The sequence below is a fragment of the Borostomias antarcticus genome (genome assembly GCF_949987555.1).
Source record: "Borostomias antarcticus genome assembly, chromosome: 10".
Taxonomy (NCBI): Eukaryota; Metazoa; Chordata; class Actinopteri; order Stomiiformes; family Stomiidae; genus Borostomias; species Borostomias antarcticus.
In genome coordinates, this window is record NC_140243.1 from 5,208,046 (window position 1) to 5,265,949 (window position 57,904).

Sequence of the window (57,904 nt, forward strand, 5' to 3'; positions counted from 1 at the left end):
TCCAGAACTCTGGAGGAAGGGGCGTGACTTCGGTACTCTATTGGCACCTCTATGGCCATTCCATGTATTTCTGTGTTTTCATATTTATTTGTTGGAGGGCCGTATATAAAACATAAATATGTAAATAATATCAGTTGATGGTGTTTCTTTAGGAAAAGTGTGTGTTTCATCAAGTGCACCAACCTGGCCAAAGGCCCGGGGAAGTCTCTCATTTCCTGCTGTTCTTGCGTCTCCCCTAGAATGATCTGCAAGGAGAACCAGTAGCAAATCCTCTAATAAATCCTCCATTCCACCTCATGTATACCTGTTGATACTGACATAAGAACAGTATCATTAAAAACAGTATCAGAACTTGCGCCCTACCTCCAGGCTGTGGATCTCTAGCTGGCCTGGGTCTCCCTGTGTGACCAGGCCTGGGCTGACCCGTATCAGCTGTCCTGCTGGCCCAAAGCTGGTCACGGCGTGAGGCGTGGGGTATTTCAGAGGCGCGGTCACCTGGGGGGGCACAAAGCCCTCTTAGGAGAGAGGACACGGAGGGTCAGCCTTCATTGTGATCTAGCATCATCGACATCACTAGCCCTCCCCCGGAATCATCCAGCCCCATGTTCACTGCAGGACCAGATGTTAGAGAGTGTCTGTAGCTTTACCTGTGTAAGCAGCAGTGCTCTGGACAGGGTCACTTTGCTCATCGGCGTTGATGTATTGACTCAGTTCATAACTACTGGAGGACAGTCCTGAGGTTTTGGAGCTAGTCAAGTTCCCTGGGTCGTAATAGGAGGCCTAGGGAATCAGGGAGGGAGACAGAGAGCGACTATTCATTTCAGCAGGCTCCAAATGCTAGTGCAGCTGAATACCTGATGCCACTCCAAGGGGCATTCAACTAGGGGCGTGATTGTTCAATTTGGGGGTCCCAAGAAAAGTTCAATTTTGGGGCCCCTCATCCTTTATCTGTCATGATCGTTTTAGCACACATCAACAAACAAAAAAAAAAAGGATAGGTAGGCTATTGATAGTGTGTGAACTAAGGTGTTCTCTCTTAAGTTACAACAGGATAATAAAAGGCATTGTATGATACCACAGCATCAACCTTTGAACATACACTTATTTATAAGAGTTGTGAATCCTATGAGACGTTCACCTCTCTGGAACAATCCCCATTCTTCTCCATTACACGATCCTCCTCATGGCCACTGAAATCAAGCTGGGAACTGCCCCTCCCCTGGTCATACCTAAGGGAGGAGATCATATAGGAGGCTGTTGTACACAGGGACCAAGTATCAATATGTTGCCAATATGGATATCACTCCTGGGGTGGAGACAAACTCGTGTCCTCCAGGAATCGAGGAAAGAGATGATTCTCACCTGTACGCTTCTCCGTAGGCATTCCCTGGTTGTTCCTGCTCATACCTTCTGTCATGATAAGGGTCAGAGCTCCAGGACTCCCGCTGGGCCCAATGACCAGCATCTGAATAGTACAATCAAACAACAGAAAAGTCTATGTCAGCTCACTTTTATCACTGGCTGTAATACACTATTACTAAGAGGCTGTGATTTAGTACCCTGGTGAAGTAGCAGAGAACTGGCACTCACAGAATAAATAGTCATTCTATATTTAATTGACAAAATGGACGTGTTTCGACCTCAAGCCATCATCAGCATATGATTATCAATCAATCAAGTTGGATTTATATAGCGCCCTTCATGATACCCAGAGCGCTTTACAGAGTCCAGTATTCATTCAGACACAGTCATACCGGTGGTGGTAAGCTACATCTGTAGCCACAGCTGCCCTGGGGCAGACTGACAGAAGCGTGGCTGCCAATCAGCGCCTACGGCCCCTCCGACCACCTCCAACATTCATTCACGTTATGCCGATGATGGCTGAAGGCCGAATCGCGTCCGTTTGCCCATTAAATATAGAATTATTTATTATGTGAGTACCGCTTCTCTGATTCTTCAAACAATCCCTCCTGAGGGGCACCCGAAACCATTCTCAAATCTAGGAGTCGGGCGTAATTCCAAGCTTCAACATACTAGTACCTGGGTGGCCATGATGCCCTGTGTAATAGCCATGGTCGTAGTAGACATAATCCTCTCTGTAGTCCCAGTGGCCGTGAGCTGGGAAGTCATAGCCATGCCTGAAAACATGGGACCACACGAGTCAGCAAAAAAACACACAGATCAGTTGATTCATTAAATCATTAAATCATCCCACAGCATTCAGCTGACTGCATAATAAAATATATACTGTAGCTTCCACAAATGCCAGATCAGATCATTGCCTATTCAAGGCTAAATCGGTCCACCTGTGAACGCCGATGGGCAGATGAATTAGAGTGGGAACACACCTGGAGTGTGGTGGGTGCTCTGGTCTGTCATAGGCGTAAGTGGCTCTGGCCTGGGGCGCGGTGTAGGAGCCGGGGGGGAACACTGGTCTAGGAGGAGGGCTGGCGAGGTACCCCCTGAAGCGAGGGTCTGGCGAGGGATGAGGCCACCGCCGGTCCCTCCCTCGGGAGTCTGGCGGTGGGTAGTGTCCACTCCCCTGGTGAGCGGGCCAGCGGTGGTCCTCTCCGTCTCCTGGTCTCTTGGAGCGACGGCCGGACTCCGGCCACCAGCGGGGGCCTCGGGGGTCCATCACCACACTCACTTTCTCAGATGGAAATCTAAGCACACGGAGGACAGTACTGAGGAATATCAGTGCAGATACCATTGGAACAAGAGTCAGAGGAAGAGAGTAAATATTAGAACAGTCACTTTGTGTATTAATTACAGAGGGATTAGTGACACTCATAGTCATACTCCAGAGAGTATTAATGTGAATGAATGTACAAACAAGCAAACATCAAAACACATACATACACAACAAATACTCTACCTGTTTGGCTCTGTTTGCCACTCTGTTTTGTACATAGAGTGGGTGCTACAAGTGCAATTAGCCTACTTTTCTGACAACAAATGGCAAAATAATAGTTTTTACATTATTATTAATAGGTAATGCAGAGTTTAACTATTTGCATTTCACAAAGCCTTCTGTTAGTCATATTATCGGTGGTCATAATAACAGGAAATAACCAATAGGAAGTCAATGCAGAAAAAGTGAAGTGTAAGGAAAATATCGAACCTTTTTTGAAGCCTTACAGCGTGTAACCCTCAAATCTAAGTGAATCGGGGCATGCTCTTTGTCACAACACAACAGTTATTCAAATAATGTAATTTTCAAAGTTCCAGACTTACAGGTCACACACGTTCGCGTCCAGTCGCAGTCAAAGTGCCACCATTTCATTCAAAAGCATAACATGAACTGATTCGACCCATGGACTTGAATGACATCGCATGAGAGGGCAAAGTACAGATAATTAAGCCCATGATAATATCACGTGCCCTGTCCATCAGATAAATAAATACTATATAGCCAGTACCGCATACCTAGAAAAATATTGCATTTCAATTGATGTCAAAGAACACATTCATGCACTACTGTAGTATCCGTAGTATAAATGTTATTGTAGCCACCTACCTAGTGTGTCCACTCCTCAGTCCATGAGATGAGACTGGTCCCACGCCCTTTAACCGCTCAATTGATGCTGCACGCCTTCAGTAGCCTAGTCTACATTTTTGTTAAACAATGATGTTCAATTTCATTTAGTTTTACTTTTCGTCTAGTCTATAATTGTTTGCTGCTTATTTAGGAAGAAATGAAATATTTTCAACTGGATTTGGTCGGAGCGCCTGTGTGGGATGCTAGTCAAACTTGCCACGTTGCGCGGAGCCGCCCACCACTGTAACGTCAAAACCAGCCTCCATGGCCAAAATATTTCATACTAAAATTTAGTGTCCTCCGTAATGGGAGGGAGCTCTTCTTATGAATTCTTCATGAATAATCATATTCAATATTTTGTCAAATCAGCAATGGTCTAGCCTATGGTCACGGAGGAGGCAGCCCAAGTCACTATTTGCGAGGTGGGGGCATGCAATTTTGGGGTGGGGTGCCCAAACAATGCTACAGTTCTATCATTGCGCGTTACCGTCAGAGGGGGTCGCGGTTTCCATCGTAGTTTCTATAGTATTTTTTTAAATGCTGATGCTCTTTAAATGCTCTAGGGGGCGCTTTTCACTTGTTCAACTTTACACATATGCCTTATTTGCATGTGACCAATAGGCTTGGGTATGCAGATTCTAGCCTGCGGAAGGTCGTTTTCTCCTCACAGACGGCTCGTGAGTAGTCAGATGAGCTCGAGCTGCCCACAGTACAGGAGGGTCGCGCGTGGAAGTAACCGGGTCATCTGATCCCTGCAGTGCGGATATTCTCTCATTATTGTGGATATTATATTTGCGGACTTTTTGCTCGATGTGCAATATGACTTTTGAGGAAACTGGTGGAGACAACTCTTCAGAACGGTAAGATAAAGTTATGAACTAGCTACGGTTGAGCGGTTATGACGAGGCACCGGGCAGGCAAAGTTTGACTGATGAGCACGAGCCTGATATAGCGTACTGTTAGCAGGCATCATTACATTAGCTAGTACTGTACTAACGTTAGTCACTTCAGTTAATATGCTAACGTTAGCTAGTTACAGCTACAGTGAGTTAATGTTAGCTGGCTTGCAGACTGACCAACTGAATAACAGTCTCTGAAAAGTGTAATTATTTCAGAGTTTGAGCTTTTGCTTAGCTATGCTCTGTTTTTTTCTCCACAGAATGGAATCGGTTGCAAAAGCATTGGAAGAGGTCCTCTGCTCTGCATTACCTCAGGGTTGCATCACTGTCGGGGTGTACGAGGCAGCAAAGTCACTGAATGTGTAAGCTGGCAACTCAAACAACCTAAATTAGCTAAAGGCAGCTGCCAACACATTATATAGATTCGTGCATTATAATCGTAAAAGCATTTCGTACTTGTTTTGTTGGATTATTTGTTGACAGACAATTAATTCTTGATTAGTCAATCAAGTTTAGTGATACACTGAAGAAGATCGCTACACTCTTTTCTCTTAACAAACCTTTTTATATTTCATTTCTCAGGGACCCAGACAATGTGGTGTTATGCCTCCTGGCTACAGACGAGGAGCATGGGGAAGATGTGGCTCTTCAGATCCACTTCACCCTGATCCAGGCGTTCTGCTGTGAGAATGACATCAACATCCTCAGAGTGAGCAACATGGGGCGCCTGGCAGAGATTCTTGGTGGAGTGAAACCTGGAGGGGAGCCTATGGACCTGCACTGTGTATTAGTCACTGTACGTGTCATCATTATGGTTTTATTATATATAAGAAACAGCTATACCTTACTAGAAAATAGGAACTGAGAAATATGTTTGGCTGGCTACATTTATTTATGCATATTTATAAATGGGCATTGCAGAGAGCATGTTTAGAACTATGTTTGCTCAGTAGTCTGGATGCTGCATGGGGCCTTATGTCATAACCTGATTCCAGTTACTGAATGTTTTGGGGCTGACTTGGCAGAACACTATGTTTTTCCTGTTGGGCACTTCATCAAACACATACAGTATTCCAGGAAGAGGAACTCTTGGGGTGCATAAATGGTGGCAAGTCCCTGCCAAATTCTTAGAATACAGAAGTCAGCATGTGTACATGTTACTTGGTATCACTTTCCCTCCGCATGAATGCCATCCGAAGCTGGCATTGGCTGCCTGTAGTCCAAGTCATTTGACAAATTGTTGTATGTGATGCATTTTTAAAGCAAGCTAGTGACTAACTTATGTGTTTTGTCATCTTTCCAGAACCCCTCGTCTTCCGCATGGAAGGACCCAGCGTTGAGCAAAGTGAACCGGTTCTGTCTGGACAGTCGGTGTTTGGACCAGTGGGTGCCCGTCATCAACCTCCCTGACCGATGACGCAGCAAGGACTCTAGCATGTTGTACACTCTTGGAAAAACTGCACTCACCCTGTGTAAGTCCTTTGTTGGACTACATTGAGTATACGCCCCCAGAGAGGAGGTGGGAGGGGTGCGGAAGAACAAGCAAAACGATCCAACAAACTTGCCAGATAAGAGTGGATTTTCGGTTAAGGGAGAGTGACTCAGCAATCTGGGTTACAGGATTGCCAAAGTGTGACACAGCCTTCCATTGCCGGGAAAAAAAAGGCTGCACAGGAAACTGAATCATGTGAGCACATGGACGCACGTGGTGGTTAACACAGGCAGGGGAGACCAGAGAGGCTCAGTGGACAGGCACGAGGACTGGATTGGACCAGACTCTACTGGACCAGACTGGACTCTACTGGACTGGACTGGAGAGTCTGAACTTTCTGGTTGGATAACCAAGCCTGCTCAAGGAAAGTGGACCAAATTTCCAACGGATACTTTTGAAAAAGGAAATTTATCTTTCATGGTATTTTAATTTTGTGAATTGTTCTTCATATTATTTAAAAGGGAAGATTCTTCATAGGCTATTTTAAGAATAAAACTATGTATTGCCTTGTCTGGTGTTGTTTGTTTTTAATTCACATGTTCATTAATTTAATGAATTGTATTTATTTCATTTATTTACCTTGTTGAGATGTTGAAATATGAAATAAATTAAACTAAACATTGCATTGTTTTCCTGGAGTTTCTGATTGGAGTTAGTACTATGCTACTGATGGCTGTGTGGGGAGTCTGCAGCGTTGGTTTGTACTGACCTTAGTCATACAAATCTTTCAGGATGTAGGCTGCTAGATCATTCAGAACCATTTGAAAAGAACTGCAATAGAGAGCCAATCCAACAAACAATCTGTGCAGTACCTGATTTAACATTACATTACAGTGATTTAGCAGACGCTTTTATCTAAAGCGACTTACAATAGAGGGAGCATCAGTTCCACACCCTGCATTTAAGTACGTAAATGCTCTTAAGAAGCCTCATATGCACCTGTCACTTAACAGGTGTGCAAAAGGTTTTTCCTTGTGTTTGTCCTACCTGTGCCAGCAGCAGTATGCTCAACGTGACAGCCCCTTCACCCTGCCTCTCTATTCAACCCCAGAACAGGACAAACAACCACTGACTGTGCTAATAATAGCAGAGAACAAAGAAAAGGTCCATTTTTAACCAGCACACTCAGAGGACACTAGAACTTATTGGTGTGTGCAGCACAGCGCAGTGACAAAGCCTTCTAAAGAGAGGCTCACGGGACAATGAGTGTGAGTCAAGGCCATTCACGCCTGTGCAGGGAGAGTGGTTGTATTCTGACTTCATGGCTAAAAATAGTCCCATGAATGGAGGGGCTGCTCTCACAGTGATGCTCGGATAATAATATCGCTACTAATGAGTAGCCAGTGGCACACAAGCATGGCTGCACTGATGTCAGCATAGCTGTTATAGCAACAGAGCCACAGAATAGAGGGCATTAGAGCCCACAACGGCAGTGTGACCGAGTAAGATTAGTTTGCAGTGAGCAGCTGTATAGCTTGTACTTGAGTTAAGGGAGGAGCTAGGCTCCTACAGCAAGCCTGTCAAGCCTGTGTGGAATGGAATGCAGGGTGAGACTGAGGGGACAACCTGGCCTGAGGACGCAGTCACCTGGTTTCGTGCAGTGTGAGAACTCTCCTCTGAAACCAAAGTGAATCAACAGGGTAGGGAGGGTGGGCAGGTGGAATGATGGGAAGAGCAGGGGCAGCACACAGACAACTCTTCAACACAATGATGTTTCCAGGGGTGGCGTGGTCAAGGGCTGGGATCCCACTAGCACTAGTACAACTCAGCACATGACCACAAGGATTTAACAGGGATGAGGGAAGAGCCAGCATGGACTGCGGTCAGAGCAGTCTAACGTGCCTCTGTCACCAATGTGTCTGTGTTTATACCAAGTGTGTGTACAGTATGTGCAAATACATTTTAAGAGCAAACTGAGCCTTGAATGATGCATCTCTAGAAGGTCTTGGGTAAAAAAAAACTTTAAAAAAACACGAACACATAAACTAGAGCTAATCTTCAAACCCAGGCAAGTGAGAATATTATACTGTAGGAGAGTGCCATGATTTTGTTTTTCTGAGGGGAAATGCAATAATGCTATAGTGTTACTGGAAATTTCAGGGCCCAAATAGAACTACCCACCCAATTATCAGGTAGGCAGAAGCACAACATATCTGACTATAGCCTCTTTGTTACACTCTTCACGCCACACCACTTTAAGCTGTGGGGGCACAGCCAGATAGGGGAGATATTGAATGGCTGATCTTCTCTGTTCAGATCCCTTTAAGCTGTGGGGGCACAGCCAGATAGGGGAGATATTGAATGGCTGATCTTCTCTGTTCAGATCCCTTACAGTGGATGATTGGCTTACCTAGGAGCCTTTCCGTCGAGCTGACAGGTAATACAATCACTGCAAATGACACTGTCACAAAGCCACCACGTCCATCATCTGACCGCAGGGAGGTGATTTCATCAATGAGGGCCAACAAATATGACCTGACCTGGTTCTGGGGGTAACTTCACACCTATTCGTGGGAGAGGACCGTTCTAAGGCACATGGGGTCGTTACATAACAGCCCTACCTTGACTTGGGGGCAAAGGAATACAAAAGTGTCATAGAACATAGAGCAGAAGGGAAAGTGGTTTCTGCCCTGATGTGACACTGGGACTTGTGTACACATGCAGTGCTGATATGGAGCTTCATTCAGAGGGATACCGTTTCATCTAGATGGCATTGAAATTTGTGTGGGAAATGATCATCATTCACACTAACCTCAATATGTAATTCTACTTTTAATGTTAAATCTTAAAACGATATAAACCACTCAAATCATTGAAATTGTGTTTTAATACATTTATTAACATCTAAAAAAAAAAACACAAGAAGGCAAAATTGGGAGGAAATTGCTATCGTTTGAAGTAAGAAAGTTATCCATTATAGTGCCAGAGAACAAGTACAGCTTTACATTGACAGGGTCACAGCCTCACAGAGCAGACATGTTTTCCTGCCCCCACCCCCCAAAAACAGGAAACAGAAAAGGGAAAGGAAAGAGGACACATTAATTTGCTAAATGAATCGAGTTAGCTAATATCTAATCAGTTGAATACCTCTGTTAAAACAAAATGTATTCATTCAAATAGGAGAGGTGAGACTCAAATCCAAAGTTTGATTGGTGGCCAGAGAGTGAAAACATTATACAGTTGCACCTTTCACTTATACCAGGCTGTTACTTAGAAGATGGAGACAAATACCATTTGGGAAAGATTTATTGGTACCATGACAACAGTCACTAGTCAGAGAGTAAAGCAACGTCTTAACGGTCTCAGGTTGTGCCTGAAATGTACTGTCATCCACACTCTGGAAAGGCGGTCAAACACTGTTTATGGTCTTTATTTTAAAGACATGCTGAGGCTGCATTCAGTTGTTCACAGTATTATAGCACTTGAGGAGTGTCACTGAAGGGATGTGATGAGAGGTTGATGCAAGAATACTTAATTAAGGCTCTGGTTGGTTAAGCTGGTCTGTCTAATTAGTTGCTTCTGTTGGGCATGTGCACAGTGACACAGGCACCCATCGCCTACTGTACATGCAGACTGACACACACACACGCAAATCAACAAACCTTTACACTCACAAACACATACAAATGGATGGCTATTGTGAGAGCTGATTAATTAAGCAGAACCTTGTAAACGTGGAATGTTCAAACTCGAGATAACAGTCATCACATGTTCAAAGATCACAGAGTACCGTCAAATCCAAGCTCAGCTATGAGGGAGAAAAGACTCTTCTTCAGTGAAACACGGTAAAAACACTGGCAATAAAATACAATCATAAACTATGTTTCCTCTACCGCAGGTATAATTGATGTGATGGCACATAATCAATCTTTTTCTGTCAAAGTAAGGCATACATACTGTAAAGGGTCACATATTAATATACTGTGACCTGAGACAACATAATATGATGTTATCTACCGCACAATACAAACAAGACAACTATTCAAGTCACATGGAGTGTTTCTTTATCAAAGGCAGGGGGAATTCAGATGCCTCTCACTATAGCACCAGATTCCTAGCTACTGCCATATCAATGAGGGGCTTCATACAAGAAAACACATGATTATGAAACATCTTTGACCCTGCTCATATAGCACACATGTTGACTTGGCCTTGTAAATGTTTCCTTCAATTCAATTTTATCAGGAAGAGATGCACAAACGGAAATCAATAAACTTAAAGAAAAGTATTTTTTTGGTGGAAGTTAACATTAATAGTTGCGAGAGGTTGTGTAAACTTAATGTTTACTGTAACTCACTTAAAGGCCTATTGGTTTGAAATAATCTGACTGGAAAAACAGGGAAGGAGATGACGCGCTCTTGCAAAAGCAACAGTACTTAAACATGGGCCTGAACGCTTCTATTAGGAGGGGCTATGGAGTGTTCAAGAAGAGCCTAAAGTTTTGTTACGTCAAAGACATGACCCTTGGCTCGGCCCTCACTCTCCTTTTGTGAAGGGCAGCTGTTGTTTATAAGGCCATCCATCAGCAGTGGAGTCCCATCTCCTAGGTGTTTAACATGGTGTGGTCATTACTACTACTACTGTTATCAGCAGCACGCAAACTAGATGAATTGTTTCCCGAAGTGAATGTGGGGCGGGTCTGACGCAATCAGGAGCTGAGAGCTGAAAGACTTAAGCAGTGTGCGGTTCAGTGATTTAAAGGGTTGTTTACGCCCGCTCAGACAGTTACAGAGCAGGAAACTCCCCACGCAGCCCCAGGTCCCAACAGCTGAAGATACAGGTCTAGATGGCAATCACAAAGAACAGCAGTCTCTGCACAACCTCAGCACAAGCATTCCTTCATGACTGTTTGAATTAAAGCTTTGTAGCTGAGCCACATCTGACCTTTTCTGTATGCTGGTAGAGCTACGGGACTTGGGGATACGTGGATAGGGACTGGCCTTAAGGCAAGCAGAACACCGCCCTCAGGTTTCTCTCTATGAATGAGTCAAAATAAAACATGAAAAACAAAGAGTTCAGGCGTCTCACTACAATATAGTGCAGGGCTTCTTGTCCTTGAAGGGGTTTTCTGAGGTGGGAACGCCCATGAGGAGGGGGTCGTACTTGGCGTGCTCTCCACAGTAGTGCATCAGGTCTGCCGAGGCCTTGGACACCTGCAGGACATGCAAATACAGTGGGTTACTCTACCGAGGAAGGGCAAGCACACACACGCATACACACACACACACACACTGACACACTGACACACAGAATATAATGGATGTTCTTGGGAAGAGGAAAGGCTTCATGTTTTGTAACTCATGGGCGATGAGCGAACATCTCACCTTTATCCTCTCGATGCTGGCTTCTATTCTAAGCTGCTGTACTGTTCTCCTAGCCTGGGTTATATTATTGGAGCTCTGCATTTTCGATGACATGTTAGACTCCTTCACGCACCTGCGTTCAAACACAAAAACACTGGTGTTGGTTCTCATGTGCAGTAAATGCACAAGCTACAATAAAACACATTTGTAAATACAATCATCCAATGGTGTCTTATATTTTGATGATACCTTCCTGGGCTTGGTGGGCGTTTTTGATTGATATGTGATTTGTATTTATCTGAAAAAAGTTGAGCAACATTTCTCTAAAGCTATACACATACAGTAGTTTATTCCAGGGATACATAGGAAGAACCAATATATATATATTAATATATTGGTTCAAGTGTTGATTTACCTGGCAACAGAAACTACACAGTCAGAGTTGCACAAGATAGACTATATGAGAAACAGGGGAGTAATATTTCAGCCTGCCAACAAACACACATATTACTGTTACTCCACTACTGTCCAGCACAGCAGCGCAATTTCCCAAAAGTGAAAGTTGGTGTAATCTCTAACTGACTCAATTCACTAACGCACACAGAGAATGTCACAATTCAAACGCTTCCCGGACAGGAAGCCCGCTACAGATGACAGCTGTGACGCTGTGATTGCACGGAGCCCGCCAGGAACTGCTCTGCCCCAAGAATGGCAGGTTTTCCAGGTTTCTCTCCTCCTCCTGGAACCAGTGTGACCAGATAGAGGCAGAGATACCCGCCTGGTCTCTCGGGCTATCCCGGGACATCAGAGTTGTTGTTAATGTGTCCCAGATCTAAATTCCATGTGAAGTCAGAGGAGGACATACGGGACTGTGGTCTGGTGTCTATCTGGTCATGTGAAGGGATCATTTCAGAATAATTAAAAGACAAACAATTTGCTTATATGCTATCCCACAATGCAGCATTGAATCAGTGATTGATCAGTCCTCAGCAGGGGAGTCCCTAGGAGGCCTCATGAAAAACATATTCCATGTGTCCCTTATAATACAGTACATTGACTAGTAGTGGTTGGTTTCTGGGTCCCATCCAAGCTGGGGCCCCCTGAATCACCCCCCCCCCCCCCACCACACCCCCCAACGACAGCCCGGCCCTCGGACATTACATTACATTACATTACAGTCATTTAGCAGACGCTTTTATCCAAAGCGACTAACAATAATTGCATTTAACGTAGGAAAAGCCAATGTACTACTACTTGCCAGAACTCACAAGTGCATCTCCTTTCTAAAACAAGTGACTAAGAGCATAATCTAGTGCTGAAGGCAAAGTGCAAGAATAACTAGCAAGAATAAGACATGACAGGAGCTGGCACGTCCGATACATAGGGCATATAAGCTCAGCGGCATTATGGGAAAACAAAGATGATATCCGACTCGCGGTGAAGTCATCATATCTGCGACGGCTCTCTGGCTCAGGGGGGTTTCGTGGAGGGGAGGGGGGACGGGGGGTTGTGTTGGAATGGAAGGGGAGTGGAAACCAGGACAGAGACAGGGGCCTCAGTACAAAGTGAAGACCATACATCTCTCTAATCAGCCCACCCTCTCCTACCCGCTTCCTGCACAGGAAGCAGTATCCCCAGCTCTCCCTCTGAAGTATAAATGATTAAATATGGTCCGGTTTAAAAATAGAACCCAGAGGAAGAGCCGGGCTTCTAAGGCCAAGTGTTCACCAAGAGAGGCACAAGACACAACGCTTTGCATTGAATTAATTATGGCTTCCTGACATAAGCAGATAGAGACCAACGAAGTCCGCCGCTACGTCCTTATCTGACTTCAGAAGACACTGCAATAAATTCAGGTCAATTTAAAGGATTAAAAAGAAATTGCTATAATTATTGCTGTCAGCCCCTAAAAAGTCCGGCTACGACAAAACAGCACATACAGTCTGCAGCCTCACATCCGCCTCATGTCTTTGTGCATGCATGGGTTATGCACACACTAGAGTTAGCTCTGTGTGCATAGTGGCTGGTGTTCTCTACGCACCAGCGGCTTTGAAACCCTCAGCAGTCTGACCGCCGCGCCGGCTAGACGAGGGTGGACTCAGGAAGGAGGTCATAATCCCCGGGCTGAGTCAGAGGAGGGCCGCTGCTACCCGGCGCCCAGCGTCCACACAGACGCCGCGTGACGCCAGCGGCCGAGGCGGAGAGCGTTAAGGAGGCACTTGAGGTGCAACGGGCCGCGCGCGCAAGCTACACTCACAACAGGGCTTCTGTCTTCGTGACGCGATGGCGTGAAGGGCAGGGCGCCGAGGTTCGCCACATCCACTGTTTTCAGCGGAGCCGCTTTGTGGAGGCTTTGTAACCTGACCTCCTCCTGACCCCTTCGCACATTTAGAGAAGGACGCTGGATTTATGGGTCTGGGTGGCGAAACCAGAGAGAGTTTTATAGGGTAGAGAAAGGACAAACAAATAGAGAGGCTTGAAATGAAGGACACAGAGTCCTTCTTGTGTTGACTGACAAGTGTGTACTAAACGGGTGGGTGGACAGAGAATGTTCTGACCAGAGTTGGAACGGTATAGTACGTTGCTCTAGGTGTATAGCCAGACCGTCAGGGAACCGCTTCCCCCAGGAGGACCACCTGGAACAGAGGTCCGAAAGGTCAGTGTGTGGCCAGCGGTCAGCCCGGCATGCAGCCATGCCCGCTGGAACGCACAGCTGAGGCACAGCAGTAGTTCCCCTGCGGTTTGGTGGCACAGGGCTGTGCTGATTGGCTCTTCTCTGGCGAAAAACAAGAAGAGAATCCACACACTGTAGTTCCCGTACAGTGGATTTATTCCGTGACGTTACGACTACCAAAGCTCTTCATCAGACATCTGAGGAAGGGATTTGGCTCAAAACTCCAGGGAATAAATCTACTATTCGGGAGCTACAGCGTGAGGATTATTTTCATATTATACTTTTAAACCAGCACCTGATTTGAAAGTTTGAATGTGCGACTTTTCTCTTTCTTCTGGCGCTCCCTGATAAGGTCCCCGAACCCTTTGATGAGCCGCCCACGAAATGACCAGGAAAAGGCCACCGCAGGGTCAAACCGCCAGAGGCCGAGGACAAGACGATCAATCCTCAGAATGTTCTGTTTACAAACAATTACCGACGGGACCCCCTCTTGCTCTCAGCCTCTCCCATCCAGGAAACACATCTGGAGGAACGTCAGCGCCGTCCCACCTTCTCTGAGGAGGTGTTTACTGATGATGTCCCAGCGGCAGCCACACAGGGGAACACACTGAACCCATTGATACTTACGGTATTCATATTCATAAACATACCCCAGGGGCGCTGCTCTCATGCGGATCCGCTGTGTGCACAGGTGGTGGTGTGTTTCACGGCACCAAGAGAAACAGGTTTGAGGTCACAGCCTGCTATGGCATGTGGCGTTAAATTACAATCAGTACCTAGTTCTCTAATGGACCACACACACAAAACACAGCAGGCCCTGGGATTCATGAACCCGCGCTCCCGAGCTCGAGCTCTCAAGTCCCAGTTGTGTCTTTCTGTGACTGGACAATTGCAATGTAATAAACAATAGAAGGTATTGTCATAAGAGTAATTTTGTTGATTTCATACAACAAGAAGTTGTGTTTCTTGACTGCTGTAAGAAGAAGGATCTGGTAGAGCTACTGTATGAGAATCATCTCCGATCTCTGAATAAGCAGTTCCATTATCAGCCTCCTGCACAACTAAAACAGCTTAGCAACGAGATGGCCCGTCTCCAGCCCTGGCACAGGAAACGGGCTGGACAGAACAATAAGCTCTGGGGTGCAGAGACGCCGGTGATAACGCAGACGGGCTATCTGTGGGTCGACACACCCCTTGCTTCCCTGTGGGCGAGTTGCAGCGTAGAGGTTCACAACAGGAGCTTGGAGCTCAGACAAGTTTAACTGCACCCTCATGAGTGCTAATCTCAGCCAGCCTGATGTTATCTGGGAGCCAGAGTGTCCAGACCAGGAACCACAGGCCAGCCAGGCGTGCAGAGGAGAGAGAGACAGTCTCCCTCTAAAACAAACACGTTACAGCTCTTATCCTAGAAGGAGACATGGCCTGCATGACTAATGCAACAGCACGCAACACTCAGGCCGGGGCGCGATCGACGACAGATTTGCAGCGCGGCGGTGCGCTGTTGAAACTCATCCGAAGGTGTTCGACGTGGAGTCATCCGAGATGAAAAGCAATACGCTGAGAGTGTTTTGTTTACATTGTGGACTCAACGGGGTAGGGAGGTTCTTTGCCACTGAGTCAGAGGCTGACGCCCCGCTCGTGGCTTTACGTGAGTTCTCTCGCGGTTCATAGTTCCGTGGGAGCTGGCAACACCTTTTGAGTACTGACGGGGTCAAAACCGGGATGACACCTCTCACTCAGCTCCCAGCCTTTCTTCTTCCCACCTGGGCCTCACGTGCAAACAAACATGTTCTCCCCCCCCTCCCCCCCCCACACGGAACTGTACCTCTCCAATGATTTGCCCACACAGGTGTGAGTGCGCGGCCAGTCCCACGCCAAGACGGTTAATGTTCAAAGCTTGACTTTCGGGGCGATATGTCTTTGATTTCCTGAGAGACATTGGCTCATCTATGGCTCGCCACTCCAAACCCACATGGTGAGGTAAGGTGAGGGAGAAGGGGAGGATTAGCGTCCTCTTTGAAGTGTCCGTTGCGTTCATCTGTTCGGCAGCCAATAAAGGAACGGCAAATCTATACAGAGGAAACGCTTTATGTTAGGTGTTACAGTATTTGTGGCTTCCCCTCACCAAACCTTTATATTCTCCTTTGATTACCTTCCAGAAACTACGGCTTTCACAACCTTTGTAGTAAAAGGGGCCCAGTGAGAATAGCCCCGCAGACACAAGACTGAGAGATGGGAAGGGGGGGATGGGGGGAGAGACGGGTGGGAGGGGGTAGAGAGAGGGACTCAGAACTACAGTAGTATGTTTATAGAGCAGTCTAGATGGCCAGATGCAACATCAATGAAATATCCCGCCATCTGTTTCTGCACACAGTCAGAAGAGGAGAGGGGTGGGGGGGGGGGGGTGGCATGCAAACCTGTTGCATGCGGTCCACTCACTTTGAAGCAGCATAATGAAAAGGGCTTTGCACGCAATTCTCGCCCAAGTCCATTAACAGCTTTTTGTCTCTATAAAAAAAAAGTATCTGGAACGCTTAAGAATAATTTAAGTGGCAACAGGTTTTTTTTTCATTCTCAAACCCCCAAAAAAGAAACCCCGTGCTGCTGGGATGGAGGATGGTGGTGAGCGACATCAGGCTGTATTAACTGAACCTTAACACTTCACCAAACAACCAAACAACATTCTGTCATCAGGCTGGAGTCGTGGGAACAACCACCTGGCACACGGGGAGCATTCTTCACTCCCAGAAAAGCCCTCAGGACGCGGTCGAACATGACAGTTAATCAAGGCTCAGCCAACCCTGTCTGCTGGCAGACAGAAAAGCAGGCGCAGGCGTCAGTCGTCATGCTACTGTCTATCTATCTGTCTATCTGTCTATCTGTCTATCTGTCTATCTGTCTATCTATCTATCTATCTATCTATCTATCTATCTATCTAGGACTTATCTATTGTACACACACACTGCAGCCGAAAACAAGAGTCATAGCGGGCAGCTCCTCCTTTGTTCACCACGGCCGTGCCCTCTCAAGAGCTCTGAAAACAGAGAGATCAAGGTGTGAGGGCTGAGGTGGGGGGGGGGGGTCATCTTTGTGTGGTGCAGGAATCAGACAAACACTACCTTTGTTTGAATTCTCATTCTGTTAGTAATTATACAGATAACCCCACTAAGCTTGGCATGAAACCATCGAAGACCATCATTGTGGCACTGGTGACTGTGGTGAGGTGACTGACCGGCCGGGGTTCCCAGCCATGACTAAACCCGCGTGCACTGGGCAAAACATCTGTATCTTACTCACTCATGCAACAAGAAACTCATTTGTGTACTTTGACACTTCTCTGACCAAAGAGCAGCTCTCATGATCTTCTCATAGGCTCATCTATAGATATTATACCCCATTGTTAGTTGTCCATATCGTCCGCCTTCTTCTGCAAAGAAATCTGTTCTGAGCAGGACAGAAGAGTCGTGACTGATTATTCCGAAGCTAAACTAAACCATGCGAGCCTCTGTTTCCTGCTGAGTGGGAATCTTGAAAGGCTGTGCTCGCACCCCACCCCATCATGGGAAAACTCAGAAAAACACCCAAACGGGCGTGCAGCACTTGACCACATTTGTCCCGTGAAGAGTGAAGAAATCCCCTTTCCCCTTCCTCAAAACCAAACTTCCTGATGCCCGGGGCACTTCTGGGTTTCTGCGCAGAGTGCAGAGAACGCCTGGGTCTCCCAGACGACTCTCCTTTGTCTAGACAGAGGGCAGGACTCGGCTCATTGGAGAGGAATTCAGCAAACCCACAGCCCCTCATTCTCACACTCCTCAGCGCCTCTCAACTCAAAGCTCTCACTGGTGCAATAAGGTATCTCTTAATTTATCCTGCACCTTAACGCAAGCCCCCCAGTCAATACATCCCAACTGGCTATAGCATATCTTTTCTCATCAGCTGAACCGGTCAATTTAGCCGAGTGTTATGAAACAATTTTTCATTCAGCATTGTGTGACTGCATATCTGTTGCAGACATACTGACTAGGACCAATCTACACATGGACACGATGTAATCCAAACAAGAACATCTACCACATCGTGAGCAGGAAGTGCATCAGTAACTACTCCCAGCCCTAATGAGTTTTGCACACCCATACACAGTCCAGCCACATACTGCAGTAGGTTTTGACCTAGTCTTGTCTTACTGAAACCTTAGTAACATGTGCCAACTGCAATCCAATCCAAGGTTACCGGCGCCGAACAGCGTCACCTTTCCCCTGATTCCTAAGACACATTCCTGACTAACTAAGTCAGTGCAGATTCGGTGGAAGGGGTGAAGCGATAGGACAAGAGCTACAGTATGGAGCAAGAAAACGAGTGTGTGCACATTACAGCAGTCTTAAAGAGGGGCTGCAGAGCTGAGACGCTCTCAGTGGGCTGAGGTGAGGCCATTGTTTATGACACATTATTTGGGCATGGGAACGGAATGTGGGCAAAGGTTGAAACGGACACACGCACGCACGCACACAGGGACAGGGACACACACACACACCCACACACTTGGTTGTTTGTTATCTGTCAAACATCATCACTTTATGCTGGAGTCCGCGGTGTACTTTCTCTTATCTGTTCTATTGAAGAGGACCTATAAACATCACTATATATGGTCTGAGTGATCACTGAAGCATGCATACAACCACTGACATTCTTTGCATGAGCAATTCTACCGTTCTGAACTAGAACTCTTAACACCGCTTCACTATTGTGCACACGTCACATACTGCCTTGCAAAGCAGATGGATTCTAGTCGTTCTTGCAGATATAAACACTCATGATTATAAACAAACTCAGTGTGCTTGTGCTGGACCGAATGAAACTGCTCAGTAGTAAATTCTGACATTCATGTTCTGAACATAAAAAAACAAAACAAACAAAACATTCCATACTCATAAAAACAGGCAAGTCAAAGTAGGCTACAGGGGGAGGGGGCAGCAGTGATTCAGTGAGATGTAGCATCGGAATGGAAACCATTAATGGAAACATTGATGGGAGTGTTTTACTGCATGCAATGTAAATGTACTGTACTATGTATGTAGAGGACTATTTAAATCTGACCTGTGATTTCAGAAATGCAGCACACCAAATCCTCTAGTGGATTGTTTTTTCCTAGCACAAACATCATTTATGTGCATCAAAAACACAAACCTTACAAGCAATGTCTGGCCTTAATGTGTCTTTTTGCAATAATGCCCAAAAAGAGCAGTTTGGAGACCCCCTAGTGCCTGGTTGGGGTTTCAGAACCGCTAACTCCAACATTCTTTCCTGGTGGTTTCAAGGGAATGATGTGACAACAGTGGTATGAGGATGATCTCATCATGGAGCACTCCCGAGGGTGGGGGGAGGGGTGGAGGTGGTGGACGGGGGTCCGGGGGGGGGGGGGGGGGGGGTATCACCGAGCCACTGAATCTGCCACTGCCACCTGACTGCTTATCGTCACTAACAGACTCACAGTAGAGAGGAAGGAGAAAAGAGGAAGGGGGAGGGGGGGTGTGGGGCGGGTGAGAACAACAGCGAGCTCACTGACAGGAATACCCCCTCCCTTCACACCACAGCCTCCTGTGAACTTTGTAATGCTCTGTGCTCCGTGTGTGGATGTGAATACTGAGCAGTCCTGGATAAGGGGGGAGGTGTGGGGGGGATTGGCTAACAACCTCTTGTTTCTCAGAACAGGTGAGGTCGGCACAATGTCTCCCTTCCTGGAATTCACTTAACTGTTGACTATCATGCTGCAATCCTATACCATTACGTACCACACCTTGACTCCCGCTAAGGGTTTTGTATACAGTCCAACCAGACATGAACCCGGTGTTACTGTACCATGCAAACACTGACACCAATTGCGTTGAAAGATGGCAAATAAATATCAGTTAGCCCTAAAAACTGAAGCGAAAAATAAAGAATCTTGTACGTGTATGTTCTTTAAGTGCCAAGCTCAGTGCACGTCAGTGTTTCCCTGAATGGCCCCAGTTATCCCCCCCTGAATACAAACTAATCTTGAAAATGTCTCCATGTTTTATATACTGTGGTACTAGAAAGTATGTTTGAGTGTGTATCAGCGCAGGTTGGGGCCTTGTTAATATATAACTTGCAAATGTCAAATGCATTGCTGTCATATCTTCACCCCTTTACTTCAAGGAAAACACAACTGGAGCATACAGTAAGTTGAAAGTGAAACAGTTTCTCAGGCTGAACTAAGGCCAATATTTCTGTTTCTGAAAGTGGGAGTCATGCTATTAATAGTCAAGAAAACGCAGGAAAAGATAACGCAGAACAAGGGCAATACAACGCATAGAAAAACCGCCATGTGATCGTTTCTCTATGAATGTGAGAAAACAGCAAGAGTTTTGAGGAAGTACCACATCAACTTTCTCTTGTAAGAATAGACTAGCCACTTGACCCAAAGTTCATCAGTCTGTGTCTCATTGCCTTTGTGCCCTTGTGTGCCATTAGGCTTAGAAGCTTGGTTCTTGGATCCATTCACCTCATAACATCCACAAATCTAACAGCAGTATTTCGGTTACCACACCCTCCAAACACAATACAAAGTGGGTGCTTCCATCGTGGTGTCTGGGAGCGGGAGGTCATCGACTTCTCCTGACTCTCAAAGGCTGCAGCGTTGACCTGGTTACAGAGCGCCAATTGGAGTTGATACCACCAAGGGGGTCGTAAATGGCCTCTAAATGGGGCTGGGTTGGCTGATAACCTCATTAGAGACGAAGGAGAGTATGCCCCCCCCCCCCCCGACCCCACCCCTCTGAGAACGAGAGGAGTCCCAGCCTTCTGTCGCCCCTGACTACAGACCCTGAGGTGCTGTGAGATGGTGGCACTAAAGATGATTGTCCTACTTTCCTACCCATCCCCCCCCGCTTCGTACTACTAAGTATCAGTGTTTTTTTTTTTTGCCAAACATTCATGTTCTACTGCATATCTAGAATCAGATGAAGGTGAAATTAGAGACACTGAGTTGAAAAGAATCCCACACCCAGAATCCCTACCAGACAATATCCTCCAACGGCAGCTATTTCTGGACTGACAGGAATAAGGTGTTGTACGGAAAACGCTCTGTGAAACAACAGGAGGTTATGTATAGTACCAAGAATGTACCCATATAGCCAGTATGGCCACCTGGCTATCATCTGACTCAGACTGCACGCCCTCACCAGAGCAGAACAGACCCGACGGGATGTCGGCACGCATAGCCATGGGGCACCAGAGCAACATGCCCTCCACGCACGGCATAGACTCTTAGATCATTGGAATGTGTGTGTGCGTGTGTATGACTGCATGTCGTGCATGTGGCACCCGCTACATTCTAGGCCACAGACGGCGCCGTGTGTAGTCCATGCCAACGTTAATGAGGTATGACATAAAACGAGCCTTGAAGCCCGTCCGGTCCGGTCCGGTCCGATCAGCTGCGCCGGGTGCGCACCCTATGGCGTACCCATAGGGGGCGCTCTCCCGGACAGACACGCTCCGGTCGCTCTGCTGCATAACACAACACGTACGTGCATACGGGGAACACGTCCGCCCCCGTGAAGGTAGAGCAGAGCAGATTGGGACGAGCTTGTTTACAGCAGAGGAATGCTGCCCAGCGACCGCGGGGCCCCCGGTCACATGGCTCTGCAAAGTGCAAAAATCACATGCTCTCACACACACACACACGCACACACACACGCATGCACACGCGCGCGCGCGGAGACACACACTCCCCTGCACCCTTGCACCCAGTGAGGTCAGTCACTTGCCCTAAGCTGTATTTGCATTGCTGGGAGCTGGGCTTATCTAGCAGGAAGCAGTGGCACTCAACGGGCCATTTCCCTCATAAAGCTACTGCAGCAGCTTGTTATATCACCAGGACGAGCCAAATCATCCACTGGACAGACAGCATAATGTGTGCGAGCTGGTCAGCCAGACAAAAGGGTACGGAGTCAGAGAGCTCGTCTATGGGGCTGCTGTGTTTGGTTTGGTTTCTGTGTTAAACCTGCTGATGTGCCAAAAATCCTCTAAAAGAGCCTTTCACAGTGCAGGACCAGCGCTCTGAATGACCCAGGTCAACTCCGACTACTAATGGTTTTCAAGCTCAGCAGCAACCAGGTCAAAGACCTGCTCACTCTTTCGCCTTTGCAAAATGTTGAATCAGAATCACTTTTATTGCCAGGTAGGTTTTTACACACTAGGAATTTGTTCTGGTCAGTTGGTGCATAACACTGATGGGTAGACAACCCTAGACTGGGTGCAAGGATAAGACGGGACCGTGTAAAGACAGGACAGTGCAAATGACAAAACACAAAATGTCGTGCAACGTGTGTATACAATGTGTTAACGTGTGTGCGTTGTGTTTATAAGGTGTGCCAGTTCCATGTGTTGAAATCAATATCCAACACTTCCAACACTGAAGTGCAGAAGCGTAGTGAAACGCTGCAGGCCATTAAGGTGCTAAAAGGAGAGGGAATCTGCTTTACTAGCGCTGGGCTCAAACTCCGCAGGGATAAGGAAGTATTCATTAAATGCAGATCTCATAGGGAAGGTATGTGAGGGCCGGCGGCGGCGGTTTGTTTGGAGAACAGTTTAACTCCAACGGATCGCGTCTGCGTCGCCTGGCACCACCCAGATCTCTCCTAATGACCATCAATCAGAAGCACGTTTTTACCAGTGCTGCAGACCACCAACTGCCATAGGCAACGCCATTAAAACCAACTTATTTCTGGACTTTGTAAATATTTCCTTTTTCCCTCCGTCTGGCGGGGGGAGAAAACAAGTTTCAGACAGACGGGGGGAACAAGAAGAAAGGGCAACAGGAAAAAGCAGCTCCGGAGAGGAATCCCTGGCATGCGGCGTCAGGGTAGGGATTTTTTCCGGGCAGAGCCACATCAAGATCCCGACAGCTCAGTGCTCCCCTCCTCCCTCTCTCTCTCTCTCGCTCTCTGCTGCCAGACACACCCGTCTGCTTGCTTAGTGACGCTCAGCATTCCCTGGACAGCTCCCACGCCGGACGCCACTCCAAGGGCAGCTGGGATTCTTCCTCTGCATCGTGGGACAATGTCTCAGAGTGGATGTACAGAGCCCTCACAGCAGACTGTGTTCACACCCCCATGCTGTGAAATAAAATAGGCCGCCTCCTCTCCACAAGGTTTAGTCTAATGTGGTGGTGTTTCATCTCAAGAGGTCCTAAACAATGTCTGTCCTGCTTGCAAGGTGTTGCTCAGTGCAAAGCCCCACTTAAAAAAAACTAAAAAAAACGCTAAATGATCGTGCACAGGCCCAGTCTGTCACAATCCTGGCACTAAATGATTGTGAGTTGGAAACCTGATCTACTGTGACCCAGTTGGGCTTGGGGATGATATGGGGCAAGTTACATCCCAGGTTGGCAATGCAGGTCTCCCTGGAGTGGAGGATCACTCTTCCTGTGCACACTGACGTTATGTGGTAACTTCAGACAATGGTAGATATGCTGTAACTAACTTACAATGGCTTACTATGCTATAGCGGTAACAACAGACAATGTTGCATTCTTCAGCTAGTTCCCATCATGCACAAAACAAACGGTTTGTCTGTGTCGCTAAACTTGTCGTTCCCGCATAAAACATTTTGATCACTGCAATTTATTTTCAGTGCATAGGCACCGTGCACGTGAGAAAAACAACAACAACTAAAGACCACATCAGAAAATCACAAATGATTGTCCGGTGAAGTGGCCTTCCCACTTTTAAGTGAAGGCATGATATCTGGTCTAGTCTGTTTGTGCAGCCCTGCCAAGGGTCAACCTGAGTGGTCTGTGGTGTCAGATTGATGAGGCTGTAGTGTCCTAGATTAGAAAAGCCAACAGTCGTCTGCTGTTGCAGACAGGACATGTGATCTCCAACGGGGCATGCACACGTCAGGGCCAGTCAGTCAGGCCACCCATTAAGGTTGTCCTGCGGCCACTTGACACTTAAGCTGTGTTCGGAATCGCTCACTATTCACTATATAGTGCACTATATAGGGCGTCAGCCATTTTGTTTGTAGTGTCTGAATTCTTCACGGAATTTTCGTTCCCTATATAGTCCACTATTTATTATCCACAATTCCCCTTGATTTGCAGGGAACAGTGCATGTACCCTACATTTTCTCCGTTCCCTAGGTAGTTCACTACATGGTGAGCCCTATATAGGGAATAGGGAGTGAGGGAACGAGGGAGCGATTCCGAACACAGCTTTAGAGTTCCAATTATCTCGATCCCTAGAACCTAGTCCTGCAGACGGACGGGGAGCCTGGATCAAGCGAGAAAACGACCGGCGCATAAGAGTGTGAAGACATGCTTTACGAGCCGCGCGGTGCGGCTGCATGTGAAAGCGGCAGGGGGGCAGATAGCTGCTTCGACGAGGACTGTAACCCTGTATCTGTGCAAGCCACCTGGCAGTGTGAGCCTTCCACACACTCTGCACACAGGAACAAAGGGCACTGGTGCCTGAGGAGCTGGTGGGGGGGGGGGGGGGAGACCGCCTTGGACTCCACTCTATCTTTCACAGATCGAAAACAGGTTCTCCCTCCTTTTCCAAGAAAAACAGACTCCTGGTTCTAGAGGGGCGCGCAAAGTCCAGGAAAAACATTTCCCGGAACTTACAGCTTCTAGTAGTTTTGTTTTGAGTTACTGGCATAAGGATGCACAACAAATAGAACCTCTCAAATTGAATGAGAACAAGAAAACAATGTAAGCAGTGTTGTCTCATGGTCTTGATTATGAGACATCAAAACTGTTGATCAAAAGAGTAATCAACCACATCACTTCCTGCTGGAGGGCCACTCCTGTCTGGAGGATGGGGGTGGGTTGTGCGGGAGGGGGGGGCAGGAAGCGGACGGAGCAGAACCAAGCAAACATGTCTAGTGGGAGGATATGCCCATATATGAGCAACAGCTTATGAAACAGGATGGAAGATGCATGCCTGGGGAGGGCTAGGTCGTCGGGTGGCACAACAGTGCAGTAAAGAATACACTACCTCCTCCAGATATATCCATCATAATACACGGGCATGTTCACACTCAAACAGCTCAGGTTCAGACTTCCCAGAACCCCCGCATCATTCACCATGACACTTAACACCGTAGGCACCATCTTGGACGTATTTGCATAGAAATCGTGCTATTATGCAATGAAGGAGCAAAGGGAGTATATGTATCACAATAGAATCCCACCACACAAAGGTTCGGCTGCAGCATAGACGATTTATCTTAGCTCTGTGAACATGGGGAGTGACTGATGGGAGCGTTCCCACCGGTGTTAGGAGCGGGGAAAGGGACCGAGTGCGTTCGTGTTCAGTGTGTGCAGAGGAGAGGGGGGCCCTTCAGCACAGCAACATCCCACCTGCCCACAGGGAGAAAGAGGCTTTGTTGAACACCTGCTGGAGTCCTCCTCCTGGCTGTCACTCCATAACTCTCACTCCTCCTGTGCAATTACAAGTGATAGCCGTACAATACACGCACCCCCAGGGAAACTGGATGGCCATCTGTAATATATGTGATAACATATTACCTGCGTCAGATACCGCACCTCATAATGTGGAAACAGACCTGCATGGGAGATTATGCTTTGCCTGAACGTCAGCCTCCGTCACAGTCTCAACGTTCTGCCAACAGGCTATCCAGACTGACTACACAATGGAGAGGTGCAGCACAAAACCCAGAGCATTCAGTCAGGTTAATTTATATCGCAAGCCACGACATAAAGTGTTATACCTCGGATATCGCTTAACACTAGTTTACATTTCAGCAGGACAATAAGCTAAATCTGAGAATTAAAAATAAAATAAAAACCGCAGCTTGAAATGGATTCACTGAAAATATATTTACAACCACTGAATTTATCTGAATGTCCCTGTCCAGTACAGAGCCTGTACAGTGAAGTGCAAATGCTGCCTTATAGCGCCACCCTGTGGATAAAATGTTGAACCATACTGTTTTCCTTTCCCTTACAATAAAAGGGAATATATACGAAACTATGCTCCTGGTAAACTAGTTACAAAGCATGAATACAAATTATACAGAATGTGTTTTCTTTCCTTAATTATAGTATATAGTAAAATGTGTGTGTGTGTATGTGTGTGTTTATAGTATATTAATATAATGGTATGACATGATTTAATGCAGCTGTAGTACACATCTCTTTCTCTCAAATAAAAGACAAATCTAAAAACAATACGACGATTAAAAGAATCTGATTCAGCAACTACAGTATTCTTTATCAATGCCAATCCCATCACTGGAATGCAGTGTAATCTCACAGGTGTTTGCATGTCTGAGGATATTATGGGAAAGCATTGACAAAGTCCTGCTGATGAGGCCGAACAAAGACCCCAGTTGTAACGCAGGGTCACCAGGTGTAGAGAGGCCTGTCCTGTCTTACTGTAGAGGGAGACTGGCTCGGCTGTGAGGAGACGACTGTGTCCTGGTCCTCCGCAAAAGGAACAACCTGGGAGATAAAGATAAGGTAATGAGAGAAAACTCACTTAACCAGTACATAGACTAGATAAGTGTAACTTCTCAATGCTGCTACTCAATGCTTCATTTTTTTTTCTTTTTTACAATTCTCATTACATGAGCTGAAAAGTGATTTATAAATAAAATGAATTATTATTATTATTATTATTATTAATAGTAGTAGTAGTAGTAGTAGAAGCAGCAGCAGTAGTAGAAGTAGTAGTAGTAGTAGTAGTAGTAGTAGTAGTAGTAATATTCCGGCAGCAATCAATAAATAAAGTGCTCTGACACTAAAATTAAATCAATCTGTAATCTGTGGAAGTCACAGGACTGTAATAAGTGTGTCCAATCATTTTGAGTTGGCAACTTGTGAAATGATTGTATGACCTACCTGTCTGTCAACCTACCTACCTGCCTAACGAGTGTCATTTGTTTTACCCAGTTTGGAGGAGTGGCTTTGCAGGGAGGCCTGAAGCCTGAAGATAGGGGTAGGGATTTTATCAGTTGCATTTTTCAAAATCTTTTAAAATTGTTCCTATTAAAGTTGAACAGGAAATCACAAACCACATACTGCAACTTTAACCGTCTATACCATGGTAGGATTTCAGATTACATTACACGTGTACATTTATTGTACATCTGCATTCATTCTGGGTTACATTGGGTAAACATGACTGTTTACTGCTTAGTGGTCCACTAGGCCTACAGTGTATATGCCTAGCGTTTTTTTTCTCTCAAACTGTTGCTTCTGTGTGAGAACAGACCAGATTCCTTCAGTATGAGCTTTCCAAGCAGGACTAGGCTGTCTGAGTATAGGGATTGCTAAGCAACAGACTAGCAATTAGCCTAAATAGTGACTTATGTAAGCAGAGAACTGGTCAACAGTATGGACTTCAGCACAATCTTAAGTGAGGAGATGGACAAGAAATACCTCACCTTTTATATAGCCTACCCCAATAGGGAATACACATGCTTGACAAAAAAGCTACAGTTCACAACCTCAAAAAAGCCTACAGTCACAACCCCAACAACATCTGCAGTCACAAATAGGGCCACTACAGCAATTGTCATCACTAGTGAAGTAAAGCTTTGGTTCACCATATATATAAAGAAAATCCCCAAACACGGGTTTATTTTGAATAAACGTGACAGGAAACTTGATGAGTGTCAAGTAAGCGGTGCTACCACCAAGTTACTAATGTCTCTTTATAGGACACCAGAGCCATATGTGGCTTTTGTCCATATTGCTAGGCAACAGACTGGAAACACGTCATGGAGACCAGAGAGAGCACACTCCAAAATAAACATTTTGAAAAATACCATGTTGCAAAGTGAAGGACCTGGAAAGTCCAACAGTGCAACAACACTTTGTTTTGATTCATTAAGCTCTCCTGATAACTGGATTTTTTCATTCCCCTTCAAAGCTTTGATAATATATGTAGTACTTTCCGATGGTGATAAAGGTGGTTTATATTTCCATTCATTAAAGGATAAAACTTTACCCTTTTAAGAAACAGATTTAAGTGATCTTGACGTAAACGTGCTCTTATTTTCCCCAAAGAATCCCTACCCAATATAAGGGATGATTGTGGGTTGAGGACACTCAGAGCTGTTCTATAGGTCACGTTTACTGACAACAACAGCTTGGATTGTGTGTGTGCAATTAGAGGGAAACTGTGTCATGTCAGCACTACATCAATGTTCAGACAGAGCAGAGCCACACGGACTAGAAATAGAACACGGAGAGAGGAATATAGCATTGTCCTCAATATGCAAAGGACGTTCTTCACCCAACTCTAAACTTCTGAAGTTGACATAGGGCAATCACAATGCCATTTGAGCTAGCCTAGCGGACATTTGAAGCAGTAACAGTTAATGACTTAAGAATGCCAGGCATATTTCTTAGATGAGCAGAACGGTATGTTATTCTGCAATGCTGAAACCAACCATGTTTTATTACCCACTGCCTTGCAGTTGCTAAGCAACCTCTTACTTCCCTAGCCAGCTTGCATTTGCTCCAGGTCCAGGGTAGTGGCATATGTAAGACTTTTCACACCACGTCACAATGACACTGCTCGCTGAATTCTCCTCTTAACACATCCCATAATAAGCAACATGTTGCTCTTGTTGGTACTGTAGTTGCTGAGGGTGCCTTGCATAACACTGTTTATCCAAAGCCTCATCTCATCTAGCTCTGGTGTCATCGTGGCCAAAGTTCCCTCTCTGACTTCTCAGGTGACAGACCCAGTTGCGGTGCATGAGGGTGTGGTGGCGTGACTGAGCCACGGCCTGGGGGTTAATGTGAGGCTCCTCCAGCTACGCTTCGGGTTAAGCTCTAGACTAATTACACACATGTCCAGGTCCCACAGGCAGCCTCCAGCGCTGGCTCACAGGAGAACAACATTACGGAGAGGAGAAGGTAATTACATTTTATGGCGCCTGCCATGTTTTATTAGGAGAAGACACAGTCGCGCAAACACCCAGGAGATGCACCTGCAGTGAACTGAGCATATGCAACTGTGTCAACGCTAGGGCCTGGCAGGCCACCGGCAGGACAGGTGGGACGGTGCAAAGCTGAAGCCTATAAATACTCTCCTATCACAGCGGTATGACAGCTTCCACGCTGGCCTCCGCCAGGCTCTCTGACGTCGTCAGAGGTGACCCAGCCAACGTTGGGTGTCATCAACGGCCATTAGCCGAGTTCTAAACAAGGCACTTCAGTGCTGAACAACCCTGATACATCTGCACTAAGCAAGATGTCTGCCATTGGAGGGAACGACAACAAGGACATCCTGTCAAAGGGACAAGACAGACGGTGCTGTTGAGGGCCAGTGTAAGAGGACCATTTCGCTTTGCCACAGAAAATCACTAACAGGCAGACAGCACGAAGACGGACAAAGTGAGTCAAATAGATTTTTCAGCAATGTCATCGAGGCAGACTTTTAAACTGCGGCCACCGCAGTCCAATAATAACTCTCGCAAAACAGAAAAGAGACCTAAAAAATAACATCCCCACTAACAAAAACATCAACATCACACTAATACCTGCTTCGAGGCAGACCATCATAGTCCAGTAATAACTCGCAAAACAGAAAGGAGATTCAAAAATAACATCCCCCCCACTAACAAAAACATCATCATCACACTAATGCCTGCTTCCAAAAATACCCCCCTCCCCCCTACCCCGCCCCATCCGGCCCCGACTCATTCACCACTCGCGGTGGAATAACCCCTTTCCATGGCATTCACAGGAACACCACAGCCCAAAACCTACAGCAAACTGTGGATGAGGCCTCGGGATGAGGTCCCCTTGTTCATAACAATCTGCCAACATATGAATATGCTCTGTTCACCAAAATAAATTGTAGCGCTACAAGCGTCACCGGGGTGTGCAACCTCTACCCTCTTTTCATCTCATCTCCATGTCTCATTTAGTCCGCTATTGTTTGCTCCTAACACAGCGCTAATCACACTAACGAAGGCGTGAGTGAAGGGGTGCCGCCCTGCTAACCCAATGACAGAGATGAGGTGAGACACGGAGGCTTAATTCCATCTATGCTACCCGGTTGTCCCGGCAACGCTTCTTGACGTCATCATCACTCCATCCCTTTCTGTCAAACAGACCATGTTTCCCAACCCGAAACTCCTTCACGGACTACTGTCAGTATAAACAGCCCCACCGAAAAGGGAACAGTGGGCCTCTCACTAACACACTAATTATACAGAGGAGCCTGACCGGGCTGTTTAGATGAAACGACAACAGAAAGAACACTGAAAACTAAGTTCCTGATTGGCCCGCCCAACATGAATACACACCGACCCGGGACTAGTGCCGGAGAATTTCAGTACTTGAGTTTGAAACCACCTTTGCTTGTGCGCCATGTGATAAACAATGTGTGTATTCTACCTGCAAATGTGCGAGGTGGTCTAATTCTATCATTCTGCCATGTGGTGAGGATACTGAGCAAATACCATTTCATTTCTAGACTCATGGCCAATGTCTGTGTAATAACTTCATTCATCTCTTTCATATTTTCCAATGAGGTGAATTACAGAGTTTTGTTTTCTAGAGCCAGAACAAGTAAACATTTCCCCCTGTAACAACCTATAACAACAGATCAGCCGGTGTAGCAGCTGATGACAATGAGTTCAAAGCGTCTACTAGCATTCTCTGAGGGGCTTTGTGATCAGGAGTGACGCAGATGCGAGCTCCCTGGAGGCAAAGTGTGGAATTTGAGTAATGGTGTGTGTGTGTGTGAGGGGGGGGGGGGCACCCTCTCACGAGATTAACCGACACTAGGGGCCACACACTGTAACTAGGCAACATGACCAAACCCACGTCATCTCCGAGACCAGTCTGAGGTGGTAAAAGACAGCGGCGCCGGGAGCACAAGAGGAAGAGGGGACCGTTAGCCAAATCGTCCCCTTATCCATCCCAGACCTTGTTATCGGATTCATCAAGAGATTCGAGGGGAAACAGACTATACGTCATTACTTCTCCTCTGAGCCGTTTGATCAGTTCTGATCTCCAAATCTGCACTGATATTTCCATTTTTATATTCAAACTAAAGGTTAATCTTCATAGTGGGTTCATCAGACAATTCAAATTGTAGGAGCTTCAAAGTGTAAGCTTTGGCGACATTATGAGAGCAACAATGACTTCATCCACCACACAAGTGGTATAACAACATTCATTTCCTGGCCTGATAAAACCCATGTGGCTATTGGACAGAATTATCATTATATGCTGAACACCCCCACAGGTGGAAGAGGTCAAAGCCGTTCACAAACTTTGAAAACAATTAAAATAGGGCTAAATAGTAAATGGACTGCACTTTTAAAGCGCCTTTCAAAGCGCTTTACAATGGCCTCTCTTTCACCCATTCACATTCACACACCAATGGCAGCAGCAAGGTGCTAGGTGCTAGCCAATTTGAGGTTCAGTGTTTTGCCCAAGGACACTTCGACATATGGCGAGGAGGAGGAATTCGAACCGCCGACCCTACGACCATTGGACGACCTGCTCTACCGCCTGAGCCTGCTAGAATGGCCCTTGGCATCTTTACTCAGGCCAACTCATAAGAACAACAACAACAATCACACCTCTCGTTACCACTGAGCAGCCTGTAGATGGTGAGGGACACACTGGTGGGAGGGGTGGGGGGAGAGTGGCACACGGCCTGCAGGGGCTTCACCAACCAGGGAAACTGACAGCATTTACAGTAAATAATGAAATGCATTTCTATAGGGTTTATTCATTTGACGTTGTCTATGAATGTAAACTATGTGGCCCCTTTACCACTAAAGCATGTCAATATTACTCAAAGGAGCTCTGCAAGTTACAAATAAACACATTAAGCTCTCTAAACAGAATAATTATTTTGCCATTATCCTCAGCATAATTTAGCAGAGGAAATTTAACATAATAGGCATCAGAGTAGACTATAACCACAGCGTGTTTTTAGACATTTTGTAGAGAGGGAGGTGGGTGTGTGATGCACGCTGACAGATGAAAGCCACATCTCCTTATCTTAGTATCCTATAGGCTATCTTTGATTGTACTTATTTTTGAGATTTTTGCTTTGGCAATGTAAACATATGTTTTCCATGCCAATAAAGCCATTTGAATTGAATTGAAAGACAAGAATGACGCCGATCATATAACAACTGCTGCTCCAGTCCAGATCGACTTTTCCCAGAGTTATGCAAATACTGTAAGGAACAAGCAAGCACGAATCGATGGCGTAGCCTACAATCCAAGCAATTTATTAATTATTATAAATCTAACCAATCACATTGATAGCCTACTCACCTGCCCGGGTTTCGAACGCAGCGCAACTTGAGGTCGATGAGAGGAACGGGCTACACTAGCCTACTGTTTTCGAAAAAAGCTGTTTTATATTGGACTAATGTATTCTCAAAGTACGTTGAAGTCCACGGAAAATGCGCCGTGTCGTCTTATTTGTGCTGGTTGACAATGGAAAGTAACGAATGGTTTATGAGCCTCCAGCAAATACTATTTCTGTGGGCTTTGACCCCACTGAAATTCCGCTCCTGTGCTCCCGTCGCTCCGCTCTGAGTAGAGGCTGCCTGAATGGAAGGGTGGGAATAAGCAGAGGAGGACCTTCCGATTCACATGTCACCGGGCGCCCTCTGTCTGTTAACCTGACTGGCTCATCATTTCAAACTGACTGCTGTCATTGAAATTGATCAAAATGAACAATAAAACGATACAAATAATTGATGTATCTACTCCAACAGTGTGTATCGTGTCATGCACACTTTAAGTGTTTCCTCTACTGTAGCCTATGTTGTCATGTCTTCCAATTCCCACTCAAGGGTCACGCTACAGCGCACAGCCAGAGAAAACATCACAGCAGAACAGAATCAAATGGAAGAAATAAACAGTTAGGCCTACTGCAGTACCTAATATACAAGGTTGCTTGTTACCAATGCAGAATTTATGAGCCTTCAGCAAAGACCATTTCTGTGGGCTCGTTGACCTCTGAAATGGGTTGGAAATGCTTGAGCTTTGGCATCACTTTTCAGCAGTAACAAAACATCACATCACACAGTAGACCAAAGACGTTTATTTCCATGTGTGACCTAAGCATATTGTGTACACCAATACAGACATTGCACCTACCACCACAACAAAATGAATAGAAACCTTTTCAGAAATCCTCTGGTAGCCTAGTTATTTTAAGGCCTCTTCGCCAAAGACATAGAAGATCACTAACACAGACAGACAGGTACACAGAGACGCAGCATCTTCCTGAGTTAATGTCTTCCATATGACCTTTACCTTCAGTGGGGTAGCAGAGGCGAGGCAGACACCTTCTCGTGGTGCCCCCGTCAGTAGCTGTGATCTACCAACGTACACGTTAAAGTATTTTTATACTTGGTGGTCGGTCAAGCTGGTTTTAAACAAAGGCAATAGTTTTATTCTGTTACGATTCTGCAGTCGGACTCTAGCACAGGAAGTGAATCCAGGCAGAGTGAGTCAGATGTGATAACTCGATAGGTTATATAGTGAAAAAGGAAGTGACATAGTTTCAGGATGAAGAGGACAGGGAAGTGATGTCACACAGGGAAGAATTTGTAGTTTTAACAGACTGATCTATGAGAACGAACTACAAAGTTAGAACAACAGTCAAGTAGGAAAACAGAACACTTTGTTGAGACTTGAAATTCATTCACAGAAGCAAAGTCTGCCAGCTGAGGGCCACCACCCTGGCTGGTGTTCAGCTTGCCCCGCCGGCTCCCTACCCAGAATTCTGCAGTTGAACTCAGCTCACCCCCAGTAAAATCAACGTCATCCAGCACCTGGCTTGCACCACCAAGGCCCTCATCCTCCTAATATGTGTTCCATGTGCCCTAATGTCTTATGTCTGTCTTTTAGCTTATTTCTATTGTTTTTTTATTGCACTGCATTTGATATTCCAGGTTGCCTTTTTAACATCTGGCCAGCGATAGCAGATGAAAACTAGCCTCTTGGCTCTTGGCTCATTTATGATTTATTGTACCCACAATTTATTGTCTTTTAAAGTGCATTGTCCCTGACAAATAAACCAATAAAATAAAAAAAATAAAAAAAATCCTCCTCCAGGAGACCCACTGCGTAACAGCAAATAAGATAGTTCTTCTAAATTTCGCTCTAGCTGGGTCTACCCTAAGCAGGAAGCATGGCCTCGCTACATTCGTCCATCAAAGGTTGAACTGGACTCTCGTCGACCAATCCCCGACTGGCTCGGAGATTACGTGGTTGTGCGTGGACGTTGGCGGCTTTAAAATTGTTAACTCTACAAGCCTCCGCCCTCGCGAATCACACCATTGAATCTCCCAGTCTTCCCTCACCCCTGCCTCTACGCTGGCGACTTAAACTGCCAGCACGAGGAATGGGGGTACAGCACCAATACATCCGACGGAGACAACCTGGCTGCTTGGGCAGCTAACAACATCCTGGCCCTGTTGTATGATCCCAAGGGCACAGCCAGCTTTGTCTCAGGCCACTGGAAAACTGGGACGAATCCTGACTTGGCATTCGCGAGCGTCGGCGTTGACAACCGGCTCCCTGATAGACACGTGCTAGGAATGTTCCTGCGGTCCCAACATCGACCATCGCTGATTACCATGCCTAAACTCGTGGACCTCATCCCGAGCGAGCCGGTGAAGCGATGGAACTTCCGAAAGGACAACTGGAAACGCTACCGCCTTTTTCAGACTGGGAAACATAGAACCCGGGGAACATAGGACCCTTTTTCAGACTGGGAAACATAGAACCCGGGGAACATAGGACCCTTTTTCAGACTGGGAAACATAGGACCCGGGGAACATAGGACCCTTTTTCAGACCGGGGAACATAGGACCTGGGGAACATAGAACCCTTTTTCAGACCGGGGATCATAGGACCCGGGGAACATAGGACCCTTTTTCGTACCAGGGAACATAGGATCCGGGGAACATAGGACCCGGGTAGTATGATGCCCTTGCGACTCTCGGCAGAATCCGACTGCCCTTTGCGTGAATGCGCGTTCTCACTCAGTGCAGCTTATTTTCAGTTAGCCTAGTTGGATCTGGCTATGCCTACAGTTTCTACCACTCAGCAAGACCAGAATACCACAAGAGAAGACTAAACTATAGCCTACCTCAGAATGGCATAGTGATAGAGAGTAATGTATCCTGCCTACGCTATAACATCCACGACTATGAGAGCACTTAGAATAGGCTTAATAATAGTTTTGGAGTACTTTCTGTATTCCAATAGTCTGGAATGTGTCTCAGACTCACCTGGAGTGAGTGACAAAGTTGTACGTGGGCACCTCAACAACTCTCCACTCCACTATGTCCTTTCTGCAGGCCTCCATACGGGACCATGCTCTGATGGGATGGGAGGTTAGCTGGACAGGTCTATCCATAGTTCCCACTCAGGACCTCCATAATTCCTGAATAAGAAAATAAGAACTCAGAACAATAAGTAGAATTTCAATATAAGGTTAGGCACTCTTTTTCGGCCAATAAGAGCAAAATGTGAGCTTCAAAGTACACAGCACGCTTAGTAAGATGATAAGAATGCTTTCAGGCAGATGCATTACCCATGCGTGACAGCCCGCTTTGAATCATAATGTGGATTTTCAAGAACTCGATACCATGATGGCATTGTACCATCACTAAACACAAAGTCAATATTGTATTTTGCTCGGCTCATCAATGCTGTATAGTGTCTATCTAGTACAAAGCAAACCTGTTGGTCTACTGTTATCTGGCCCAGTTCTGAAGCACTTGTGGGAGGATTCAAAGAGGAACCAGACGATGAGGACATACAGGTTCCAAATGCCATAGATCCCAGGGAGATAGGTGCTCTCTGTGCCTGTGTTTACTTTAGAGTCATTCGCTAACCTCCAGCAGTACAAAAGAAAACACTAGAATCAAAGTGACTAATATCCACCATAGGTATGCCCCTTGAGACGGCTATAGTTAGATTTGATTACATAGATCCTTATCTGCCCTGATGCAGCCCACAATAGAGGAGTCATCCAAGAACTTCTGGAGGTGACACACTCCAGAATTATGGCTGAAGTCGGAGGTATAGAGTGTGAGCAGGAAAGGTGACAGGACTGTCCATTCGGGGGCGCCCGTGTTGCTTATCACCACATTGGACAGGTAGCCCTGCAGATGGACATACGGTGGCCTGCCGCTGAGATCGTCCAGTCCAGATCCTGATCCTGGTCCAGGCCATGGTGTTGTGGTCTACCCACATTGCTGGGAGCTTTTCTGCGAGCCGGAAGGGAAGGATGGTGTTGAATGCACTGGAAAAGTCAAAGAACATGACTCTTACTGAACTTGTCCACGCTGATTCGGGCCTGGTACGCAAACTTCAGGGGGTCCAGGAAGTCGCTCACCATGGGCCTCAGACTGCAGAACCAGTCTCTCGAATACCTTCATGACATGTGACGTCAGTACCATTGGCCTGTAGTCATTGAGGACACTGGGATGTGCTTTTTTTGGACACTGGAACGATGCAGGAGGTCTTCCACAGCTGTGGCACCTTCTTCAGCCTCAGGGAGAGGTTGAATAGTTGTTGGAACACACCAGCCACCTGTCTTGCACACTCCTTAAGCACCCTGGGACTGATTCTGTCAGGGCCAGTGGCCTTTTGGATTTTTAGCCTTTGGAGTTCACCTCTTACCTGACTCTCTGAGATGAATGGTCTGGTGTAGTTGGCAACTCCTGGGTAGGGAATGAAACTGATCATGCAAATTAGAGGTCACAGACCACATACAGTATAAATAGAGCATGCCCATTCCACATGAATCATACTTTTTCCAGTCATTTTTGTGTGTGGCTGTTGTTCTCACCTGACTGATGACGAAGATGATGACAATCATGCTAAAATGACCAGCACCAGGAAACTGAGGATAATGCTGTGTCAACACCAGGACAGAAATGTAAGTCTAGCAAAGAACACATAGGTACAAGTACCAATACAATGCCCACCTTACAGTGCAGTATTTTCAATATTTTTCAATCAATCAATCAATCAAAGCTTTATTTGTATAGCGCATTTCATACCCAGAGGCAACACAATGCGCTTTACAGAGAACAAGGGAGGAGAGCATACGTCCCACCCCTACATATTCCAGAGGGAAGCAAAAACCAGTATCACCCGGGGGCCAGAAAAGTGAGCTGCAAAAATTCTTCCCTGACCCCTCTCAACAAGGCAATCGAGCAAGCTCCTGGAGTATGTTTGTCTAACGGCTAAGAACATTTATAAAGCAATAAATTACATTAAATTACATTTTCAGAGTAAGAGAGGCTAAAAACATCATAGGAGAGACATGGCAAACACTGGTGTATGTCAGTGTGTGCGTGAATGTGCCTGGGCTCAGATAGAGGCAGGGGTTGGGCTAGGGAGGTGCGAGGAAAAGGATACAGATCCGGGTTTCAATATGTTCCTGAATACACAGTGCCCATGAGACCAAGGACGGAAGTAGACAAACAGATATCTCCGGCTCAGTAACGAGGGCCACCTGTGATACAGCCCCTGCCTCTGGGAGTTACAGTTTAACATGAGAGGAAACTCACAGTTTAACATGAGAGGAAACTCACAGTTTAACATGAGAGGAAACTCACAGTGTGTGTTGTAATTATCTGTAACTTTTGAGCAGGGACTGTCACTGTCACTGTTTGTACACTGTGTTTGCATGTGACATCTGAATCTGAAAGGAATCCAAAGTAAATAATAATACAGATGAAATTCATCTTACCCAACGGCATTTGGGTAAGTAAATAATATCCATGTTTAAATATAGGCATACAAACAAAACAAAACCACATACAGTAGATTAAGGTATTTGTCATATTGCCTCTGACTTGGATAAAGAATGAAAGACCACTGGTAGGTAGAGAGGACTCACCTAAAGTAATCTGAAGGGTTGAGCATAGCGATGAAATATTCTGAATCAATCCTCTGAGCTTCTGCAATCCGCTGATACTGCTACTGTAAGAAGTTACCAAACATGATTGGCTCCCTACAGATGACTGTGTAAAACTAGATCCTTGTGATTAAAAAAAATATACTATGGAGACTAATTTTCATAAACTAAGCTACTGTACCAATAATAATGCTTGTTTCACTCTATCATTCCACCCACCTACCAATTTATTTGTGCTCATATTCTCGATGATTGACCCATAAATTGGGTGAATAACTACAGAAGATGAGTGGAGATGAGTAGTCTCTAAAAAACATGTTAACTTTATTGCTTAAAGAATACAATTTCTCGGTAGGCAAGTGAATGTGTATCACAACTAGAGGTTACTGATCTTTACACTTAAGGACTTACCACACATCCACAATGCAAAATGTTCATACTGCCCTAGAGAGAACAAAAACAGACTCAGCCAGGATATCAAAGCACTGTACAAAGTGAAAGTGAACCCTCAGCATTGTGTACAGACATCTTGGATGCAATCAGCACCCAAGCATCAATACATGTAACAAACACATCAATACATGGATCTCACATACTCAGGGTTTAGGCTGTTCTCTATCTTTGGTTATATGAGTCAAAAAGATTCTGAAAGGAGTAAGCTAATTAGTTTAATAGAAATACTGTGGGTGAACATGAAAAAATAAATTGACAAAGAAATCCCCCTCCCCCCTCAAAAAAAAAAAAACGTTCACAATCAATAAAATTCAATATTCACAACCCCTCAAAATGTCTCAGGTGGATATTTTAGAGCAACACACCTCTTTAAGGGGGGTAAGACAATTTGTGAAAATGATCTGGGGTGCGTCCAAATTCAACAAACATCAAACATGAACAGACATGGGGAGGAGAGCGCTTGTACCCATGGACTGAAGTCACAGCCACTTCTGTGATCATCTATGATTTTGTGGATGATCATATTTTGGAAGTCGTCCCTAGTACATAGCGTGCTGCAAATTAACTTAACGTTAGTTGCAAGTGAATTTAAATCCCCATCTGGGAACATATTTCCCTCAGTCCAGCATCCATTTTTGTTCAACGCAAACTACCTTTTCAGACCATTCGCTTATGTTTGCAAACATGCACAAAGCTAACGGAAAAGCGTTTTAAATAGTTTGCAAACATTTGCAATGTTTGAACGCACCTCTGATTTCATTCTCAGGGGGTTTAGGCAGTTCTCTATCTTTGGTTCTATGAGTCAAGAAGATTCTGAAAGGAGTAGCTAATTAGTTTAATAGAAATAGCCTACTTGAAACATGAGAAAATAAATTGACAAGGCAAAAAAAATAAATCACAATCAATAAAATTCAATACATATTCACAAACCCTCAAAATGTCTCAGGAGGATGTTCTGCTTGACAAAAACACCTCTGTATGGGGGGGGGGGAGGGGGTAAGAAATAATTTGTGAAAATTATTTTCCCAAAAAATAAAAGGAATCTGTTATAATGCTTAGATGACAAGGGTGCAGAGCCCCCAACCACCTAAATCAATCTAATACAAAGGGTAACAAAATTAACCTGAAGCAGCACCTGAAGACCTTTCTCTGTAATATGGCAGCCAAGATCACGAACACGTGCTAAGCTTAGCTTCAGCGCTTCACTTACATCCAACACTGATCTCTAATCTACAAATGATGTATGACATGACAGATTTAACATTTGCAAGTGGCCAAAAGGTGTAGTGAGATGTGTTGAACCTTAAAAATAAATCTTTTATCCAAATATTTCAGGTACTACTGAAAAGGAAAAACTTTGCACAAGAAATCTCCCCCCCCCTCCACCACCATCTACCACGAAACTGTTCATTCATATGTGCACTGTTGTTTCTGGACTGATGGGGTGACAGGCATCCAAACGGAGCACAGATCTCTGCCAATGACAGTGTTGGGAGATCAAGAGTTGCGGACACTGTCTGAGGAGGGGGGTTTGGCCAGGCCTACAATGCCCATGGATCATCACATATCATCCTCTTCATCTTCATCTTGGGATGAACCTGCCTGCTGGGCAGCACCGCTGGGGGCTGCGGCCAACTGTGCCTGTTGGGCAGCCTGCTGCATCTGCAACCACTCCTGCTGGGCAAGCTCCGCCTGCTGCTGCCGTGCCTGCCTCACAAGCACACAAAACCACACAAAACCAACCAATCACAGGTGGGCACAGTAGTCAACTACGGATCCAAAGGTGTCTGCACAGTGCACACTGACCCAACACCAACATTGGATTGGTGTGCCATGTTTGTCGGTGACTGTTGGCGTTGGTTGGATGGATTTTAAACAATTGGCAACTTTAGAATGGTGGGTGTTGAGAGTTGGTTGGTGCTGGTTGGGGCAGTGTGCAGGCACCGTAACTGAAAGCAGAACCTGCTTAAGTTTCCCTTCACAGAAATTGAAACACAATTGTAAGGTAGACGTCTCTCAGTCCACTCCTTACCTTAGCGAACAATTCCTGCTGTTGTCTAAGGAGCTCTTCCTCAGGAATGCCCAGGTTCTCCAGACGGGAGCTTGCCTTCCTCCTCTTCAGTGCTACCGTTTTACACTCCTGCAGGACATCTTTCACCTCTGTGATGTAGGATGCGAAACCAAGGCTTTCAAGTGCTGCAAAGACAAAACAATCAGCCGACTGTCAATTCATTTTACACTTCATGATACCTCAAATTCACAAGGCAGGAAAAGGCTCCCTTTCCCCACGGAATGCATTCTGAAAAGTGTGGGAGAAGGTTAACAAAATCACAAAATAAAAAAACAAAGACTTAGCCTACCATTGATAACATGTTCTGGAGATATCGTCTTCTTTTCAGACTTGTTGCAAATCTCATTGGCCTCTGATGAAATGAGATGTATGAACTCTGTGCAGCAGTTCACAACCAGCTCTCTCGCGTCGTTGGCAACCCGCACATTGGGGAGCGTTTCTTTAATCATCTTGTTGATAGCAGCCCGAGGAATGGTGAGATCATCGTCGTTCCCAGATGAAGAGGCCATTGTTCCGTCTTCACAAGAGCAGGTAAATCCAGTCGGAATAAAGAGCCGAACGGGGGGACTTTCTTTGCGTATAAAAGTTGGGTTTTGCAGAGGGCCTTTTGTGTAGAACAATGTGTCTGACTTCAGCAAGAAGTTCCCCAGAGACCACGCTTCCTGGGGCTCTTTTCCTAACTGAACTTGAGAGAGAAAGAGATGATGCTACGAGTCCGACACAGCTGGAATGTGTAGAAGTGCAGATAAGGACAGTGAAGACGAGATGCAGACGGTTGTGGACTAGCTGGCTAGCTAGTGGGTCCCTATCCGCGTTAGCCTAGCTAGCTAGCCACAGCACAAGAGGCGGGTCTGGAGAACATGACTTCGCTGCTAGCTCTTTGTTGGAAGGGTCATTTCGGATGGTCAAAAGGTCTTTCGGAACAAAGTCCCCGAAGCATTTAAGATTAGGTAATTATTCCAATATTGACCGAAGCAGTCGCGTTTAATTCATTTCTTCTTGATGTGTGTTCTCCATCGGTATTGGTTCACCCAGAAGCAGTCTCTTCGCCCAGAATCTATATCCGGTTCTTCTTCCTCTCCTGTTCTTACTGTCCCATGCTTGATTCGCTGAGCAGCTAGAGCAATGTCGCCCTCTATCGGCTAGTGTCTGATGGAGAAACAAATGCTTGTCAGAGCAAGCCAGATAATGCAATAGGTTATCAGTAGCCTATTATGTTAGAATAAATTATGATATCAAAGAGAAGAAAACGCACAGCGGGAATATTCAGAGAGGCGCTGGTAAGGGTCAATAGACTGATATAGAAAAAATAGAAACAAACAAACTCTCAGGTCTAGATGCAAAAAAGGTTTAGTAGTCGTTTTCGGTTTAGTAGACGTTTCCGTAGCCACCGTCTTGAAACATCAATGGGAGACACAATAATAAATGATCATAACAGGATCCAACATTACACCCAGGATCTGGGTGTATGTGATGATCTCTAACCTAATCCTTTATAATTTGGAGCCCATGGGAACAAACTATTAAGACAAAAACCTGTCAACACTACACACACACACACACACACACACACACACTTATAAAACAACCTTTAGAATTTTATTCATTTGAGAAATTAGATAGGCTGTTTACACTTGTATATAGGTGATACATTTGCATTTGATGAGATGCACTGTAAAAATCCTTGTCAGAGAAGATCTGAGATTGCAATATGACAGCTTCATAACCTTACTGTAGAATCATAACAAGATCCAAGATTAGGCTGGTGTAATACACTAGGTAGGTAGGGACTTTACTGAGTTTGTTTATTGAGCTTTGAAGAAAAAGATGGTGCTGAAGCGTTGTTGTTGCAGTCAGGGTGGAGGAGGTTCTCCCGAGTTTCCAAGGTGGAAATCTCAGTTCAGGAGGTGTTCCAGATCACATTTCCACCGGGGTACTTGGGAAGTCCGAGTTTCTGGAACACACTTTTACACTCGGTTTTCTCTTCTTCCAAAGTGAAGCTCTTACCACTTCTCCCGTGAAGCAGCTTAAACAAGTTAAGGCTGGCAGTGAAGACTTTGTCATGGTCAAACACCGTCTTGTAGAAGGGGTCAATGGGAAGGTCACCATTGGGGTCAGCAAACTTGAGAGTAGTCATGGGGGTGTAGAGTGCGTTTGTCTGGTGGCGGAATGGAGGGTTCTTCATCGTGATGATTTTGTGTGTGTGCTGGGGGTAAAGGAGGATTTAATCATGATGTAATCATACTGTAAGCACAAACCGAAAACATTTCGATGAGATGAAAAGAGGGTAACAAGACTTTTCTTATATGTTAGCCAAGAAGACTAGACGTTATCTAATTTGTGTATGACTAATACCTCTGCTATGTCCTCTGGTGTCTGCCCAAAGCTTTCAAAGATCTGCTTGTAGTGTTTCAGGTAGTCTTTGGTGAACATGTCTGCAGTCGCTTCATCGGCTTTGGACAGGTCGATCTTCATGGCCTCCTCATAGACCTTATGCTTGAACTCTGTGTTCACAGGGCCTGGCTCAATCAGGCTTACACTGGATCAGCAATAACAGAAAAACACAACATTAGCATTCAAAGAAAGATCATCTTAACATCCTGAGTACTGTACATATTATGTATTTATGTACAGGAACGTCTAATAAACCATATACATATGTAGTAATGGTGCATGTGTATGATGCTAATCTAACTTGACCCACCTTCCACATCCCCTTAACCCCCCCCCCCCCCCCCCCCCCCCCACACACACACACACACACACACACACACACTTTGGCTACTGCATGCTTTCTTTTATCTCTCTCCCTTCTTTTGTCTGTGTTCTCTGTCTTCTGGCCAACTGTGTTCTATATTGGTCTGTCTTTGTTTTAGTTTATTGTTGTTTTTATGCTGCCATTTTGGTCAGGTGTTGCTTGAAAAATAGTTATTTGATCTCAAGCTTCTTTACCTGGTTAAATAAAGGTAATTTTATTTTTATTTTTTATTTTTTTAAACGATGACTCAAACATGCAGGAAATTCTTCCTACCCCTCTAGAGGGGCTGTAGTTGTCACCCAGTCCAGGCATGTTGCTTATGTGTCCTGTAGGATTTTGCAGTGTATGTGCAGATGTTGGCAGCTGGGGAGGGCAGAGGCTCCATGACGCTATTAATCTCAACCTCCTGAGATTAATTTGGGTATCACTAAGAGAGCAGTGGGAAAATGAAATGACAACAGAGACCAGAGACTGCATGCAACAGGTCTCACACCTCAGATTAAACTTCAGGGCTTGGACAGCCAAGCTCTCACATAATCCTTCCACAGCAAACTTGGACGCGGCATTGATGTCGTTGAACAATATACCTGCAGGGGAAGAAACAACACAATATTAGCTAATTGTTTTACAGCTGAAGTATACTACTTGTTGAAAATGGAGGATGCTCTGTTCCGCACCATGATTGCCTATGACACTGCTGATCGCCACAATATGGCCTTTCTTCCTCCTCTTCATATCTGGGAGGACTTCTTTAAGCAGCCGCACCAAACCAAAGAAATTAGTGTCCATGACCGCCTTCATCTCCTCCATAGACTGACACTCGATAGGCCCGATCAGACCCACTCCAGCGTTGCTGACTGAAGCGGAAAGGCAGGATTAGGGGGGTCTGAATAAAGATATGAATCCAAATTTGCTCTTATTATATATCTATAGACCTAATAACATGAAGCTAGAGGGGGTCACTGGGATCTCCCTTCCCACTTACTCAGTATGTCCACTCTGCGTTCAGGCAGGCTAGCCACACAGGCGGCGATGGACTTCTCATTGCACACGTCCAGCATTTTGATCTCCAGGGTCCTGCCGAGTGTCCGGCCTGCGGCCTCCACCAGGGCCTCCCCCTTGTCCAGGTTTCTCATGGTGGCGTATACTGGAGGTCACACTGGGGGTTATATAACTGTACCAGGAATCTACTGTGTTTATAGAAACCTAATTCACTGTAGGAATCTACTGTGTTTATAGAAACCTAATTCACTGTAAGGAATCTACTGTGTTTATAGAAACCTAATTCACTGTAAGGAATCTACTGTGTTTATAGAAATCTAATTCACTGTAAGGAATCTACTGTGTTTATAGAAACCTAATTCAAACCCATGTAGTACAGGCACAGTACGATTGACACTGTTACTTTTTTTTTTATTGTTACTGAATACTGTTACTGATCCTGCAGCACTACGATTGGCGGTCACACCAATTTTAGGATAAATATCCAGTTTAGAGCAACTCCAGAGGGAGCCATCTCTTGTACGGCATGACAATACAACACTACATATTATAGCAATCCATTACATTACAATGTAATTTACATTACAACAAAACACAACACGCCAAACAGTTCCACTCGAGGCTAGGCTACCCACACTTACCCATGAATCTCTTCTTCTCATCCTTGGCTATACGGACGGCCAGCGCCAGGCCGATGCCAGAGGAGCAGCCTGTGATCAGCACGACCTTCTGGCTCATCGTGACCGACGGCAGTGTTGTTGCTCGCACAGCTACCAGCAGAAGGGACTGAGAGCAAGACAGCGTGAGGAAACGAGAGAGACAGAGGGCAGAGATGTAATCCTCCAGTGACTGACTCAGCTGTTTTGTGCATACGGGGCCGATTACCAGGAGGGGGCAGCAGCCAACAGGTGGTTCTGACCCCCTGAGGGATCACGCTATACCGTTATGAAACCGAGTGATTGGCAGGATTTGTGGAACAGGGCTGTGTTCTAGAGTGCAGATTGGGATTGGTGGGGTCAAAAATACAAGTACATATATGTGAAAATATAAATGAAAGACTCAAAAAACACAAAAAGTGGCAGTGGCATTTTATTGCTACTCTTCAAACAGAGGTACATTTGACACAGAATCAGAGGAAACTTATATCCCATAAAAGTTAAAAGGAGACCCATACAAGTTAAAAGGAGACTTGTTTTAAACATAAACACTAAATCTATATCATCAATAAGGCCATATTCATACTTGACAGAAAAGGTGTCAACTTACTATATTTACTATATCTATCTATACCCTATCTGCTTCTGGACTAGAGATTTGCACATTTGTCTTATGAAAGAAACCCCTGCTATGCTTCCGTATTATGTATGACAAATAAACATAATTGCAGATTATTATCAAAGCAGTAAATGGCTCCAATATATTGCCTTTCATCATTCTTCTGTTTGTGATGTCCAGCTGCAGCTGCACCACTGCATGCTTTTACATGGCTGTGAATGCCGGACCCTTAAATCCACCCAGCAGAAGTCCCTGGATGGGTGCTACACCAGGATGCTTCGTGTAGTATTTAACATCAACAAGAGCAAGCATGTTACCAACAAACATCTGTATGGGGGGGGGGGGGGGGTCACCAAGGTTGAGACAATAGCAGGAGAATGAGGCTGGCTGGTCACTGCCCGAGACACCAGGAGCTTCCAGCCAGCAAGGTGCTGTGGAAGACAACTAGGGGTGTAACAATATATCGTGCCACAATATATCGCGATACAGAAACGTCACAATACGTATCGTCAAGGTGAAAACAATATTGTGATATGTTTATTGTATATCAGTGAACGCTGGCTACACAACGCTGGTAACAAACACGTCTTTTGTCTAGCCTATCCATGATATTACAACAGTTAAGCTCTAAATTCACAAAGTGTATTGGAGTAGAAATGTGGAGAAATGCACTTTTGGTGTGAACAGCAGCACTACTGCAACGCTTCACACCTGCCCTTAGTGTATTGTATCGTATTGTTATCGTCAACCCAATATCGTGTATCGTGAGATTAGTGTATCGTTACACCCCTATCAATCAATCAATCAAAGCTTTATTTGTATAGCGCATTTCATACCCAGAGGCAACCCAATGCGCTTTTCAGAGAACAAGGGAGGTGGGCATAGAAGACAACACACAGGCATTGAAAGTACCGGCACACTAGCCAGACGTCTGGAGGATGAGGATGACTGGAGGCGGCAACGGAGGGCTCGTCCGAGGACAACCTGGAGAGATGCTTGCAGATGTTGAGGCCTTGCTGCTGGTGTAGGTTGGGGAATAAAGGCACTGTGTGGAGAAGCCATGCGAGAGGGACAGGAAGCAGCTGTGCGCGTGTCACATATCAAAAGTGGTGGATGCGGTCCAGGGGGTCAGTGTCCCACATCTTGGGGTCCCATGCCTGGAACCAGCCGGTGAAGGTGGGTGGCTCTTGGCCCTGCTTGACGGTGGTGATGGAAATTCCACCCCGACCGGAGGGGTCAGTATCCACATAGTCTTTGGCTGAAAGGAAATGAGACCTGAACTTGAATATGAGCTGCTACGTTTGCCACAGTCACCTCAATGTGTAGTGACAGTATTGTGTAGTGACAGTCAAACTAGTTTGAAAATCATACCAATTTTTGCTGCCCCAGTCCTCTCCACGTTGTTAGCGTCTTTGCCAATCCAGAGGAAGATCTGGCAGAGACAGAGTTATAAATAGTGAATGGATAATCCCCACACACTCAAGGGCATCAAGGATAGACAAACAATAATCTTGTGATATCCGACTTGTGAGACTAGGCAAGCAATACAATCTAGATTTGGGGAGGGACTGAATCCCTTCACATGTCATGTTGATCATGAGAATATTATATATATATATATATATATATATATATATATATTCTTCTACAGGTATATATATATATCTTATATCCTTCTATATATATATATATATATCTTGTATGGCGCTTTTATCTAACATGCTTTATGAAGGCCTCTCATTCACACACACACATAAACACACCAATGGCGGCATCTGCCATGCAAGGTGCTAGCCTGCTCATTAGGAGCAATTTGGGGTTCAGAGTCTTGCCCAAGGACACTTCGACATGTCGTCAGGAGGAGCCGAGATTCGAACCGCCGACCCTACGATCATTGGACGACCCGCTCTACCTCCTGAGCTACAGCTGCCCCTAAAGCTGTTCTGTGGCCGTGACTCGAATTCGCAGTCCTTCTGTTTCTAACCGACTACTGCTCGACCACCAAGCCATTAATTAATCAATGGTGCTCTGGTTACGAAGCAAAGCTTACAAAAACATTATAATAGTTTTCAGCCCAGGAGCTTACCTGATCCCAGGTGTCCAGAAGCATGACATCATCAGGTGCCAAGTCTAATTGAGTGAAATCGCCAGGAACCTCCTCCACCTGAGAGAGAGAGAGAGAGAGAGAGAGAGAGAGGGAGGATGTTATAACAGAGTCCTACAGAGTTATCGGAATCTATAATGTTGTATTGTGACCTACTGTATACCTCTTCTAGACCCCTATGCCCCCTTGCTGAGTTGCAGAAAGGGATACTAGGGTTGTAGGATGTTAAAGATACTGATAGATGAGTCCACAAACCCCCCCCCCCAGTCTCAGTACACTCACTATGAGCCTTCCTGTCTTGTTAGAACAGCCAAACAGGCGTGGGGGCTTCACCATCCTCTGCAGACTCTTGGAGGTCTGGTATTCCTTCCTCCCCCCCAGTGCAGACCAGAACCCAGCTGAGGACACACAGAACAGAAAAAGAGACGACATGGAATTCATCCGTACTTCTACCTTGGAAAACATACGGAGGACACATCTCAATCAGTGCCTTCCACACAATAGCACACCCAACGATACGTAGAGATAGGGAGTCCTTTGTAAGAGTGGTGGACACTCACCAGGCTCTTTGCCCTCTGACACCTCAGTGCCACTTCCTCCTAGGAAGTTGGCAACGTACTTGGCAGCGGCCATCTCCTCCTCGGTGGCACCCTTACCCCTCCACAGGAACACGGAGTGAGGGGACTTCAGAGCGAACACATCGTTGGTGTTCAGTGAGGCAGCGGAGGCCTCCACCTGGACCCATGACAGAGAACACTGTGTATCCGCAGTTCCTACTGATTTCACTCATTTGACTGAAACAACCACTTTCATGCGTGTTTATTGGAGTGTTCAGGTGACTGATTGATTTGATCCGGCTGACCTCCACAGCCCGCGTGGCTCTGGTGGAGCTCTGGCGGATGTGGAAGAGGCGCGTGCTGGAGGTCCGGCTCTGCCCCGTCTTGCGCGACGTCCCCCCCTGGTGGATGATCATTGGCTTCCCCTTGAACAGACTCATGAGGTGGGCCGGTTCCTGGCCCTGAGTCACACGCACCTGCAGACGGACGGACACGTAGGGGGAGGGGAGGCTGTCACAGCATGGAACTCACTTTGTTTATGGGGAAGGTATCGAGTAACGTTAAGCGCGTCATTGTATGCGTGGTACCCGAGTACAGTACATATGACAAATAAACTTAAAATAAACATGAATTTTAAATGTTTATGGTGACATTGTGAAATGTACTTCTCGAGTCTTGACCTTTTTGTCAAGCCTTGAACATGACCATACTGTAATAATACCGCAAACAAATGTCAGTAAGGACCATAAGGATGAGACCTCACAAATCTAGTCAACAAACACAGACAAACACTTCTCTCTGAGTTTGGGATGACATCTCAAGCGCTGACCAGGGCAGGGTGGCACTGTGCAACCATCTCTCACCTGCACAGGTGACCCTCCCATGGAGTCGTCCAGCTGCACGGTGAGGAAGGCAGAGGCGGCCAGTTCATCCTGAGTGCACTTCAGGCCTTGCCTGAGGACACCAAGCACACCGTCAGTCCGCTTAATACGCTGACTGGATGTTTCAGAGAACATTCTAGAAGACACTAGAATGGATGACGGCTGAAGGGCAGGTCGGGGCGGCGGTGGCATCGGCTCAGGAGGTAGAGTTGCTGTCTGGGAATCGGAAGGTTCCCGGGTTCGATTCCAGCTTGAGGTGTCCCTGAGCAAGATGCTGAACTAACGCTGCCGCCATTGGTGTGTGAATGAATAATGTGAACGAGAGAGGCTGTTGTAAAGTGCTCTGGGTAAATGAGTATATACACGTACGTTCACTCCATAGTCTACACAGCATATTAGCCCACAGCAAATTAGCCTACTGCCTCTCAGTCTCTTGTGGTCGTACAGTGAGCACTCACCAGGTGTAGATGATGTGTTGCTCTCTAGCTCCTTGGCGGTAGGTGTACAGCACCAGGTAACAGTCCCCTCCGAAGAACTGGCCATGGTTGGAGGGGTCCACGGGTACCTTCTCGCCACCTTCTACACGCCACACCTGGACAAACCAACCAAGATCTACACTTAATAGGGCAAGTATCATGTCTCACATTCAAAAACTACTCCGCTTGTATTAGACTTGGACTTGTACGGTATACAGCTAACTCGGGTATTCAGGTAAGCGTTATACCTGAACCTTCCCAGAGCCGTCATCCACCATGCCGTGCTGGGCGGCCATGAGCCGGCTGCTGTGCAGGCTGGAGGCGTCGAAGGGGACCTGCTCCACGCGGGCGATGCGGCCGATACTGTAAGCCTGCCCAGGGCCGGTGGTCTGATCTTTATCCTTCCAGTCTGAGAAGAACTGCTTGAACAGGGTGGTCTCGCCCCCTGCTGGCATCACCTGGATCTGCGCATTGACCAGAGAAGGCTCAATTGATCTACTGTGGGCGGAGTCGATACAGGTGGAGAGATATGGATCGAGAGATGGGGAGGAGGGCTACTGTCAGGCTTGGTACTGTAGGTAGTTAAGCTCCAGGTTACCTGGGTGTGCCTGGGGTAGTTCCTCTCTTTGACAAACTGCTCTGCAGCCTTCATGGCAGCCTTGCGCTCGGCGTCATTGGCGCCCGGCCCTGCAGTTCAGTGAATGGTGTAATGGTTAAAAAAGAGAGTTACAGGACAATCATAATCACGGAGACAGGGAAAAGGAACCAGTGGCAGTATGATCTGCCTTTAAAGATAGTTTCCTGTGAGGAGCTGTATAGCTGGATCATGGACATCATAGTGAAGCAGAACTTTCTCTGGAGTGTTCCGACCGCAGGCACTAGGCAGGGGAGCCTTGATGCTGAAAGTTGATAATCGGGAGCCCCTCGAAAACGAGATGATTCATCTCAAAGGGGTCTATCCCGTTATAATAAAATTTCTTCAATATATGAGACAAATCATTTCCGTGACATAGGGAATAGAGCCTAATCTAGGGTACATTACATTCGGCTAAGAGAAAAAAGGTGGAGGAGTTTTCGTAAATGCCGTTCAGTACCTTTCCAGACAAAGAGTTTGCTGTCCACTCCATTATCCAGGATATAGCATTCACTGGGGGAGAGCATGTCCTGTCTGAAGGGACTGGTTTGGGCCACCATGGAAGCTTTCATGGAGCCAGCAGCATCAGAGATCTCCAACGACATACAGTAGTAACAATGAGCACACACACAACACTAACTTGTCCCCAAAATCATACCAAATGTTTTTTTTTCATGTATTTCTTACTTTAAGATCCGGATTACTCCTATATGATCTTGCACTGTGTGTTTATCCATGGGTGTACTGTATAGGAATATTGTAATATTAACCATGTAGAGAGATCCTTTCTTCTTGTTGGCTCTGTCGACGGAATCATCATCAGCACTTCCTGCAGGGATGCTGGGCTTGGGTCCAAGAGCCTGAAAATAAACAAGTTCACAATGGCATTTCCTTGACTTGGAGACATAAACTGACATATCTGTACCAGCCCTGCCTGCATTTCAAGAGAGGAAATTATCTTTTGCCCACCATACAAGTATTGGTGACTATCATGCAAGATGAAGAACAAGCTCTTCCCTGTCCATTGACTGAACGAGACAAACATAGTCATACAGACTCAAGGCCTTGGTGCCATGTCATTGACTTCCGTTAGTACCATATGAAGAGCATAAATGGAGCAGCACTGTGACAAAAATTCAAGGCTTCTGTCTGGACGTGGCCGGGGCGTGAGTGTGAATGGACTCACATCGATGACAGCCTGTGGTTCCTCTCCCTCCTCTATCATCTGCAGCGCAGCGCGGCCGTTCCTCTCGTTGTCACGGATGTCGATGGCCACCTGGGAGGCCTTCAGACGCTCAAAGCGGTTGCAATCACTACCGCACCACTGGTAGATATCCTGGGAATCGATGGAGAGAAAGGCAAAAAGAGCAGCTCAACTGTTATTTTGGAGAGACTGTTGATATAATAGTTATTTCAAATCTGTTTTGCACAAAATAATAACAGTATAATGAAGTTAACTTTATTTAACAAGTAAAGTACAGTAACAGTAACATTCTTTACTCAGTCGCAGCCCACCTTGCCCAGGTCGATGATGAAGCAGTCTCCTCTGTTGAAGCTGGCCCAGGACAGGTCCACCTCCGTGGCTCTGATGGCCCGGCGGCCCTTGACGTGCAGCAGACGCCTGATGTTCATGTCGTTGGTCACCACATGCTGGAAGCCAGAGGCCACCCCTCCTTTCTAGGGGGGGACGACAAGGTCACACCGAGTCATACAAACTCAAATAACGCATTAGGAATGGTGATCTTATCACTGTTGGGTGAAGGGCTTGCTTCATTGTTTGAGAAGCTATAAACATCGCTCAAAGACAGTGTGCTAATCACCCCCCCAGACAGAAATGTTGATTAGATGAGAGGGAAAATTATATATGATGTCGCAGATATTATTCTAATAAGCTGTAAAAAGATATAGCCTTGCTTCTCCATCAGGATAAATCAGTTTCATTCATATCCTTTGCAAAGATAGTTTTACAAGCAGGACAACAGTGTTGCCTGTGAAAAGCATCCTTCTGTAGTAAAAGTGAGGTCTCACCCACATTACTATCTGTAGCCAATCATAGAATGACACATTATTCTTATATTCTTCAGGTAATAAAATCAACTCCTCTGACCCTGACAACAAAGGAAATGTCGTGGTCCTGCCCCTTTTCACCTCGCCTCTGTAACGCCCAGACCCTCAACCCTGCCCCTGACCCTCGCCCCTGCCCCAGACTCTCATCCCTGCCCCAGTCCCCTCATCCCTCATGCTCATCCCCCGCTCCCGGTCTGGACCCCCCACCCCTGCTTCTGCTCCCAGTGACTCTACCCTGCACTCCCTGTCACACGCCTCCCTGAGAACTTTGTACACCTTGTCACCTACTGTATCGATTGTTTTGCCAGTATGTATTGTCTTGTGTTCGTTGTCCTGTCTTCCCTGTGTCTTGTTAGTGATCCCAGCTCCCGTCCCGGTCCCTGTCCTCCCATCCCCAGCTCTAGTCTCTCCCTCTAGTCCCCGCTAGTCTCTCCTGGAGCCAGCCCCGCTGCTCCTGTGCCCTCGCTCCCCCTAGTTCCTAGTCCTAATGCCCCCAGTTCTAGCACCTAGTGCCCCTGATCTCCCACTCTAGTTCTAACCCCTTCAGGTTCCTCCCCCTTGTGCGCCCTGCTCTAGACCTTCCATAGTCCAGTGCCCAGGTATTGGTCCATCGGAGATATTAGGGAAGTAAAGGTGCCACAGAGTCCCTCTCCAGTTCCTCTTCTAGTACCTGGTCCCACAGAGTCCCTCTCCAGTTCCTCTTCTAGTACCTGGTCCCACAGAGTCCCTCTCCAGTTCCTCTTCTAGTACCTGGTCCCACAGAGTCCCTCTCCAGTTCCTCTTCTAGTACCTGGTCCCACAGAGTCCCTCTCCAGTTCCTCTTCTAGTACCTGGTCCTACATAGTCCCTCTCCAGTTCCTCTTCTAGTACCTGGTCCTACATAGTCCCTCTCCAGTTCCTCTTCTAGTACCTGGTCCTACATAGTCCCTCTCCAGTTCCTCTTCTAGTACCTGGTCCCACAGAGTCCCTCTCCAGTTCCTCTTCTAGTACCTGGTCCCACAGAGTCCCTCTCCAGTTCCTCTTCTAGTACCTGGTCCCACAGAGTCCCTCTCCAGTTCCTCTTCTAGTACCTGGTCCCACAGAGTCCCTCTCCAGTTCCTCCCCCATGTTGCTTTGACATGAACCACAGCAGACGCCGTGGCAAAAATAATAACAGCCACTATGGTTCATGTCAAAGCAATAGGAAACAAGAATCATACTTCTTAGCAAGAAAGGACCATTCAACTGCTACAGGAGACCACTGGACATTTTAAATGAATAACTCTGCTTTCCTATTCAGAAGCCTGCTTGCCAGATTGTCAGCCATTTGGTGTTTTGAATTAGACCCAGATGTGTCCTCTGGGTCTAACTCCCTAAGTGGTTTGCCATTTCAAACCTCTCCATGGCAACACTTTATGGAAAACATGAGGGAGCAGGAAGCTAAGAAGACGAGGTTCTCAAAATAGCACTGTTAGAATAGGTTTCCTCTGGTAAAACTCTTTTTGCATGTGGGAGTTTCAAACATTTGTACTGGATGTTTCTTCCTTAATTAGTACTTGTATACATAGTTGTGTTGGGATGGTCCTAACTAGTATTGATTTCTCCAACCTTGGCCATTCACTCAAGCATCGAAATGTCAATATTCTGTATTTGAACTTCAGTCTCCTTTACTAGGCCTGTCGGCATGGTATCGTCACTCATGAGTCACAAAGATAAACCCTTCCTTTGACTCAACTTCCACCCTAATTAAATAGGAATGCACAACCCTCTACATAAAAAAATCAGTTGTATTACAGTAAAGTATGCACTTAATGCATATTGGGGAGGAACACAGATGCTATTGAGGTTGCTATACTAAGTAATAAGAAAGTACTGTACATGGACATGTACAAATATCCCACTTATACGTTCCAATGTCTCACCTTGTACTTGAGGCCAGACTTGAAGTATCCCAGGAAGGTGATGGACTCGTTGTCCTGGACTTCGCGGAACTGAACCGGACCACCACCCAGGAAGTCATCCAGCTGGGTGCTGAAGATGGCGGCAGCGCCCATCTCATCCTGTGAGCTCTCGCTGCCTAAAGAAGGAGCAGGGAAGAACAAATACATTACATTACATTACAGTCATTTAGCAGACGCTTTTATCCAAAGCGACTAACAATAATTGCATTTAACGTAGGAAAAGCCAATGTACTACTACTTGCCAGAACTCACAAGTGCATCTTCTTTCTAAAACAAGTGACTAAGAGCATAATCTAGTGCTGAAGGCAAAGTGCAAGAACAGGTTGAGGAAGAAGACAGATGAACAGATGAGAACCTGGAAGAATGCATAATCAGATCACCATTTCCTGGACGATCATGGTTGTGTAAGTTGAGTGAATAGTCAGTCCCTCACCCAACCACATGTGGATGTAGTAGGATGGGGCGGAGGTGGTGTACAGCAGGACGTAGGCGTCCCCGGTGAAGAAGTGTCCGTGAAGACGTTCAGGAACAGGCTTCAGGTCCATGTTCTCTACACGCCACACCTGCAGGCCCGGTTCCTTGCCTGCGGTCTGAAACTCTTTGTGGAACACCATGGTTCTGGTTCTGGGGGGTAGGAGGAAGGGGACACAGAGAAGAGCCACAGACACGTTTTCCCTTGAACCTTAGAAAAGGAAGTCTGCAGACTTGTGTGCCTTTGTGTTGAATTTGTATTGTATTGTTCTGTGTATCTTTGACTGCAACAAAATCTATCTATCTATCTATCTATCTATCTATCTATCTATCTATCTATCTATCTATCTATCTATCTATCTATCGCACCGTTCAGGAGACAAAGTCATGAAAGAAGATCATGTGTATTTTGCCACAGGTAAACACAGACACATTGTGTAAATATTTTCCTAAGCAATGTGTTCAAAGATAGAGGCAGCTCATATCACATACGGGAGTGTTGTATTGTTTGCACAACACAGGTGTGTGTTTTGTTGAATGGCAGATGTGCCTGCTTGGAATTGTTTTTAGACTGCCAGTACAGGTTTGTTTTAAACATGAAAAATGCATATTTTTTATCATGGAGGTCTGTTTCACAAATTCAATCATAGATAATGTTTGACTACAAACTCATATCTATAGTGGTACTGTACATGCTATAGGCCTTCCTCACTTAAGTGTGTTCATACTACATCATCCCTATTATACCCCGGTCACTGACACACCCTGCCTGTGCTTTCATCATCCCCTAATTACTGTACAACTGCTCCTGCGAAGAAAAAGTGTTGATCTACAGGGTGGTGCAATAGTGACTCGTGAAAGGACTTGCTAGTTCACTCTCTCTTTTGAAAAAAGCATATTGTGTGAATGCTGTGTATGTACATTAGAATCCAATCACCTAAGTCATTATGAACCTACCATTAATTCGACTATAACAATATTTAACCCGTTAAAAGTAGCATATTGGTTCCCTCTTAGGTAGGCTAACCCATGCATCGCACCATCCACACATTATGAATTATCGGATGAGGTCATAACTTTCAGATAATCAATTCACTATCCAAAGTCTGATGTTGAGCATTTTCAACTCAAGTTAAGGCGTTTTCTAGTCTGCCAGTGAAGATCAAGTTGTAACACGCAACGAATTCACGGTGAATGTGGTATGAAAAAGAAAATAGAGACCAGTGACGATACTTTCCACCGACCGGATTAGATCAACTAGCCTACCTACCTTTGTGGTGCGCACAGTACGAATATCTAGCCTATCCTAATTTCATGAATATGAGATATTAAACGGTCCCTGAGTAATAAAAAAATAAAATAAAAAAGCAACGAGGATGGTCCGTTTAAAATGTAGGTAATTAAGTGCAACAGTGATAGTCTTAATAATTCCTTCAAATTAATTGTAACAAGTCTTACCTGGTAGGCACGCGACTTCTTGGAGGGTGATCAGCGGTACCGGCAGTAGAGATGTTGCAAGATGTATAGCCTATAGCCTATTCCACATTCTGCAAATAACCTGCTTTATATAACCCGAAGCTAAAGTTGTGACAGGACAAGAGGCGTTTCCCTCCCCGCCTCATCGAATGGCCCTGTAACAATAAACAGAGGCATCACTTTTTCTTGGAGGAGAGGAATGGGATAGTCCTACAGTATATCAACCCTGAGACGCGATACAAAAACAGGCCATACAACATTCTCAGTCTAGTAGGATCCACAGTATATCAACTCTGAGATTCTAGGAAGATTTTGGGTTGGGTGCTTAAAAGGTTCTTTCGCAGTTGGGAGGTTTTCAAATCAACCACAATCAAATAAACATGTCATACAGAAACAGACCATACAACATTCTCAGTATAGTAGGATCCACACTCAACTCTTAACTGTTATGCAACATACTTCTCTCCAACATGCTCACGCAATGAAATAAAAGTCAAGTCTCTCTTGCCATTTCATTATAGTAACTGCACCAGTAGATTGCATTACAGCTCCACCTGCAGAACAGCCTTATTTTGGCATCTGGCACAGAACTGTCCAGCTCAGTGGCCTTGAGGTAAGAGCATCCACCCTGAGATTGGGGGTTCAATCCCTGGCTGAGTCATACTATAGACTATAAAAATGGTACCCAATGCCCCCTTGCTTGGCACTCAGCATCAAGGGTTGGATTGGGAGTAAGTATAGGGTGTGTACTTGTGCAGCACATCAAGCTTCCCCATGCTAAGGAATCAGGAGATAGGTCCCTGCCCTATGAGCCACTATGCTCGAGAACCATTTGTTCTCAAGGCTACTTACTTACTTTTTACAGAACTGTGGCAGAACACCAGCACTGAAAAGCAGCATGCTTTACTTTTAATATTCACCAGGAAATCCACTGTGATCCATCTATAGACCGCCTCTATGGTGACTAAATGAAATAAAACTCTCTCATGCAACAGAACTGATCTTACAGATGTTAAAGAGTTCAGAAGTTTAGGGGGAAGAATTGTTGAGAGGAAAATAGCATTTGTTTTGGCCATTTTTGGCCTACAGTACCAACTATTAGAGCCCTATTTTGTTGGTGCAAAGCACATCATAACCAGGCCAGGTCTAGCCTGGCTTATGTGCATGACTGGCTTGTTTCTGTTCAGGACTGGTAGGACAGAAGCTAGTCATGCCACTGAAATAGCTGTGAATCGAAATGACATGAAATAATGTCTGATAAATTAAGATAGGTTTTGTTGCCTGGACACATCAGTTCCAATGCTTCCAATGCTAATCCAGCACAATAAGAGTGGGATAGCCAGTTAGCTCATGAGCTCACAACAACTAGCAGCAGCTTCCATAACATCAATGGTAGTGGTCAGTGGCTAAAGCAGTTACACTGTTGTTAACATAAAGTCATCCCCACCGGGTCTTGGGTGGGAGTCCAATGCTCTGACCACTACTCTACTTGTGCAGTGGAGATTGGAGGGTTGGTTTTTGTGTCCTTCATCCAGTCCCTAGTGTGGATTGGGTTTAGAATAAGGGTTGGGGTTGGGAGAGGATCTGACCTATAAGGCAAGGGGTAAAGGTTGGAGTGAAAGGATGAACATGTGGAGGTTTGGGGTATAGTCCCATAAAGTCATCCCCACTGGGTCATTCCCGGGTGGGAGTCCAATGCTCTGACCACTACTCTACTTGTGAAGTGAAGATCGGCAGGTTGATTTTGGTGTCCTTCTTGATTTTGGTGTGCTAGGACTACTGCCTCTTGTGGTGCCAACAGAGAAATGCAGGCCAACACTGTCCGGAGTGACGGAGGGAGTGACAACCGGACAAACGCTATACTAGGTGCGCTGGCTTACAGCCACGCAAAAAAGCCTGACATGTC

The 57,904-nt window shown here is 45.8% G+C and overlaps 6 protein-coding genes across 9 annotated transcripts in view; 1 reads left to right on the top strand and 5 right to left on the bottom strand.

The window, feature by feature from the left end:
- The window catches only part of sec16b (SEC16 homolog B, endoplasmic reticulum export factor), a 12,879-nt gene extending 9,604 nt beyond the window's left edge, over window positions 1-3,275 (bottom strand). For all 3 annotated transcript variants that reach the window (XM_084444049.1, XM_084444048.1, XM_084444047.1), the window contains exons 1-8: window positions 3,235-3,275; window positions 2,349-2,663; window positions 2,041-2,138; window positions 1,363-1,465; window positions 1,139-1,229; window positions 648-780; window positions 364-515; window positions 184-245 (exon numbers count right to left, since the gene is read on the bottom strand). In XM_084444049.1, the coding sequence (XP_084300175.1) occupies window positions 184-245; window positions 364-515; window positions 648-780; window positions 1,139-1,229; window positions 1,363-1,465; window positions 2,041-2,138; window positions 2,349-2,635 (926 nt within the window). In that variant the 5' untranslated portion in view covers window positions 2,636-2,663; window positions 3,235-3,275. The remainder of the gene's footprint in view (window positions 1-183; window positions 246-363; window positions 516-647; window positions 781-1,138; window positions 1,230-1,362; window positions 1,466-2,040; window positions 2,139-2,348; window positions 2,664-3,234) is intronic.
- A 970-nt stretch (window positions 3,276-4,245) lies between these two features.
- Window positions 4,246-6,552, top strand: gadd45ab (growth arrest and DNA-damage-inducible, alpha, b). Of its 2 annotated transcripts, none has more exons than XM_084444337.1 (4): window positions 4,246-4,398; window positions 4,698-4,799; window positions 5,020-5,233; window positions 5,741-6,552. In XM_084444337.1, exons 1-4 carry the CDS (start codon window positions 4,349-4,351, stop codon window positions 5,852-5,854), a joined length of 480 nt encoding a protein of 159 aa, XP_084300463.1. In that variant the 5' UTR covers window positions 4,246-4,348; the 3' UTR covers window positions 5,855-6,552. The 2 variants fall into 2 exon arrangements, with proteins under 2 accessions (XP_084300463.1, XP_084300464.1); XM_084444338.1 differs by having other exon boundaries at window positions 5,020-5,146.
- A 2,261-nt stretch (window positions 6,553-8,813) lies between these two features.
- Window positions 8,814-32,455, bottom strand: gng12b (guanine nucleotide binding protein (G protein), gamma 12b). The gene is made up of 4 exons (XM_084445109.1): window positions 32,211-32,455; window positions 26,325-26,390; window positions 11,254-11,365; window positions 8,814-11,082 (listed from the first exon to the last, which is right to left on the bottom strand). Exons 3-4 carry the CDS (start codon window positions 11,344-11,346, stop codon window positions 10,957-10,959), a joined length of 219 nt encoding a protein of 72 aa, XP_084301235.1. The 5' UTR covers window positions 11,347-11,365; window positions 26,325-26,390; window positions 32,211-32,455; the 3' UTR covers window positions 8,814-10,956.
- A 6,132-nt stretch (window positions 32,456-38,587) lies between these two features.
- dr1 (down-regulator of transcription 1) lies at window positions 38,588-41,387 on the bottom strand. The gene is made up of 3 exons (XM_084444910.1): window positions 40,647-41,387; window positions 40,319-40,482; window positions 38,588-39,993 (listed from the first exon to the last, which is right to left on the bottom strand). Exons 1-3 carry the CDS (start codon window positions 40,864-40,866, stop codon window positions 39,847-39,849), a joined length of 531 nt encoding a protein of 176 aa, XP_084301036.1. The 5' UTR covers window positions 40,867-41,387; the 3' UTR covers window positions 38,588-39,846.
- Window positions 41,388-42,257: 870 nt separating this feature from the next.
- LOC311313720 (retinol dehydrogenase 8) lies at window positions 42,258-44,855 on the bottom strand (the record flags this gene model as incomplete). Its single annotated transcript, XM_084443897.1, has 6 exons — window positions 42,258-42,563; window positions 42,713-42,896; window positions 43,609-43,702; window positions 43,793-43,972; window positions 44,101-44,262; window positions 44,759-44,855. The coding sequence occupies 6 exons, from the start codon at window positions 44,853-44,855 to the stop codon at window positions 42,258-42,260; spliced, it is 1,023 nt and encodes a 340-aa protein (XP_084300023.1).
- Window positions 44,856-46,492: 1,637 nt separating this feature from the next.
- Window positions 46,493-54,665, bottom strand: scinla (scinderin like a; the record flags this gene model as incomplete). Its single annotated transcript, XM_084443898.1, has 16 exons — window positions 46,493-46,650; window positions 46,764-46,824; window positions 47,479-47,556; window positions 47,779-47,894; window positions 48,057-48,231; window positions 48,359-48,529; window positions 48,917-49,007; window positions 49,393-49,526; window positions 49,659-49,874; window positions 50,009-50,097; window positions 50,505-50,637; window positions 50,815-50,904; window positions 51,231-51,380; window positions 51,560-51,721; window positions 54,013-54,167; window positions 54,485-54,665. 16 exons carry the CDS (start codon window positions 54,663-54,665, stop codon window positions 46,493-46,495), a joined length of 2,160 nt encoding a protein of 719 aa, XP_084300024.1.
- Between the last annotated feature and the right edge of the window lie 3,239 nt (window positions 54,666-57,904).

Excerpts from the sequence above, each read along its gene's own strand:
- gadd45ab (XM_084444337.1), top strand. The coding sequence starts at position 4,349 with ATGTGCAATATGACTTTTGAGGAAACTGGTGGAGACAACTCTTCAGAA. Across the intron at positions 4,399-4,697 it reads GGAGACAACTCTTCAGAACG|AATGGAATCGGTTGCAAAAG; the intron begins GTAAGATAAAGT and ends TTTTCTCCACAG. Across the intron at positions 5,234-5,740 it reads TGCACTGTGTATTAGTCACT|AACCCCTCGTCTTCCGCATG; the intron begins GTACGTGTCATC and ends TCATCTTTCCAG.
- gng12b (XM_084445109.1), bottom strand. The coding sequence starts at position 11,346 with ATGTCATCGAAAATGCAGAGCTCCAATAATATAACCCAGGCTAGGAGA. Across the intron at positions 11,083-11,253 it reads CCAGCATCGAGAGGATAAAG|GTGTCCAAGGCCTCGGCAGA; the intron begins GTGAGATGTTCG and ends CATGTCCTGCAG.
- dr1 (XM_084444910.1), bottom strand. The coding sequence starts at position 40,866 with ATGGCCTCTTCATCTGGGAACGACGATGATCTCACCATTCCTCGGGCT. Across the intron at positions 40,483-40,646 it reads TCCAGAACATGTTATCAATG|CACTTGAAAGCCTTGGTTTC; the intron begins GTAGGCTAAGTC and ends TTGTCTTTGCAG. Across the intron at positions 39,994-40,318 it reads AGCAGGAATTGTTCGCTAAG|GCACGGCAGCAGCAGGCGGA; the intron begins GTAAGGAGTGGA and ends CTTGTGAGGCAG.